The sequence below is a fragment of the Coregonus clupeaformis genome, chromosome 3, assembly GCF_020615455.1.
Source record: "Coregonus clupeaformis isolate EN_2021a chromosome 3, ASM2061545v1, whole genome shotgun sequence".
NCBI lineage: Eukaryota > Metazoa > Chordata > Actinopteri > Salmoniformes > Salmonidae > Coregonus > Coregonus clupeaformis.
Window position 1 is genome coordinate 23,415,054 of NC_059194.1, and position 72,089 is coordinate 23,487,142.

General features: G+C 44.9%; 2 protein-coding genes across 2 annotated transcripts in view; both read left to right on the forward strand.

The window, feature by feature from the left end:
- The first annotated feature begins 13,852 nt into the window (after nucleotides 1-13,852).
- Nucleotides 13,853-37,799, forward strand: LOC121542427 (neuronal acetylcholine receptor subunit beta-2-like). The gene is made up of 5 exons (XM_041851825.1): nucleotides 13,853-14,368; nucleotides 30,769-30,914; nucleotides 31,007-31,161; nucleotides 35,911-36,910; nucleotides 37,052-37,799. The coding sequence occupies exons 1-5, from the start codon at nucleotides 14,317-14,319 to the stop codon at nucleotides 37,205-37,207; spliced, it is 1,509 nt and encodes a 502-aa protein (XP_041707759.1). The 5' UTR covers nucleotides 13,853-14,316; the 3' UTR covers nucleotides 37,208-37,799.
- A 22,399-nt stretch (nucleotides 37,800-60,198) lies between these two features.
- LOC121542437 (neuronal acetylcholine receptor subunit alpha-3-like) overlaps nucleotides 60,199-72,089 on the forward strand; it is a 19,330-nt gene continuing 7,439 nt past the window's right edge. The window contains exon 1 of the mRNA XM_045209272.1: nucleotides 60,199-60,512. Coding sequence (XP_045065207.1) covers nucleotides 60,455-60,512 — 58 coding nt within the window. The 5' untranslated portion in view covers nucleotides 60,199-60,454. The remainder of the gene's footprint in view (nucleotides 60,513-72,089) is intronic.

Below are 72,089 nucleotides of genomic sequence, written 5' to 3' on the forward strand. Positions count from 1 at the left end.
CATTTGTTTTTCAACAGGACAATGACCCAACACACCTACAGGCTGTGTAAGGGCTATTTTACCAAGAAGGAGAGTGATGGAGTGCTGCATCAGATGACCTGGCCTCCACAATCCCCCGACCTCCACCCAATTGAGATGGTTTGGGATGAGTCGGACTGCAGAGTGAAGGACAAGCAGCCAACAAGTGCTCAGCATATGTGGGAACTCCTTCAAGTTGGTTGGAAAAGCATTCCATGTGAAGCTGGTTGAGAGAATGCTAAGAGTGTGCAAAGCTGTCATCAAGGCAAAGGGTGGCTATTTGAAGAATCTCAAATATAAAATATATTTAGATTTATTTAACACTTTTTGGGTTACTACATGATTCCATATGTGTTATTTCATAGTTTTGATGTCTTCACTATTATTCTACAATGTAGGAAATAGTACAAATAAAGAAAAACCCTTGAATGAGTAGGTGTGTCCAAACTTTTGACTGGTACTGTATGTACGAGCAAAACATTCTTGTAGCCTCGCGTCTGCTTCATCGGACCACTTCTGTTTTGAGCGCGTCACTGGTTGTCACGGTTTCGGCCGAGACTGCTCCTCCTCCTGGTTCGGGCAGGCTTCGGCGTTCGCCGTCCCCGGAGTACTAGCTGCCACCGTTGTATGTTTCGTGGTGTGATTGCTTTAGTCTGTCTTGTACACCTGTGTCTGTTTGTGTTCTGATTACGTGTCTTATAAGTTCCCTGTTTTGTATTAGTTAGATTGTGTGTTGTTGTTTGCCTGTCGTGCGGAGCTGCGTGTTTGCGCTCTGTTAGTTTTGTTTATTGTTTTACGCATGTTGCGTAATTCCCTCGCCTCCGTTTGTTTTCGAGGTCGTGTATTGTTTTGTTGCACTTTGGACTAGTAAAGTCTTTTGGGACGAATCCTCTGTGTCCTGCGCCTGACTCTTCCACCACATCCACATCGGTTCTTTTGACAGAACAACACACCAACTATGGAGTCAGCAGGAGCAGCGGCGGCACCCAAGTCGCTGGAAGAGCGGATCAGCTATCAAGACACCATGATCCGGCAACTTGGGGCCGCCATGGACGAGGTGTCCAACACTCTGCGCCGGTTGGTGACTGGAGAGGTGCCTACGCCTTCTTACTCCATCCCATCACCAACGGCCAGTCCTCCTCTCTCAGCACCGGAACCCAGTGGCATTCGGCTCTCGCTCCCGAGGGCATATGACGGTTCTGCAGCCGGGTGTCAGGGGTTCCTCCTGCAGGTGGAACTCTACCTGGCTACCATACACCCAGCGCCCTCGGGATACGAGAGCGTCTCCGCCCTCATCTCCTGTCTATCCGGCAAGGCGTTGGAGTGGGCCAACGCCGAATGGAGGGGAATAGACGCCGCTACCATCACCTACGCGGAGTTCTCCCGCCGCTTCAGGGCTGTCTTCGATCACCCACCTGAAGGGAAGGCGGCGGGGGAGCGTCTGTTCCACCTCCGACAGGGGAAGAGGAGCGCACAGGAGTTCGCACTGGAGTTCCGGACACTAGCGGCGGATGCGGGGTGGAATGAGAGGGCCCTCATTGACCATTACCGGTGCAGCCTACGAGAGGACGTTCGTCATGAGCTGGCCTGCAGGGACACCAACCTATCATTCGACCAGTTGGTGGACATCTCCATACGTCTCGACACCCTGCTGGCTACCCGCGGACGTCCCGAGTGGGGGCCGACCATTCCACCCTCCAGCACCTCCGAGCCGATTCCCATGGAGCTCGGGGGTGCTGGCGCTAGAGAGAGGAGGAGAGAGAACCCGAGGGGGGCCACCCCCTGCACCAACTGTGGCCGTGGAGGACACACCGCGGCCAGGTGCTGGGGAGGGTCTCCTGGGAGAGGGGACAACAGGTCACGCACTGGGGAGTCATTTCAGGTGAGTAGGCGCCCCACTTACCCAGAGCTTTCTGTTGGTCACATGAGTATTCCTGTGAGATTTCCACAGGTGGCACCTCATTCCCAGCATAAGGCGCTAGTAGATTCAGGCGCAGCTGGGAATTTTATTGATCGGGCATTTTGTTATAGGTTTGGAATTCCCCTTCGGCCGGTAGAAGCCCCCTTTCCTGTCCACGCCTTAGACACCGTTGGGGTCGGGGCTGATCAGAGAAGTCACAGCACCACTTACTATGACGACGCAGGGGGGTCATGAGGAGATCATTCAGTTTTATCTGATTGACTCTCCTGCGTACCCCGTGGTGTTGGGGCTTCCCTGGTTAAGCACCCATGATCCTACCATTGCGTGGCAACAGAGGGCTCTTATGGAGTGGTCTGCCCAGTGTGTAGGGAGATGTCTAGGTGTTTCCTTAGGGGCGACCTCGGTTGAGAGTCCAAACCAAGTGCCCGCAATGCGCATTCCCCCTGAGTATGAGGACTTAGCACTCGTGTTCAGCAAGACGAGGGCAACACGGCTACCACCTCATAGACAGGGGGACTGTGCGATAAATCTCCAAACAGGAGCGGCTCTTCCGCGGAGCCATGTGTATCCCCTGTCTCAAGAGGAGACAGCGGCTATGGAGACTTACATAGCCGAGTCCTTGGCACAGGGATACATACGGTCCTCCACTTCCCCGGTTTCCTCAAGTTTCTTCTTTGTGAAGAAGAAGGACGGGGGTTTGCGCCCGTGTATAGATTACCGTAGTCTCAATCAGATCACGGTTAAGTACAGTTACCCTCTTCCACTGATTGCGACTATGACGGAGTCATTACGCGGAGCGCAGTTCTTCACAAAGTTGGATCTCAGGAGCGCGTACAATCTGGTGCGCATTAGGGAGGGGGGATGAATGGAAAACGGCATTTAGCACCACCTCGGGTCATTACGAGTATCTCGTCATGCCATACGGGCTAATGAATGCTCCTTCAGTCTTCCAATCCTTTGTTGACGAGATTTTCCGGGACATGCATGGGCAGGGTGTGGTAGTGTACATCGACGACATCCTAGTGTACTCTTCTACACGAGCCGAGCATGTAGCCCTAGTGCGCCGAGTGTTGAGAAGACTGTTGGAGCATGACTTGTATGTCAAGGCAGAGAAATGCCTGTTCTTCCAGGAGTCCGTCTCCTTTTTGGGTTATCGGTTGTCCGCGTCTGGTGTGGAGATAGAGGTAGACCGTGTAGTCGGCCGTGCGTAATTGGCAAACTCCAACCACTGTAAAAGAGGTGCAGCAGTTCTTGGGTTTTGCTAATTACTACCGGAGGTTTATTCGGGGCTTTGGACAGGTTGCAGCGCCCATTACGTCCCTGTTAAAGGGGGGTCCGGTTCGTCTGCAGTGGTCAGCTGAGGCGGACAGGGCATTTGTCAAACTGAAGAACCTGTTCACCTCGGCCCCGGTGCTGGCGCATCCGGATCCCTCTTTACCATTCCAAGTAGAGGTAGACGCGTCCGAGACCGGTATTGGGGCAGTCCTGTCACAACGGTCCGGCACGCCACCTAAGCTCCGCCCCTGTGCGTTCTACTCTAAGAAACTCAGCTCGGCGGAGCGCAATTATGACGTTGGGGACAGGGAGCTGTTAGCTGTAGTCCAGGCCCTAAAGGTGTGGAGGCATTGGCTTGAGGGGGCTCAACACCCTTTCCTCATTCTGACCGATCACCGTAACCTGGAGTACATCCGGGCAGCTAGGAGATTGAACCCTCGTCAGGCTAGGTGGAACATGTTCCTGACCCGGTTTGTTTTTAAGATCACATACATCCCAGGGTCCCAGAACGGTAAGGCAGACACCCTGTCCCGGCGTTATGACACAGAGGAGAGGTCCACTGCGTGCCGACCCTACTCCCCCCGAGTGTCCTGTGGGGCGGAAGTACGTTCCGCTCGAGGTTCGTGATCGTCTTATTTATTGGGCTCATACATCACCCTCCTCTGGACATCCAGGTATTGGCCGGACAGTGCACTGCCTTAGCGTAAAATACTGGTGGCCAACGTTAGCTAAGGATGTGAGGGTTTATGTCTCCTCCTGCTCGGTGTGCGCCCAGTGTAAGGCGCCTAGACATTTGCCCAGGGGTAAGTTACATCCCCTGCCCGTTCCACAACGACCATGGTCCCACCTCTCGGTGGATTTTGTGACCAATCTACCCCCTTCCCAGGGGAATACCACCATTTTGGTCGTTGTGGATCGGTTTTCCAAGGCCTGTCGTCTCCTCCCAATGCCGGGTCTCCCTACTGCCCTACAGACCGCCGAGGCCCTATTTACCCACGTGTTCCGGCACTATGGGGTCCCCGAGGATATTGTGTCTGACCGAGGTCCCCAGTTTACCTCCAGAGTCTGGGGGGCGTTCATGGAACGCTTGGGGGTCTCGGTGAGCCTTACCTCGGGGTACCACCCAGAGAGCAATGGGCAGGTTGAACGAGTCAACCAGGATGTGGGTAGGTTTTTGAGGTCCTATTGCCGGGACCGGCCGGAGGGGTGGTCCAGGTATATCCCCCTGGGCCGAGATGGCCCAGAACTCTCTCCGCCACTCCTCCACCGGTTTAACACCTTTCCAGTGTGTTTTAGGGTATCAGCCGGTCCTGGCACCGTGGCACGAGAGCCAGATCGAGGCCCCTGCGGTGGACGAGTGGATTCGGCGCTTCGGAGGAGACGTGGGACGCTGCCCATGTCCATCTGCAGCGGGCCATCCGTCAACAAAAGGCGAGCGCCGATCGCCACCGCAGTGAGGGACCGGTGTACGCACCGGGAGATCGAGTCTGGCTCTCGACTCGAAACCTGCCCCTCCGCCTGCCCTGCCGGAAGCTGGGTCGGCGGTTTGTGGGGCCCTTCAAAGTCCTGAGAAGATTGAACGAGGTGTGTTACAGGTTACAACTGCCTATTGAATACAAAAATATTAACCCCTCGTTCCATGTGTCTCTTCTCAGGCCGGTGGTAGCTGGCCCACTCCAAGAAGATGAGATAGGAGAGACCCTCCGCCCCTTTGGACATCGAGGGGGCCCCCGGCGTACAGGGTCCGGACCATCTTGGACTCGAGGCGCCGGATGAGTGGTCTCCAGTATCTCGTGGAGTGGGAGGGGTACGGTCCGGAGGAACGGTGCTGGGTGCCTAGGAGGGACATCCTCGATCCATCCCTCCTGACTGAGTTCCACCGTGGGCATCCCACGCGCCCGGGTCCGCGTCCTCCTGGCCGTCCCCGAGGCCGGGGTCGGCGCACGGCTGGAGCCACGCGTCAAGGGGGGGGTACTGTCACGGTTTCGGCCGAGACTGCTCCTCCTCCTGGTTCGGGCAGGCTTCGGCGTTCGCCGTCCCCGGAGTACTAGCTGCCACCGTTGTATGTTTCGTGGTGTGATTGCTTTAGTCTGTCTTGTACACCTGTGTCTGTTTGTGTTCTGATTACGTGTCTTATAAGTTCCCTGTTTTGTATTAGTTAGATTGTGTGTTGTTGTTTGCCTGTCGTGCGGAGCTGCGTGTTTGCGCTCTGTTAGTTTTGTTTATTGTTTTACGCATGTTGCGTAATTCCCTCGCCTCCGTTTGTTTTCGAGGTCGTGTATTGTTTTGTTGCACTTTGGACTAGTAAAGTCTTTTGGACGAATCCTCTGTGTCCTGCGCCTGACTCTTCCACCACATCCACATCGGTTCTTTTGACACTGGTTCTCCTTGTTTGAGATTTTGTTTGTAAACAGGAAGCAGGAGGATAGAGTCATGGTCAGATTTGCCAAATGGAGAGTGAGGGAGGGCCTTGTATGCGTTTCTGTGGGTAGAATAAAAGTGGTCTCGAATTGTAGCGCCCCTTGTGGCGCAGGAGACGTGTTGGTAAAGTGAGGTAGAACGGTTTTAATTCTCCCTGCGTTAAAGTCTCCGCCCACAAGAAACGCTGCCTCTGGGTGTGCGGTTTCTTGTTTGTTTATGGCTCCATACAGTTCGATGAGTGCCAAAGTGGTGTTGGCTTGTGGTGGGATGTAGACAGCTGTGATAATTCCAAATGAGAACTCTCTTGGTAGAACAAAGGGTCTGCAGCATACCATGAGGTATTCTATATCAGGTGAGCTAAAGCTAGAGATTTCATTCACACTGGAAGCAGCGCACCAGTTGATATTTATGAAGAGGCTCACCCCTCCCGCTTTGGACTTGTCTGAGGCAAATCTCAGGTGAGGACATATTGAATAATAATTACTGTATAAATACACATGCGCAATGTAATCATGTGTGTCAAAATGTGTCAAATATATAACTTGAAAACACTGTATGTTGAAAGCACTGTTTGTGTGTGTGGGTGTCCTTAACCTTGCCAACAGACTCATTGAATTGATGAGTGGCTCACCAATCAGGACCTTGATGGACTCTGCAATAGTAATAAGGGGTGATGTGCAATGAAACACATTACATCAGGCAACGTCCTAAAAACGTCTTTAGGGACATCCCCGGAAAAAGCCAGGAACTAAACAAAAACCTCCTGGGGACCATGGCAGAATGTCCTATGTCTTAAACGTCCTTAGACACAGGAATATTCTTACAACATTCCAATGAAATGTGTCCAGAACATTAAAATCGTATATTCTGAGAACATGGCAACCATGTTCTGTGTATGTTGATGGAATATTCTCCTAACCCTCAGAAAACAGGACACACTAATGTTCTTGCAACGTTCCATGAAACATGTCTAGAACATTAATATAGGATATTCTGAGAACATGGTAACCACGTTCTGGATAAGTTATGTTTGACTTTAAGGCAATGTTCTCCTAACACTAACCCTAAAACATGCTAAATAGATTCTCAGAAGGTTTTTGCTAACATAGATAGAATCTTCTCCTAACTAACGGAAAACTGGACACTCGAATATCAGGGGAACATTACGGGTAACATTACAAAAACGTTCTCTCTCCCTAGAACTGTTAGCTGGATATGCCTTTATGGTCATGTTCACTAATTTGAGTGAAAAACAAATTGGCTTTATCTTTATATCCAACCTCACCCCTCTCTCCCTCTTTCTGGGCATTTGGGATGTCCTGCCAGTGACCCCCGTGAGGAGCAGAAGGGTATACCTGAGACAGGGGATGAAGCACAGAGATTTGAGACTGGGACAGCGGTTCACCTTCCAGCAGGACAATGACCCTAAGCATACTGCTAAAGCAACACTTGAGTGGTTTAAGGGGAAACATCTAAATGTCTTGGAATGGCCTAGTCAAAGCCCAGACCTCAATCCAATTGAGAATCTGTGGTATGACTTAAAGATTGCTGTACACCTGTGGAACCCATCCAACTTGAAGGAGCTGGAGCAGTTTTGCCTTGAAGAATGGGCAAAAATCCCAGTGGCTAGATGTGCCAAGCTTATAGAGACATACCCCAAGAGACTTGCAGCTGTAATTGCTGCAAAAGGTGGCTCTACAAAGTATTGACTTTGGGTGGGTGAATAGTTATGCACGCTCAAGATTTCAGTTTTGTTGTCTTATTTTTTGCTTGTTTCACAAAAAAAATTATTTTGCATCTTCAAAGTGGTAGGCATGTTGTGTAAATCAAATGATACAACCCCCCCAAAAATCAATTTTAATTCCAGGTTGTAAGGCAACAAAATATGAAAAATGCCAAGGGGGGTGAATACTTTCGCAATGTTGGCTTCCCTCTTGTTTTTCCAGACCAACCATATATAGAGCTCATCAATGGTGGAACAAGCTCCCTCACGACGCCAGGACAGTCACTGACCACCTTCCGGAGACACTTGAAACCCTACCTCTTTAAGGAATACCTGGAATAGTATAAAAGTAATCCTTCTACCCCCCCTCCCCCACCCCCCCATGAAAAAAAAGGGGGGAAAAGTGCTTGTCCCACTGGCTATCATAAGTTGAATGCACCAATTTGTAAGTCGCTCTGGATAAGAGCGTCTGCTAAATGATGTAAATTTAAATGTAAAATCAACTGGAATGGAGGCGGATTCTGAAATATTACGGTCTAGAATCCCGAATTTCATACATACTGTAAGTTAAATGAAGGATCAACTCAAAGTCTATGCAATAGCCAGTAAGATGGCTAAGTCAGTTTATAGAATATTTAATGGAGGTAATTCTTGAGAAACAGAATGAATAAATTATATTGGGAGAGAGCAGGACTGCATCACTAGCAGTGAGGATACAGCATGTAATGGTTCTCTCTCTCTCTCTCTCTCTCTCTCTCTCTCTCTCTCTCTCTCTCTCTCTCTCTCTCTCTCTCTCTCTCTCTCTCTCTCTCTTTCTCTCTACTGCTAAACCTTTATCTGTATAACTTTCCCACCCCCTCTACTCTCTCCTCCTGAGAATCCCTCCTGTTTTTACCAATCTCACCCCCTCCTCTTTCATCCTTTTATCCCCTTTCCTTTTTCTCCTCTTGTTTCTCTGTCTCACTGCTAATGTTCTCTGAGGAGGCTTCATTTCAAGTGTTAATGTTTTTATTTTTTGTGCCCTGCCTGCACTCCTATTTCTATGATCTATGGTTGTTTTCAACATATTGATCAGCATCCGTTTCCTTGTTCTTAATGGGCCTGTGCTGGGAAAGGGGCATAGATACACTACCATTCAAAAGTTTGGGGTCACTTAGCAATGTCCTTGTTTTTGAAAGAAAAGCTATTTTTTTCTCCATTAAAATAATATCAAATTGATCAGAAACACAGTATTGACATTGTTAATGTTGTAAATGGCTATTTTAGCTGGAAACGGCTTATTTTTAAAGGACTATCTATATAGGCGTACAGAGGCCCATTATCAGCAAACATCAGTCCTGTGTTCCAATGGCACGTTGTGTTTGCTAATCCAAGTTTATACTTTTAAAAGGCTAATTGTTCATTAGAAAACCCCTTTGCAATTCTGTAAGCACAGCTGAAAACTCTTGTGCTGATTAATGAAGCAATAAAACTGGCCTTCTTGAGACTAGCTGAGTATCTGGAGCATCAGCAATTGTGGGTTCGATTACAGGCTCAAAATGTCACAGAACAGCGCAAACTGGCTCTAACCAGAATAGAAAGGAGTGGGAGGCCCTGGTGCACAACTGAGTAAGAGGACAAATACATTAGAGTGTCTAGTTTGAGAAACAGACGCCTCACAAGTCCTCAACTGGCAGCTTCATTAAATAGTACCCGCAAAACACCAGTCTCAACGTCAACAGTGAAGAGGCGACTCCGGGATGCTGACCTTCTAGGCAGAGTTGCAAAGAAAAAGCCATATCTCAGATTGGCCAATAAAAAGAAAAGACTTGGATTAGCAAACACAACGTACCATTGGAACACAGGACTGATGGTTGCTGATAATGGGCCTCTGTACGCCTATGTAGATATTCCATAAAAAATCAGCCGTTTCCAGCTACAATAGCCATTTACAACATTAACAACGTCTACACTTTTGAACGGTAGTGTATATAGACATAGTATTATCAGACTGGTCCAGTGGGACCAATAATAGTCAAGGTTTAAAAAACTTAAAACCTTGAGCTTTAATTCTCAACTCAAGCCCTGCAGGGCGATCTCAGACTCTGAGCCAGATAGCCATAATTTTTTCTTCAATGTCAAATACTTGTCTGAACTTATCAACGTTCTTTCGCGTTTAAATGAAACTGCTTTAGCCTCCCTCCCGAGTACTCCAATGTTGAAAGGACCAACTGTTTAGTTAGTAATTTCAAATGGTCTTAATTTAAAAAATAATCTTACAGGGTCTCCCAGTAGAGGGATAGTGGAAAGGACACCATGAAATAACAAGATAGAGTTAATCGGAACTAAAGCCTGGTGGCACACAGACAAAATACAGACAATTTAGGACTATAGAGGGTCCTCTATGTTCATCTTAATACCCTAAACCTACAGTATGTGTGTGTGTGTGTCTGTGTCTGTGTCTGTCCATGTGCATGTGTGTGTGCAGATAAGAGGAGGCGGTTGTTGAGAGTAGAGAGGGAGATGTTCTTGGTAGATGCAGTAGGGTGTATGAAGAGTGACTGTAAAGGTAGGAGCAGAGTCACAGGATGCAGCCTTGTTTGTCTTTTTGTCCCATCGGCATTGATTCGGTCTAATTGGTCAGTTTGATCCCGGCTACAGTAAACAGGCATCTGTGGATGCCAGTGGCCTGTACTGTTCATAGTCTGTTAGAGAGATACACAGAAACAACAGCAAGGATGATGGAAAAATTTAAAAGATGAAAGAGAAAGCAGAAGTCTCAGAGGAGACCTCAAAAATCATGACCATCTGTGTACTCATTTGAGAGAGTCTGTAAGGATGGGTCACAGTGTGTGTGCGTGTGTGTGTGTGTGTGTGTGTGTGTGTGTGTGTGTGTGTGTGTGTCTGTCTATCTGCAAATCTGTGTTTGTTGGCTCATTAGAAAGTGTGTTCGAGACAGTGTGTGTGTTTATGTTTGTTTGAGAGGGTGTTTAGGGACAAGGTTTGTGTGTGTGTGCATGCATATGTGTGTTTGTTTGTGTGTGTGTGTGTGTGTGTGTGTGTGTGTGTGTGTGTGTGTGTGTGTGTGTGTGTGTGTGTGTGTGACAATGTGTTGGCACTGGGCCATTGTGCAGTCTGAGTCAGGTGTGTACTGTCTGGCTGGGGACACGAATCATGATGACATAACCCTGCTCAGTACACACAGTCCTCCCTATAGGAGTCATCAACAGACACATAGTCCTCCCTATAGGAGTCATCAACAGACACACAGTCTTCCTTATAGGAGTCATCACCAGACACACATTCCTCCCTATAGGAGTGAAACAACAGACCAACAGTCCTCCCTATAGGAGTCATCAACAGACACACAGTTCTCCTTATAGGAGTCAACAACAGACACACAGTCCTCCTTATAGGAGTCATAACCAGACACACAGTCCTCCCTATATGAGTGAAACAACAGACCAACAGTCCTCCCTATAGGAGTGAACAACAGACACACACTCCTCCCTATCAGAGTCAACAACAGACACACAGTCCTCCTTATAGGAGTCATCAACAGACACACCATTCTCCTTATAGGAGTCATCAACAGACACACAGTTATCCTTATAGGAGTCATCAACAGACACACAGTCCTCCCTATAGGAGTCATCAACAGACACACAGTCCTCCTTATAGGAGTCATCAACAGACACACCGTTCTCCTTATAGGAGTCATCAACAGACACACAGTCCTCCCTATAGGAGTCATCAACAGACACACAGTTCTCCTTATAGGAGTCAACAACAGACACACAGTTCTCCTTATAGGAGTCAACAACAGACACACTGACTGTATCTGTCAGGGGAGGGGGACTGAATGTATCTGTCAGGGGAGGGGGACTGACTGTATCTGTCAGGGGAGGGGGACTGACTGTATCTGTCAGGGGAGGGGGACTGACTGTATCTGTCAGGGGAGGGGGACTGACTGTATGAGGTCCCGTCCAGAGACTGAGCCGTCAGGGTGAGTTGTAGTCATCAGAGTAGGACAGTGTCTGGTTGTGACAGACCACCAGTCTGGAATTAGGGAACTCCCTGTCCCTGCCTATCATATGGGAACACAAATGTCCCACAGTCATATGAACTGATTATATTACACTTTCACCAACTGAATTTCAATGGGAAATGCCTCCTACACAACAGCATGGTCGATGAGCACTTGAAGGTAATGTAAAAGGACTCAAAACTAAAAGCAAGCCACCAGTGTGACAAAGGAATGAGTAGAGAAGCGTGGGATAGAAGGGGAATGGAGTCTGGGGAGAAAAGAGGGATCTGATGAGAGGAGAGGGGTTTGAGTTAGGGGGTTAGGAGTGTGGCAAGAGATATGAAGGTAGATATTGCCAGGGTAGGTTGGTGGGGAATGTGTTGACGTGGCTGAGGAGAGAGTTGGCGCTGGTATTGAAATACTACTTTAGGCAGTGTGTGGATAAGTGGTCATTAAACTGTTATTGCCACACGTCGTGGCTGCTTGATAGGGATAAGGAAGGTCATTGTTTCCATCCCGTGTCCTTAATGTCGGTGTTTGGAGAGAGGAGGACAAAGTGCTGTGGATAGTCTGTTTTTTTTGTTGCTTGCTGTTGGAGGCTGCTTGTCTGAGGGGCCTGGTCTCAGTCTCTCTTGGCACAGCCATCAGTGAGCTCTAATTATCTCTCTGTTTCCACTCTCCCTCCACCCTCCATCCTGGGCCCTCCACCTCCCTCCACCCTCCATCCTGGGCCCTCCACCTCCCTCCACCCTCCACACCACAGCTTTTAGAAGCAGGCCTACTGGTCACTATGAGGGGTGGGGTGAGCGGGGGCGAGGGCGAGGGCGAGGGCGAGGGGGGCGGGTATGGGGTGATGGATGTTAATTTCATTAGGTCATCAGCAGAGATGTGGCTCTGTTATGGCATACCCACTTTAACGTGCAATGTGGGATTGGGATATCCTGCTTTTAAGGTAACTGGATATCTATACTGTTGTTCTGGAGAGGAGAGGAGAGGAGAGGAGAGGAGAGGAGAGGAGAGGAGAGGAGAGGAGAGGAGAGGAGAGGAGAGGAGAGGGAGAGGAGAGGAGAGGGGAGGAGAGGGGAGGAGAGGAGAGGAGAGGAGAGGAGAGTGGCTAGCTGTGTCTCTTCTCTCTCATCCTTCTCCTCCTCTCTCTATTCTTCCTCACCTTTCTCCATCCCTCCTCCTCCCTCCCTCCTCTTCCCTCCACTTTACAGAAGTATCCCTGGGTAGTTAGCATGGGTCTCAGAGTGTAGCTCATTCATGCGGGGGGAGGGGGGGTTTGAACCGTTCAAAGCTGTGCTTTGAACTGTTCAAAGCTGTGCTTAATTAAGTTCACACAGAGTTAATTGCATAATCTCCCTCTGTAATTATTACGGAGCCCATGGTTACCAGCTGAGGTCGCCAAGCGAGGCTGAAGTAGTTGTGTTTATTCTCAGGTAATAAAATGAAACGCTTTGCACGGTTTCAGTGTTGACCTATTTCACTATCCAACATACAGCATACTGCATGCTCACACAGTCAGAGTCATGCATGGGCCTGAGCTTCCTGTTATAGAGGCGTTCTCTACACTCATAATTGGCTTGAGTCAAGTGGGCCTGCATTTTCTGTGTAAAATGATACGTTGTATATGTATGTGTCACTGTAGGCCTATGTCCAGTGGTAAGGGTCACATTCACTTTTGGGATATACTACAATGCAGACCTTGCCCAGAGTGGGGGTTGACCTTTCAACCAGACTGGGACCAGACCAGAGTGAGTCAACTTTTCAACCAGAACTCTAAATTGCCCCGTTTTGGGCCCTTGAATATCCACCTCAATGAAGCGCCCATAAATGTTTCACCTCTGGTGTAAATACTGTATATTAACCTGCTAATGTTTCTTAGATAACCATTCATTTATCTGACATCTCTGTGATGGGTTGAATATTCTTCCACACCCAAAGCCCTGCCCCATGATGCACTCCCGCCCAGCCAGCACCTCTCTTCGGGCTAGTTGGAAGGGACTGCTCCATGCCGTGCACGTCAACCCACCCGGGTTTAATGTGTTTAATGCCGATAACTATGATATCAGGCATCATGGCGCCCCATGGGCGCTTAGATCTTTAGGGGCGCTAAGTTGTTTTCTGTGCAAGCCTGAAAAGTACAAGTTGTATTATTTAATTTTTCAGATTAAAAGCGTTTTATTTGTTTTATTGGAGTTGCGCCCCATGGGGGTTTACTTTAAACCGAAATGTGTTTTTCCAAGGATTAATCCCCATTTATTAAAATAAGTAAATGCAGTCTATTAGAATAGCCGATCGCCTCGGGGATCTCTACTGTAATTGCCTCCTATTTGTTGTCACAAATGTCAACTGTGTAGGCTAGATCAAAACTGAGCAATAGAGACTGGAACTCCCCGCCGCCCGACGTAGAGCGCACCAGGCGGCCAAGGGCAAAGTGAGGACAACCGCTTTAATATTTTATCTACAGTAGGCAATGGATGGACAGTCTACCATCAACGGGATTACCTTATCTCCCGTAACTCGACATCCATCTTCATAGCCGCCAAATTTCGGGGAAAATAACATTTTAACACTCAAGTGGAATTAGGGACTCCGTTTCTGCGCCCCCGGTTTGCCGTGCACTGGCAGTTCCATGACTGGCGGGGGTCGGACGCGTAGCCCCACTCAGACGCGCTGTGACAGAAACAAGCCTCCTCATCTGGGAAGACTGAACAACCCCCTCCTCGCCTCGTAACGAGATTTGAAGCCTCACCCTTTATCAAACTAACGGGATCGTCGGATACCAACGACTTGAAATGACACCTTAAGTCACCCTCTTATTACGCGCTGGTGTGTGCTGTCTCTGGTATTATTTTTCATTTTCACACTGGGAGCGAAAGAGGGGGAAACAGGAAACTCGTCCATCTCCAAGTTTTCGGATTTCGGGCGCAGTGGAAGGAGTGAGTGGCGATGGCAGCCCCGGTGACAGCAGCGCTCGCTCTCCTGGTTCTCACAGTGGCAAGTGGGTAATCCTATACTTAGACAGGACCATGTAGCAACAGCCTACCCTGGCTCTCGATATTGTAATTTGGCCGCGACTTACCCTGCTTATCCATAATGCTTACAGTTGGAGAGTGGTGGAAGCCTATTTTTAAAGATTCTAAATGAATAATACTTTCTTGTGAAGTTCAAGACCTAGAGGATACATAATGACAAATATTCTCATTCCTGTCTGGATATAGGCTATGTGGAACGGGGCTTATGTGTATAATTGTGTCTGTGATACTGTTGTAAATTATTGTGATGTTTTAATTGTTGCCCTGGTTTGATAACATGATATCATTATAGTCCAGTGGGGAAAGTAGGCTATTGCATGTTTTCCGTGCGTCAGATTGTGTTAAGCACGTGATTTTTGACATGCCTAGATTAACAAACGTGCAATATTTTTACACAACAAATACACGCTGGCTGTTATGCACTACGCAGAAATGTGTCACATACACATACAGGCTTAGAGAGAAGTCTCCGAATTTCACACAGTAGGCCTACAGTAGACCTAGCCTTCTTTATTAGGCTAATGTTTGAAGCTTTTGGACGAATTTTTTAAAAGATAAAACTGTCTCACATCACACGTCTTTGAAATCATATGTCAGTCACGAGCTCTGCTGGTTGGCTACTGCAATTTGACTGACGCTATCCATGGTGTTGAATTTGGGCCCCCTTGACCGACACTATCCATGGTGCTGAATTAGGGCCCCTTGACTGTCACCGCCCATGGTGCTGAATTAGGGCCCCTTGACCGACGCTGTCCATGGTGCTGAATTAGGGCCCCTTGACCGACACCGTCCATGGTGCTGAATTAGGGCCCCTAACTACGCTGTCGATGGTGCTGAATTAGGGCCCTTTGACTACGCTGTCCATGGTACTGAATTAGGGCCTCTTGACCGACGCTGTCCACATGGCTGAATTAGGGCCCCTTGACCAACACTGTCCATGGTGCTAAATTAGGATACGTTTCAGTATAGTCACGCTCTTCTGCTCAGTCTACTCTATGCTATTGGTGAACACTGGGGCTTTTAAAATATACTTTTTCACTTCAAAAGCATGTGTCTCCCAAGACTAGATACTTGGATTCTCAGGTAGGCCTCATGAGTGGTCGTCATGTTAGGTCAGGTGAGATTACATTGAAAAGTGATGGTTTGTAACTCTGAAAAAAAAAAATGAAAAATGACATCAAATGGCTACACATGGTGTCATTTTAAGGTGGGCTGGTAACACATTGTTGATATGAAGATGTAAAATGTCTAGCTTCCAGTACAGTAGGCTGCTCAATGTAATTTTCCCAACTTTGCTTATCTTCCTCCTGAGGATGTGTAGTGAGCACATGTAGACTAGACGCTCTGCCTGTCCTCTGAGAGCTGTCTAGGAAGACAACATAGTGAGACTGTGTCACGGTCACCTCTTGTCTCACTCTGTCTGGAAACAACTAAATCTGGCAACCTCCTCACTGGAGTTTAGCTTAATGTTCTCACTGTCTTGCAATCTCTCTCACTATTTTATTTTCTTCTGTCTAGATCTCTTGCTTATTCCCTGGCTGCTCAATGCTGGGCTGCTCAATGCTGGGCTGCTCAATGCCCAGGAGTGCAGGAGGGGTAATCACATGCTAGCAGTCAAAACAATGCAGTGAAATGCTTGCCTATGAGCACTTCCCAACGATGCAGAGTTTTAAAATAAAAATGAAAATAAAATAAAATACACAAGAATGGAGTTACAATATATACAGGAAGTACCAGTACCAGATCAATGTGCGAGGTACGAGGTTTTTGAAGTAGTTATGTATATGAAGGCAGGGTAAAGTTACTAGGCATCAGAATAGATAATAATATGAGTAAAATTAAGAAAAGAGTAGCATCAGCAAATTATGAGTGTAAAAGTGTATGTGCGTGTGTGAATGTGCGTATGTGTGTGTTTGTGTTGTGTCGGTATGCATGTGTGTGTGATGTGTCTGTGTGCGTATGTAGTGTATGTGAATGTGTGTGGGTTTTGTGTGGGAGTGTCAATGTAGTGTGTGCGAGTGTGTATATGTTGTGTATACAGTGCCTTCCAAAAGTATTCATCCCCCTTGGCGTTTTTCCTATTTTGTTGCATTACAACCTGTAATTTAAATTGATTTTTATTTGGATTTCATGTAATGGACATACACAAAATAGTCCAAATTGGTGAAGTGAAATGAAAATAATAACATTAAAAACAATTCTAAAAAATAAATAACGGAAAAGTACAGATCAGGGTTGGGTTATAAAAAAATATCTGAAACTTTGAACATCCCACGGAGCACCATTAAATCCATTATTAAAAAATTGAAAGAATATGGCACCACAACAAACCTGCCAAGAGAGGGCCGCCCACCAAAACTAACAGACCATGCAAGGAGGGCATGAATCAGAGAGGCAACAAAGAGACCAAAGATAACCCTGATGGAGCTGCAAAGCTCCACAGCGGAGATTGGAGTATCTGTCCATAGGACCACTTTAAGCTGTACACTCCACAGAGCTGGGCTTTACGGAAGAGTGGCCAGAAAAAAGCCATTGCTTAAAGAAAAAAATAAGCAAACACATTTGGTGTTCGCCAAAAGGCATGTGGGAGACTCCCCAAACATATGGAAGAAGGCACTCTGGTCAGATGAGACTAAAATTTAGCTTTTTTGCTATCAAGGAAAACACTAAGTCTGGCGCAAACCCAACACCTCTCATCACCCCCAAGAACATAATCGGCAGGGACTGGGAAACTGGTCAGAATTGAAGGAATGATGGATAGCGCTAAATACAGGGAAATTCTTGAGGGAAACCTGTTTCAGTCTTCCAGAGATTTGAGACTGGGACGGAGGTTCACCTTCCAGCAGGACAATGACCCTAAGCATACTGCTAAAGCAACACTTGAGTGGTTTAAGGGGAAACATTTAAATGTCTTGGAATGGCCTAGTCAAAGCCCAGACCTCAATCCAATTGAGAATCTGTGGTATGACTTAAAGATTGCTGTACACCAGCGGAACCAATTCAACTTGAAGGAGCTGTAGCAGTTTTGCCTTAAAGAATGGTCAGAAATCCCAGTGGCTAGATGTGCCAAGCTTATAGAGACATACCCGAAGAGACTTGTAGCTGTAATTGCTGCAAATGTTAGCTCTACAAAGTATTGACCTTGAGGGGTGAATAGTTATGTACGCTCAAGTTTTCTTTTTTTGGTCTTATTTCTTGTTTGTTTCACAATAAAACATATTTTGCATCTTCAAAGTGGTAGGCATGTTGTGTAAATCAAATGATACAAACCCCCCAAAAATCAATGTTATTTCCAGGTTGTAAGGCAACAAAATAGGAAAAATGCCAAGGGGGGTGAATACTTTCACAAGGCACTATAGTCTATCGAGTGTTGTTTAGGTTCAGTGAAAGTTGGAGAGTGCAGATAGTTCAAGTACCATTAATTGACTATTATCAGTCTGGCTATTTAGCAGTAGGCACCCCCACAACCCCCCACCCTGCCCCACATCCCACCGGCTATGGAAATCAGTTCTCTCTCTCGTGTTAAAAACATAGTTTGTGGGCCTTTAGTGCTGTGCTGGGTTTTACATTTTGTTGTGTGTTTGTACTATTGTGTGTGGCTATTATCAGGTTGATGTTTTTCACTTCACAAAGTTTATAGTGTAGAAATGTGTACTCACTGACAGGCAATGCTAGCGATTCAATGAACATTGTATGAGTCATAGCACTTGTTTAAATGTTTTATGTTTTGAATGACAATTGTTTGCGCATCACTGTGGTCTTGATCCTGTCCATTACTGAGGTGATATTTTAAATATTTCAGAAACACTGTTTTGGAAATATTGGCAGAATACCTCGAGGAATAATTTGGAGACCATATTCAGAGAGCAGAAGAAAATGTGATAGAGAGAGCGAGAGAGAGAAAGGGGAGAAAGAGAGAGAGAGAGATAGAAAGTGAGAGATGAATACCATTTTCAGACAGAATATGTGGTATATTACCTGTAAAACATATAATGCAATGTTTATATGACCCCTTTCAAACAGCCCCTTATGTAGCACTTTCGAGCATATCCGTGGGTAACTGGAAAATCGGGAGGGGTGGGGGGTGTTGTTAAACCATGGGGGCTGTATGCATTTAAAATTAGGGAGGTGTTAAACAATGGCAGTATTAATGAATTTACTTGCAAAAAAGCAGAGAACCAGTCACACAGACCCGATACCTGTATTTTGGTTACAGGGTCTGTGAAAATGCAGGAATCATGACTAGGTCTTTAGGTGGCTTTTAATTGACCATGTTTTTTTTTTTTTTTACCACCACCCCTTTCGGATACACCAAAATGCTGGTATAAAAAAGCAGGCATGGTAAATTATTGGGATTTTGGTCTGTGTGTGAAAGGGATAGACAGAAAGATAGAGAGCGAGAAAGAGAGAAAAAGAAAGACAGAGAGAAGTAGAGTGGTCTCTGATGTGGATGACGTTCTGTGAGAGCCAGCAGCAGGAGTTGAATCAGTTGGTTTTAGAAACCATGCTCCGCTCCCTTTCCTGCTCCTGGCCACAGTAGTTGATGTGAGAATGACACACAGGGAGAAGAGAACAGGAGAAAACCACTCTCCCTCTCCTGCCTTTGCTCCGCTCGACCTGCACTTGTAACCTGTTACTGTCGCTGGAGAGGAGAGAGCAGATGTATGAAAAAAAAATAAAAAAATGTATGCACTCAGTAACTGTAAGTCGCTCTGGATAAGAGCGTCTGCTAAATGACTAAAATGTAAATGTAAAATGAGAGAGGAGAGCGAAGCAGAGGAGGGTAAGGGAAGAGAGGAGATGGGGAGGAGAGTAAGGTAAGAGAGGAGATGGGGAGGAGAGTAAGGGAAGAGAGGAGATGGGGAGGAGAGTAAGGGAAGAGAGGAGAGGGGGAGGAGAGGAGAGCAGAGCAGAGCAGAGGAAGGCAATGGAAGAGTGGAAAGGGGAGAGGAGAGCAAGGGACTAAAGGAGATGAGGGATGAGAGAGCAAGGGAAGAGAGGAGAGGGGAGGAGAGCAAGGGAAGAGAGAAGAGGAGGGGAGGTGAAGGGAGGAGAGGAGATGAGGAGGCTGGAGGAGGGCTGATGTGAAGATAGGTGGCAAGGTGTTTCGTGAGAGTGTAGTTATTCAGCGTGGGTGTGTCCCTGTCACAGCTGAGACTGGGAGCAGAGCATGCACACAAACACACACATAAACACACACACAAACAAACACACACACACACACCACCAACAACAACAGTTCTAACACAACCTACCACAGCCTAGGACAGCCAGCGCAGGAAATATACAAACTGCATAGTTATGGAAATGATCACAGTCAGCACAATTATCACCTTCACAGGAATTATGGTCAGAGCAGCCAAATCACACCCACAACACAAGGTTAACAGTCAGAGCAGTCAAAACACACCCGAAACACAAGGTTAACAGTCAAAGCAGCCAAAACACACCCACAACACAATGTTAAAAGTCAGAGCAGCCAAAACACAAGGTTAACAGTCAGAGCTGCCAAAACACACCCACAACATTTAGCAGACGCTCTTATCCAGAGCGACTTACAGTTAGTGAGTGCATACATTTTTCATACTGGCCCCCCGTGGGAATCAAACCCACAACCCTGTCGTTGCAAGCGCCATGCTCTACCAACTGAGCTACAGGAGGGCCACAACACAAGGTAAACAGTCAGAGCAGCTCTAACGACCGCCACAGGAAAGGAAGACCCAGAGTTTCCTCTGCTGCAGAGGATAAGTTCATTAGAGTTACCAGCCTCAGAAATCGGAAATTAACTGCACCTCAGATTGCAGCCCAAATAAATGCTTCACAGAGTTCAAATAACAGACATCTCAACATCAACTGTTCAGAGGAGACCGCGTGACTCAGGCCTTCATGGTCGATTTTTCTGCAAAGAAACCAATACTAAAGGAAACCAATAATAGGAAGAGACTTGCTTGGGCCAAGAAACACGAGCAATGGACATTAGACCGTTGGAAATCTGTCCTTTGGTCTGTAGTCCAAATGTGAGATTTTTGGTTCCAACCGCTGTGTCTTTGTGAGACGCAGAGTAGGTGAACGGATGATCTCCACATGTGTGGTTGCCACCGTGAAGCATGGAGGAGGAGGTGTGATGGTGTAGGGGTGCTTTGCTGGTGACACTGTCTGTGATTTATTTAGAATTCAAGGCACACAACCAGCATGGCTACCACAGCATTCTGCAGCAATATGCCATCCCATCTGGTTTGCGCTTAGTGGGACTATCATTTGTTTTTCAACAGCACAATGACCCAAAACACACCTCCAGGCTGTGTAAGGGCTATTTGACTAAGAAGGAGAGTGATGGAGTGCTGCATCAGATGTTCTGGCCTCCACAATCACCCAACCTCAACCCAATTGAGATGGTTTGGGATGAGTTGGACCGCAGAGGGAAGGAAAAGTGCCAACAATTGCTCTATATATGTGGGAACTCCTTCAAGACTGTTGGAAAAGCATTCCAGGTGAAGCTGGTTGAGAGAATGCCAAGTGTGTGCAAAGCTGTCATCAAGGCATGGGTTTGCTACTTTGAAGAATCTAAAATCTAAAATATATTTTGATTTGTTTAACACTTTTCTGGTTACTACATGATTCCATATGTGTTAGTTCATAGTTTTGATGTCTTCACTATTATTCTACAATGTAGAAAATAGTAAAAATAAAGAAAAACCCTTGAATGAACAGGTGTGTCCAAACTTTTGACTGGTACTGTATATACAGTGGGGAAAAAAAGTATTTAGTCAGCCACCAATTGTGCAAGTTCTCCCACTTAAAAAGATGAGAGAGGCCTGTAATTTTCATCATAGATACACGTCAACTATGACAGACAAATTGAGGAAAAAAATTCCAGAAAATCACATAGTAGGATTTTTAATGAATTTATTTGCAAATTATGGTGGAAAATAAGTATTTGGTCACCTACAAACAAGCAAGATTTCTGGCTCTCACAGACCTGTAACTTCTTCTTTAAGAGGCTCCTCTGTCCTCCACTCGTTACCTGTATTAATGGTACCTGTTTGAACTTGTTATCAGTATAAAAGACACCTGTCCACAACCTCAAACAGTCACACTCCAAACTCCACTATGGCCAAGACCAAAGAGCTGTCAAAGGACACCAGAAACAAAATTGTAGACCTGCACCAGGCTGGGAAGACTGAATCTGCAATGGGTAAGCAGCTTGGTTTGAAGAAATCAACTGTGGGAGCAATTATTAGGAAATGGAAGACATACAAGACCACTGATAATCTCCCTCGATCTGGGGCTCCACGCAAGATCTCACCCCGTGGGGTCAAAATGATCACAAGAACGGTGAGCAAAAATCCCAGAACCACACGGGGGGACCTAGTGAATGACCTGCAGAGAGCTGGGACCCAAGTAACAAAGCCGACCATCAGTAACACACTACGCCGCCAGGGACTCAAATCCTGCAGTGCAAGACGTGTCCCCCTGCTTAAGCCAGTACATGTCCAGGCCCGTCTGAAGTTTGCTAGAGTGCATTTGGATGATCCAGAAGAGGATTGGGAGAATGTCATATGGTCAGATGAAACCAAAATATAACTTTTTGGTAAAAACTCAACTCGTCGTGTTTGGAGGACAAAGAATGCTGAGTTGCATCCAAAGAACACCATACCTACTGTGAAGCATGGGGGTGGAAACATCATGCTTTGGGGCTGTTTTTCTGCAAAGGGACCAGGACGACTGATCCGTGTAAAGGAAAGAATGAATGGGGCCATGTATCGTGAGATTTTGAGTGAAAACCTCCTTCCATCAGCAAGGGCATTGAAGATGAAACGTGGCTGGGTCTTTCAGCATGACAATGATCCCAAACACACCGCCTGGGCAACGAAGGAGTGGCTTCGTAAGAAGCATTTCAAGGTCCTGGAGTGACCTAGCCAGTCTCCAGATCTCAACCCCATAGAAAATATTTGGAGGGGAGTTGAAAGTCCGTGTTGCCCAGCGACAGCCCCAAAACATCACTGCTATAGAGGAGATCTGCATGGAGGAATGGGCCAAAATACCATCAACAGTGTGTTGAAAACCTTGTGAAGACTTACAGAAAACGTTTGACCTGTGTCATTGCCAACAAAGGGTATATAACAAAGTATTGAGAAACTTTTGTTATTGACCAAATACTTATTTTCCACCATAATTTGCAAATTAATTCATTAAAAATCCTACAATGTGATTTTCTGGATTTTTTTTCTCTCATTTTGTCTGTCATAGTTGACGTGTACCTATGATGAAAATTACAGGCCTCTCTCATCTTTTTAAGTGAGAGAACTTGCACAATTGGTGGCTGACTAAATACTTTTTTTCCCCACTGTATATACACTGAACAAAAATATAAACGCAACATGCAACAATTTCAAAGATTTTACTGAGTTACAGTTCATATAAGGACATCAGTCAATTAAAATAAATTAATTAGGTCCTAATCTATGGATTTCACATGACTGGGAATACAGATATGCATCTGTTGGTCACATATACCTTTAAAAAATAAGGTAGGGGCATAGATCAGAAAACCAGTCAGTATCTGGTGTGACCACCATTTGCCTCATGCAGCGCGACACATCTCCTTCGCATAGAGTTGATCAGGCTGTTGATTGTGCCAACCCACAGTTTTATCAGCTGTCCGGGTGGCTGGTCTCAGACGATCCCGCAGGTGAATGGACATTTTCGGGGATCTTTTATTTCAGCTCATGTAACATGGGACGCTAAACCAGTTGAATGCTGGGAGATATAGGGGCAGAGGCAGACGCAACGGAAGTAGTTGGCCATGACAAGGCAAGGCCACCATATTGTAGATGGTGGGTCATTGAATAATTTACTGACTGGATACTTCTGCCCATGAAGAAGTAGAATATGTGTTAGATGGTGTCTTTTCCCATAAGAAACCAAAATATGTTGCTTTGAGCATTTGTCTGAAGTATAATCAAGTGTGTTTGTGTTTGTATGTTTGTGCATTGCGGAAGAGACTGTTGTTGTTTTTCCCGGCTGGAATGAAAGCATCAGAGTATAACCTTTGATTGTGTTTCAGGCTTTCTGCATGTGAGATGATGCTGTTTTTATTTTAGTACAGATGAATTATTGAAGCAGTTAGAGTGCAGCGGGGGGGGGAGGAGGGGGAGGAGTGTGATATGATGCATTGGTCTGAAATGAAGTCCTCATGCTCTTTGTCTGTCTCTGTTTCTGCCTTGCCTCACCTCTGCCTCTCAAAATGAAGACTTACAGTGTAAACCTACATATACCCACTTCTGTCAATCATTTTGTAAGCCAGTAGATCTTTGATGTAGTGTCAAGAGCGCCCATAGGATTATAAGAATGATCACAGTTAAAGAGCAGTGTGTCCTGTTCTGGGTTAGAGAGCTGTGTACCCTGTTCTGGGTTAGAGAGCTGTGTGTCCTGTTTAGAGGTAGAGTACAGACCTATGTGTGTGTAAGAGTCGTAAGTATTTGATGCGTGTTCTGGATGAGAGGTGGGCTGCATCTCAAATGGCACCTGATATATCCTTATGGGCCCTGGTCAAAAGTAGTGCACTATGTAGGGAATAGGGTGCCACTTTGGAATGTAATCGTGGTGCGGGTCTCAGTGAGTGGGGTTTCATCAGTGGGGCATCTGAGGTCCCTGACCTTCAGGTGACATTCTTCCTGAGAATAGCTAACCATCCAGACAACCTACTTCACTCCTTTAAGGTCTATAGTATGATTGTTGCTGCCCACCACTCAATTCTCTGAATGGAGAAAAGGTTAATAGGTTTTTATCCTGAATGATGTTCCTGGAAAGAGGCTTTGTAAACAAAGACCTGATAATGCAACTTATACCATGGAATTGTTGTTTCTGATTAGCTTGAAGGGCATTCTAGAGTGTGCATTATTTCCCAATAATGCACGGTATATTTGCACGGTAGAATTCAATGGCTATAGTTCATTCTTACATGTTCTATTTTTGATCTGCTTTTGAACTGAAAACATTATTGGCAATGTTGAATTTGATTTTCATAATGGCAAGCTAGGACTGACGGTTTGGTTAGCTAAACTAGCAAGTCTGTTTGTTTGGTTACCATGGCAACTACTTTAGCTATCTAGTAAACTTGCTAGCTACTTCAGTGGACGTTGAACACATTTTTACTGGCAAATGAACACATTTCTAAAATTATAATAGATACAGTGCATTCGGAAAGTTTTCAGACTCCTTGACTTTTTCCACATTTTGTTACGTTACAGCCTTATTCTGAAACGGATTAAATTGTGTCTTTTTTTACCTCATCAATCTACACACAATACTGCATAATGACAAAGGAAAAACAGGTTTTTATAAATCTTTGCAAATGTATTAAAAATAAAAAACTTAAATATCACATTTACATAAGTATTCACAACCTTTACTTAGTACTTTGTTGAAGCGCCTTTGGCAGCGATTACAGCCTCGAGTCTTTTTGGGTATGACGCTACAAGCTTGGCACACCTGTATTTGGGGAGTTTCTCCCATTCTTCTCTGCAGATCCTCTCAAGCCCTGTCAGGTTGGATGGGGAGTGTCGCTGCAAATATATTTTCAGGTCTCTCCAGAGATGTTCGATCGGGTTCAAGTCCGGGCTCTGGCTGGACCACTCAAGGACATTCAGAGACTTGTCCTGAAGCCACTCCTGCATTGTCTTGGCTGTGTGCTTAGGGTCGTTGTCCTGTTGGAAGGTAAACCTTCACCCCAGTCTGAGGACCTGAGTGCTCTGGAGCAGGTTCTCATCAAGGATCTCTCTGTACATTGCTCCATTCATCTTTCCCTCGATCGTCTCCCAGTCCCTGCCGCTGAAAAACATTCCCACAGCATGATGCTGCCACCACCATGCTTCACCGTAGGGATGGTGCCAGGTTTCCTCCAGATGTGACTCTTGGCATTCAGGCCAAAGAGTTCAATCTTGGTTTCATCAGACCAGAGAATCTTGTTTCGTTGTTGAGCTTCTGGAAGGTTCTTCCATCTTTACAGAGGAACCATCAGGTTCTTGGTCACCTCCCTGACCAAGGCCCTTCTCCCCAATTGCTCAGTTTGGCCGGGTGGCCAGCTCTAGGAAGAGTCTTGGTGGTTCCAAACTTCTTCCATTTAAGAATGATGGAGGCCGCTGTGTTCTTGGGGACCTTCAATGCGGCAGACATTTTTCAGTGCCCTTCCCTACATAAGGGACCGCAACATCTGTGCCTCGATACAATCCTGTCTAGGAACTCTACAAACAATTCCTTCGACCTCATGGCTTGGTTTTTGCTCTGACATGCACTGCCAACTGTGGGACCTTATATAGACAGGTGTGTGCCTTTCCAAATCATGTCCAATCAATTGAATTTACAACAGGTGGACTCCAATCAAGTTGTAGAAACATCTCAAGAATGATCAATGGAAACAGGATACATCTGAGCTCAATTTTGAGTCTCATAGCAAAGGGTCTGAATACTTATGTAAATAAGGTATTTCTGTTTTTAATTTTTTATACATTTGCAAACATTTCTAAAAACCTGTTTCGCTTTGTCATTATGGGGTATTGTGTGTAGATTGATGAGGATTTTTAAAATATATAATACATTTTAGAATAAGGCTGTAACGTAACAAAATGTGGAAAAAGTCAAGGGGTCTGAATACTTTCCGAATGCACTATATAGGCTACTAACACCCTTGCCTTTCTTGCACTAACACTCAGACTTGTCTTTTCTTAGTAGCACTGACTTTGCTGATAGCTGCTTTATTTAGGAAAAATAAGCTTACTATGACTATGATATGTGGTTGTCTGTAAGTCATTCTGGATAAGAGTGTCTGCTACAGTGGAGGCTCTGAAAGCCATTAAGTTAACCCCTGGTGCCATCGTTTGGAGTGCATTACATGGGTGAGAACATCCTAATGGAGGGGAATGTGTGAGTGGTACAATGAGTTGATCTGAACCATGTGACTAATCCAGTTAACTGGAGATAACCATCACATCAGCTCCCTGTCATACAGCAGCCACTGGACGGTGGGGCTTTAGACTGTGTGTGTGTGTGTGTATGTGTGTGTGTGAGTGAATTAATGTGTACATACAGTATGTACATTCAGTACGTTTAAATGATAATGCCCTTGAAGCCGGCGTTCGGAGGATATATTGGCAGAGTTGTTGTTTGTCCCGGGTCGGCAAACCGTGCCAATATATCCTCCAAACACCGGCTTCAAGGGCATTATCACTTTTATACAACGGGTTACCAACATATTCAAGTAATGATTGACATATTTTCATTGAAAACGTTATTTTGATGAATTTTTTCATACTATTTCATCCTTCCATGAGATATAGTCCCGACACAAATCTAGGTTTGCTACCCAAGCCGGCTGGTTGTTCGTTCTATCGGTTCGGTTGCCAGAGACGCGGCCCAGTCGTTAAGTCTTTTTGTTCTAAATCTATGGACGCCACCCAGTCGTTCGTTCTAAATGTTTCGTTGCCATGATGGCTGCAACGTTCTTATCCTTTGCTTGCTAGCTAGCCAACTTCGGCTAACACAGTCATGTCAAACAATGCAGCCAGAATAACAGCAAGGTAGCTGCATTTGCATTTGTTTAATCTGTAACAATAACAATGAGCTAATGATGCACGATTTCCAGGACACTGTTCAGAGGAGCTAGCCAACTACACAGCTATCACAATAACTTCAAACTGAAGCTGGAATGACAGCAAATGACATGCTGATTCATGATTCATGATTTCGACTGGCTATGAAAAGCTGCCAGCCTGTCTCGTCCTGACTCCCGACACGTTCATTAATATGGGACATCTGGAGATCGAATTTCAATATTGAAACAATGTTGCAAATGTCGGAAAGACAGACAGCAAGGTTAATACAAATATCCGCTGTTGAAAACCAAATGCTAGTCTAAACAAAATGGGAGATAATATCTAGATGCTTTTACAGTAGAGATCAAGTTTATAAATAAATTGCCTGACTGGGCTGATGAGACAGTGGATTGCACAGTCAGATGGAATAGTGAATAGGCATTTCAACATCATAGCCTTAGCTGGTGGTAACTTGTGGAATAGACACCGGCTGGAACATGATTTTAACCAATCAGCCTCCAGGATTAGACCCACCCGTTGTATAAGTAAGGGATAATCATCGAGGGGCTGTACGTTCTATGGAAAATAGTGTATGACATGGAAGGTGTATTCTGCAACGCATTAGCAGAGTGGAACAAACCTTCCACAGAGTTGCTTTATTTTCCAGAGAACGCACAGAGCCCTGAGTTGATTATCCCTTTTATACCATAGCTTCAAATTAACATATTTGCCGCTAGAAATGTATTCATTTGCCAGTAGAAATGTGAAAACATCCACTGAAGTAGCTACTAGCTAGTTAGTTAGCTACAGTAGTTGCCTTGGTAACCAAACAAACAGACTTACTATTTTAGCTAACCAAACCATCATCCTAGCTTGCTATTATGAAAATCTAATTCAACAATGCCAATAATGTTTTCAATTTGACTTTTGCTTTCAAAAGCAGCTCAAAAATAGAACATGTAAGAATGAACTTCATAGCCATTGAATTATACCATGCAATATAGGGAAATAATGCACGCACTAGAATGCCCTTCAAGCCAATCGAAAATGTGTACCGGTATTCAACAATGCCATGGTATAAGTATGTACAGTGGGGAGAACATGTATTTGATACACTGCCGATTTTGCAGGTTTTCCTACTTACAAAGCATGTAGAGGTCTGTACTTTTTATCATAGGTACACTTCAACTGTGAGAGATGGAATCTAAAACAAAAATCCAGAAAATCACATTGTATGATTTGTAAGTAATTAATTTGCATTTTATTGCATGATATAAGTATTTGATAACCTACCAACCAGTAAGAATTCCGGCTCTCACAGACCTGTTAATTTTTCTTTAAGAAGCCCTCCTGTTCTCCACTCATTACCTGTATTAACTGCACCTGTTTGAACTCGTTACCTGTATAAAAGACACCTGTCCACACACTCAATCAAACAGACTCCAACCTCTCCACAATGGCCAAGACCAGAGAGCTGTGTAAGGACATTAGGGATAAAATTGTAGACCTGCACAAGGCTGGGATGGGCTACAGGACAATAGGCAAGCAGCTTGGTGAGAAGGCAACAACTGTTGGCGCAATTATTAGAAAATGGAAGAAGTTCAAGATGACGGTCAATCACCCTCGGTCTGGGGCTCCATGCAAGATCTCACCTCGTGGGGCATCAATGATCATGAGGAAGGTGAGGGATCAGCCCAGAACTACACGGCAGGACCTGGTCAATGACCTGAAGAGAGCTGGGACCACAGTCTCAAAGAAAACCATTAGTAACACACTACGCCGTCATGGATTAAAATCCTGCAGCGCACGCAAGGTCCCCCTACTCAAGCCAGCGCATGTCCAGGCCTGTCTGAAGTTTGCCAATGACCATCTGGATGATCCAGAGGAGGAATGGGAGAAGGTCATGTGGTCTGATGAGACAAAAATAGAGCTTTTGGTCTAAACTCCACTCGCCGTGTTTGGAGGAAGAAGAAGGATGAGTACAACCCCAAGAACACCATCCCAACCGTGAAGCATGGAGGTGGAAACATCATTCTTTGGGGATGCTTTTCTGCAAAGGAGACAGGACGACTGCACCGTATTGAGGGGAGGATGGATGGGGCCATGTATCGCAAGATCTTGGCCAACAACCTCCTTCCCTCAGTAAGAGCATTGAAGATGGGTCGTGGCTGGGTCTTCCAGCATGACAACGACTCGAAACACACAGTCAGGGCAACTAAGGAGTGGCTCCGTAAGAAGCATCTCAAGGTCCTTGAGTGGCCTATCCAGTCTCCAGACCTGAACCCAATAGAACATCTTTGGAGGGAGCTGAAAGTCCGTATTGCCCAGCGGCAGCCCCGAAAACTGAAGGATCTGGAGAAAGTCTGTATGGAGGAGTGGGCCAAAATCCCTGCTGCAGTGTGTGCAAACCTGGTAAAGACCTACAGGAAACGTATGATCTCTGTAATTGCAAACAAAGGTTTCTGTACCAAATATTAAGTTCTACTTTTCTGATGTATCAAATACTTTTGTCATGCAATAAAATGCAAATTATTACTTAAAAATCATACAATGTGATTTTCTGGATTTTTGTTTTAGATTCCGTCTCTCGCAGTTGAAGTGTACCTATGATAAAAATTACAGACCTCTACATGCTTTGTAAACCTGCAAAATTGGCAGTGTATCAAATACTTGTTCTCCCCACTGTATATACTGTATGTGTGTGTGGATATGTGTATTGGACTGTCAGTAAAGACACGATCACATCACAACTGTTTGTCAGATCAGAGACTATGTAACGTACGTACACACCCACACATGCACACACATTCTATCTGGAGAGATGTTGCATATTGCATTCTCATTGCAGTGTCAACAGGCAATGAGAACATCCCACGACACTGCAGTCCAAATTAGAAGGACCTTACCTCAGCACGAGATTTAAACCTCGCTCACTAAACACTGCCCTCTGTGTGTGTGTGTGTGTATAAATACAAGTGTGTGTGTGTCAACTAATCAAGCTTTCAATTATGCTAATCAAGAAGCAGTTAGTTCATAATGATCCCCATTAAAACCAATGCGCTGAGTCAGCTGTGGTCTGAAAGGTCTAATGTTGGTCTGATGTGGCTCACTGGCTCTGCTACATGACAGTCCTTTATAATGGAAGGCTTACACATACTCCGTTATGCTGTTATGTAAATATATGCACAGTGAGGATGATACCAGGGCATGATGAATATGGACTGGGTGATATGAAATAGAAGGGTAGTTGTAGACTGCAGTATGTACTAGATAAGGATGTTTAAAGTTCAATATAAATATAAACTTTGAGTATGAATATGAACTAGAAGGGTTCATTTTAGGGCAATATGAATATATATTGAAACGGTAATGAGACTTTAGTATGAAAAGAGGGGTGATTAGTTCAACATGAATATGTACTAGAATGGTCATAGAGTAATATACACACACATCCACTCTACTGCGATGATGACATTAGGCTAGTATGAATATGTACTGTCAGGTTGTTTTTGCTTGCCCCTGTCTACATAATTGGCTTGGAGTCCACTTGGAAAGTTCACACGGTGGTCACAGACTGGTACACTTGAATCGCTGAGCATCAAACGCGGCTGTGGGGGCAATTACATGGCATGTTGTCTTGAAACTCCTTTTGTGGATGTTTTTGTGTATGTATGCCTTTTCTGCCAGTTACACAATTTTATCCCTCTCCCTCTGTGTGTATGTGTTTGTTTGTGTGCATATGTGTGTGTGTATGTGTGTGTGTGTGTGTGTAGCTGCCTTGGGCGCGGAGATAGAGGAGCGATTGGTGACCTACCTGCTGTCTCCCGAGCGCTACAACAAACTGATCAGACCTGCTGTCAACAAGAGCCAACAGGTCACCATCCATATACAGGTGTCCCTGGCCCAGCTCATTAGTGTGGTGAGTACACACACCACGCACGTGCGCGCACGCACGCACGCACACACACACATTCTCTCTCATGCTTCTCTCTCCCTGTCTGTCTGTTGCAGAATGAGAGAGAACAGATCATGACCACCAACTGCTGGCTGACTCAGGTATGGAATGACTACAGGTTGATGTGGGACCCAGAGGAGTATGAGGGCATTAAGAAGGTCCGCCTCCCATCTCAACACATCTGGCTGCCTGACATCGTCCTCTACAACAAGTGAGTGAGCTGTGTGTGTTTGTGTGTGTGTGTGTGTGTGTGTTATGTGTAAATATAATCCATATCTATATATCAGACACTATCTAAAGTTGAAGTCGGAAGTTTACATACACCTTAGCCAAATACATTTAAACTCAGTTTTTCACAATTCCTGCCATTTAATCCTAGTAAAAATGCACTGTCTTAGTTCAGTTAGGATCACCACTTTATTTTAAGAATGTGAAATGTCAGAATAATTGTAAAGAGAATTTATTTCAGGTTTTATTTCTTTCATCACATTCCCAGTGGGTCAGAAGTTTACATACACTCAATTAGTATTTGGTAGCATTGCCTTTAAATTGTTTAACTTGGGTCAAATGTTTCGGGTAGCCTTCCACAAGCTTCCCACAATAAGTTGGGTGAATTTTGGCCCATTCCTCCTGACAGAGCTGGTGTAACTGAGCCAGGTTTGTAGGCCTCCTTGCTCGCACACGCATTTTCAGTTCTGCCCACACATTTTCAGGGCTTTGTGATGGCCACTCCAATACCTTGAATTTGTTGTCCTTAAGCCATTTTTGGATGTATGCTTGGGGTCATTGTCCATTTGGAAGACCCATTTGCGACCAGGCTTTAACTTCCTGACTGATGTCTTGAGATGTTGCTTCAATATATCCACATAATTTTCCTTCCTCATGATGCCATCTATTTTGTGAAGTGCACCAGTCCCTCTTGCAGCAAAGCACCCCCACAGCATGATGCTGCCACCCCCGTGCTTCACGGTTGGGATGGTGTTCTTTGGCTTGCAAGCCATCCTCCAAACATAACGATAGTCATTATGGCCAAACAGTTATATTTTTGTTTCATCAGACCAGAGGACATTTCTCCAAAAAGTACAATCTTTGTCCCCATGTGCAGTTGCAAACCGTAGTCTGGCTTTTTTATGGCGGTTTTGGAGCAGTACGCTTCTTCCTTGCTGAGCGGCCTTTCAGGTTATGTCGATATAGGACTCGTTTTACTGTGGATATAGATACTTTTGTATCTGTTTCCTCCAGCATCTTCACAAGGTCCTTTGCTGTTGTTCTGGGATTGATTTGCACTTTTCGCACCAAAGTACGTTCATCTCTAGGAGACAGAACGCCTCTCCTTCCTGAGCGGTATGATGGCTGCGTGGTCCCATGGTGTTTATACTTGCGTACTATTGTTTGTGCAGATGAACGTGGTACCTTCAGGCGTTTGGAAATTGTTCCGAAGGATGAACCAGACTTGTGGAGGTCTACAATTAATTTTCTGTCTTGGCTGATTTCTTTTGATTTCCCCTTGATGTCAAGCAAAGAGGCACTGAGTTTGAAGGTAGGCCTTGAAATACATCCACAGGTACACCTCCAATTGACTCAAATGATGTCAATTAGCCTATCAGAAGCTTCTAAAGCCATTACATAATTTTCTGGAATTTTCCAAGCTGTTTAAAGGCACAGTCAACTTAGTGTATGTAAATGTCTGACCCACTCGAATTGTGATACAGTGAATTATAAATTAAATAATCTGTCTGTAAACAAATTGTTGGAAAAATGACTTGTGTCATGCACAAAGTAGATGTCCTAACCGACTTGCCAAAACTATAGTTTGTTAACAAGAAATTTGTAGAGTGGTTGAAAAATGAGTTTTAATGACTCCAACCTAAGTGTATGTAAACTTCTGACTTCAACTGTATGTGTTATAAATAAGGTTAGAGCCATCTCAAACTATAGCATCGCTCAATTAAAATACCAATCATTCAAGTAATATCTAATGTAACAAATACTCTACTTCTACTTGTCAGTTGCTATCAGGATAATGAGTAAAAGGAAAAGCATTGGTAACACCTTGATTGAAGTGTGGGCTTAAAGTCCCATCATGACAAAGGTGTAGGTGGTAATAGCAGCAGCAGTTCGGTTGGTCAGGGCCTACTGAAGAGTCTCCTCCTAATACAATTAACTGGACTACGTACACCTCTGCACAACACTGTATGTATATACGTAACGGCAGCATCCCTCCCTCTGCATACATAGATATATCCCCACTGTAAATTGTATTTCCTCACTGTAAATCAGCCCATACTGTGATGAGTGTGATAGAAGGAGTCAGGCGCAGGAGGGTAATCACCGAATGCAGAATTTATTCCGTCGTACACAACTAGTGCTGGATAGCGACAAATGAAACAGGCACAGGGGAAAATCTCCCCTGGCAATACAAGGTAACGGTATCTCCAACAATGAAATATCTACCTCGGCAATAACAATGTACGAGTAGCTCCACCGAGCTACACTACTCTCACAATAAACAATCACCCACAAGGTCAAGGGGACAGAGGGTTACACTTATACACGGACTAATGAGGGGATAAGAAACAGGTGTGTGTAATTAACAAGACAAGACAAATGGAATGATGATATATGGAGCGGCAGTGGCTAGAAGGCCGGTGACGACGAACGCCGAAGCCTGCCCGAACAAGGAGGGGAGGCAGCCTAGGCGGAAGTCGTGACACATACCCTAGACTAGTATTTTATGTTTCAAGTTTACTGTATTTATATTGTATGTTGACTGTGTGTAAATTCCTCTGACTGTATTCTGTCTGTACATTTGTCTATTGCTGGCAGCACTAATTTGCAGGTTGGCATTTATTGTCATGAATCTTGCCCTGGATGCAGCTCTGCAGAGTGGTCACTAGCTGGCACAGCCACAAAGTCATAAAGTCATCAACCTAACCCTAAGCTTAACCCTAACCTTAACCACACTGCTAACCATAATGCCTAACCCTAACCTTAAATGAACACCAAAAAGCTTGTATTTGTTTTCATGAATTCTTACAATATAGCCAATTTTGACTTTGCAGCTGGCCCTTCTAGCGGAAATCAGTAAGTCAAATGCTGGGTATGTGTAAATGTACTTGGCGACTAATAGTAATTCTGGTTCTAATCTGAGCCTCAGCTAACCCAAGGTCTGCAGGAGGGAGGGCTAAAGTCAAGATGTGATTACTGTAATCATTTGGAGGGAGGGAACAGGAGACAGAGATGAGGGCTTAGAGAGAGGGGATAGATGAGCACTGTTAAATCTGCAGAGAGGAGATTTGGATTATGAAACTCATATGTGATGTGTGTGATCAGAGGCCAGGTCAGGTGGCTGTGTGTGTGTGTGTGTGACAGAAAGGCTCTCGCCCTCACCTGTTTCACACTCCAGATACTCAACACCACCACCATGGGAGTTCTGTCCTGATCTAGTCTTTCTGGACTTTAGCCTCTATAGTGAAAATGTGCAAATTATTTTAGTTGTGTGAAGCATCATGTGAAATATGGAAGTGCCATAGATTTTATATTTGATTATATTGTGTTGGCTTGTTAAAGTGAAAATACATGATTTCATTCATGCCTGAATATTTTAAGATGACAAATGTTTGATTGACTATAAAGTTATTAGGATATTGAGTAATATATGTTTTCAGGCATAGTTGTGCTGGTATCAAGGTATAGCTGTACTGTAATTGTTTGGGTCAAAGTCACAGCCATATCTTTATATCTCAATGTGTTGGAAACCTGGTCTGATCTGCAGGTTGATAGTTACAGTTGTTTGGGTATAAAGCTATCAGTGTTTATAGCTGTTTGGGTATAGAGCTGTAGTTGTTTGGGTATAGAGCTAGTTGTTTGGGTATAGAGCTATAGTTGTTTGGGTATAGAGCTAGTTGTTTGGGTATAGAGCTATAGTTGTTTGGGTATAGAGCTAGTTGTTTGGGTATAGAGCTGTAGTTGTTTGGGTATAGAGCTAGTTGTTTGGGTATAGAGCTATAGTTTTTTGGGTATAGAACTAGTTGTTTGGGTATAGAGCTATAGTTGTTTGGGTATAGAGCTAGTTGTTTGGGTATAGAGCTATAGTTGTTTGGGTATATAGCTATAGTTGTTTGGGTATATAACTAGTTGTTTGGGTGTAGAGCTATAGTTGTTTGGGTAAAGATACTTTTAACCAGCTGCATATTTAGGACAGGAGGAGATTTATTGTGTAGAGCAGCGTGTCAGTGTGTGTGTCTGTGTGTGTGTTTTTGTGGTTAGGAGCAGAGCAGTGTGATGGCTGGACTCCTCCTGACCTGCTTTATAATTTATAACACTTTGATGTATAATGCAACACCTGCAACCTGGTGAGAATCTAAATTCGAAATCTCAGCAGATTCAGGCCTGTCCTGTGACAGGGGTGTCTGACGCAGTTTCCCCCGTCCCTGTCCCTTGTCTCCAAGCACAACAACCCAAATGCCCAGTCAACAACACCAGCTACCATATCTCCCTCTGTGTGTGTCTTACCTAATGCTAACATCCACCAATGTCTTACCTATTGCTAACATCTATCTTATTCTTCTATGCATTTCTCTTCTTCTTCTATGTATTTATCTTCTTCTTCTTCTTCTTCTATGCATTTATCTTCTTCTATGTTTTTATCTTCTTCTTCTATGCATTTCTCTTCTTCTTCTATGTATTTCTCTTCTTCTATGTATGTATCTTCTTCTTCTATGTATTTATCTTCTTCTATGTATTTAACTTCTTCTATGTATTTATCTTCTTCTTCTTCTATGTATTTATCTTTGTCTTCTATGTATTTATCTGTGTGGTATCTCTGACACCTCCCTCTCTCTCTCCCGTGGTGTCCTGTCTCTCAATGCTGATAGGAACTATGTGGTCTCCTTCTAATATGTATCTATGTGTGTATGTGTGCTGGTTCTGATTCCTTTCTGTCTTCACTTCACCTCAGTGCTGATGGGAACTACGAGGTGTCATTCTACTCCAACACGGTGGTCTCCAACAATGGAGAGGTGTACTGGCTGCCCCCCGCCATCTACAAGTCGGCCTGCAAGATTGAGGTACGCGACTTCCCCTTCGACCAGCAGAACTGCACACTCAAGTTCCGGTCCTGGACCTACGACCACACAGAGATCGACCTGATCCTGCTCAGCGATTTCGCCAGCCGTGACGACTTCAAGCCCAGTGGTGAGTGGGACATTGTGTCTCTGCCGGGACGCAAGAACGAAGACCCCTCTGACATCACCTACCTGGACATCACCTATGACTTCATCATCAAGCGCAAGCCACTGTTCTACACCATCAACCTGATCATCCCCTGTGTTCTCATTACCTCTCTGGCTATCTTAGTGTTCTACCTGCCGTCTGACTGTGGAGAGAAGATGACTCTCTGTATTTCAGTCCTCCTGGCCCTCACTGTGTTCCTGCTGCTGATCTCCAAGATCGTCCCGCCTACGTCTCTAGCTGTCCCTCTCATAGGGAAGTATCTGATGTTTGCCATGGTGCTGGTCACCTTCTCCATCGTCACCAGTGTGTGTGTGCTCAACGTGCACCACCGCACGCCCTCCACACACACCATGCCCCCCTGGGTCAAACGTCTCTTCCTGCACCGTCTCCCCTCCTTCCTGTTCATGCGTCGGCCGGGCAGCTCCAACATCCGAGAGAGGTTCCGCCAGAAGCACCAGCGGCGCTCCTACTCCGACGGGGCGGTGGCAGTGGCCCCGGCCACGGGGGGAATGGGGGTGGTAGAGGGGTCTGGGATAGGCGGGGCCGACTCCTTCTATGTGAACGAGGAGTCGGCCAAGCGGTACGGCTGGAAGATCAGCGACCTGTCGGAGAACACAGAGTTCAGGAAGAGGATGACGGTGAAGTGTCACGCAGACATTGAGGAGGCTGTGGACGGGGTGCGCTACGTCGCCGAGAAGATGAAGAGTGAGGACAACGATGAGGGGGTGAGTGTGTGTGTGTTTGTGTGTGTGGAGGAAGGATAGCCTTGAGATGATATGAGCAGAATAGTTTGGAGCCGAGAGTATTGTGCTTCTATTGTCAAAACATTATTCATTGTGTATCGCTCTTTTTGTATCCTGCCACAGGTCATTGAGGACTGGAAGTATGTTGCCATGGTGATTGACCGGCTGTTCCTGTGGATATTTGTGTTTGTGTGCATTACTGGGACTTTGGGGCTGTTCATGCAGCCCCTCTTCCAGAGCTACAACACGCCCACGGCAGACGACCTGGAGCAGAACTGACCTACGATCTTTGACCCAAAACCTGACCCTGACGCCCCCCAACAACCTCATCGGGAACAACCATTGCGAGTGAAACGGCTACTTACCAACACCTTGAAACAGAACTGTGTTATTTTGACACACTCACATACTGTACGCACACAGCACCCCGGCCACCACCACACCAACCAACGCCCCTCAACCTCCCCTCTTAACATCGTATATGGAACAGAGTGACCCCTCCCCTCATACCTTCATCCCCAAGTTCATCCATCGCTCCATCCTCTCCTCCTCTCCTCCTCCCCTCAGTCAATCACAGAAGGTCACTTGACCAGGACATGAACATCTCAGGACTGGACTCTGGTTCTCCTCTACTATGCTTTGGTTCAAATCCCTCCATTTCTACTAGTTGAACTCTCTTCTAGTTCAGTCTGAGTTGAGTTAATTCACAACTCATTGGTTATTGTAACAAGACGGTGTCTGGCCTCGCATGCAGAAAATAGGGGTCTGTTATTTTTCATTTTATTTCTGCATTTAGTTTGAAAAGGGGAACCAATCTTTTCTGCACAATTCCGGAATAATTTGCTGAGCCCAAAGATCCACACACACACACACACACACACACACACACACACACACACACACACACACACACACACACACACACACACACACACACACACACACACACACACACACACACACACACACACACACACACACACACACACACACACACACATACACACACACACACACATACACACACACACACACACACACAGACAGACACACACACACAGACAAAGCCGCCAGTCTCTGCTACAGAGAAGGAAAGCTCCTCCGTGTGTCCTTGTCCAGTGAAGCACAGACAGACACACATACATAACTCTTGCCTTCAGACGTAGAGGGAGAGACGCATTTCTTTAGACAGGAATGCCAGCAGGCTTGTTATTTTGCTGTGAAACAGGAAGCCTTGACTGTCTCTCCTCACGCTACAGTGTGTTGAGTGAGTACTACTGTACAGTATTTGGGACTGCTTCTGGCCCCAGGTGGTCAGTCACCTGATGGACTTTCAATGCGTTAACGTTTGCTTTTTAGCCTGCCAAGTTATGTGTGTAATTTTACGTTACGTTTCAAATGGTTGTTCTATTGTGTGGAAAGAGGGAGGGACCAATGGCAAGCTAGCTGTTACAGTTTTTTCCAACTGCTTACACACAAAATATTTTCATGTCACACAATTTTTGAAACCTCTCACTCAAAGTGCAAAACTACACACCAAATCTCCAAAACCATAAGCTATTTCTCAGCTTTTGACTCAGTTGTCAATTGCATAAAACACTTTTTTCAAAACACTACACACAATTCTCTACCTAAAACACAAAAATCTAACAGGAAGTGACTTGCTTTCCTTTTCCAAACACAACCAATCAAAATGCTACACTTATTCACCAGGTCAAACACACTCCTCCTCACATGTTCAAACACTAATTGCTTAACTGATCACTAACCAATCACTGCTTTACTGTACTATAGGACTGTTTTGAACAATGGATGATAACAATGGACAGAGAGCAAGAGGAGTAGGAGGGAGAGGCAGGGGAAGAGGAAGAGGAAGAAGAGGACGAGGGCAAAGAAGAGAAGGAAGGAGAGCCATCTCTGATGAGATTAGGGCAACACTTGTTGATCATGTGATCAACCACGGTTTGACCATGAGAGAGGCTGGACTGAGAGTCCAGCCCAATTTGAGTCGATTTACAGTGGCGTCCATAATTCGAACCTTCAGAAATGAGAACAGGTATGCAACTATCTAATGACTATTTTAGCATTACAGTAATGTACTGTAAAATACGTATGACTGCATAGTATTGCATAAACATTTGTAACTCATCAATGCTGTAAGCCTGTCGACCATACAACCCATCCTCCAATGGCACCAAGTGACGATGAAACAACTTTACAAGGTGCCATTTGAGAGAAACTCTGACAGAGTCAAGAATCTGCAACATGACTTTGTAGAGGTATGTATGCAACACTACTTCCAGTACTTCAGACATACCATATTTACTCATCTGTATATCATTTTGTCTGTTACAGAGAGTATTGGAGATGGATGCCCATGTACATTTATTTATGTGGATGAGGTTGGCTTCAACCTCACCAAAACCAGGCGCCATGGAAGAAATGTAATAGGACAGAGGGCAATTACCAATGTCCCTGGACAGCGTGGGGGTAATATAACTATGTGTGCTGCCATCACTCAAAACGGGGTCCTCCATCACAATGCCACACTGGGTCCGTACAACACCGGACATATCCTCACTTTTCTGGATGCAATTTACACAATGCTAGTCCCTGATCCAGATCAGGAGCCTGCTAGATTTGTGGTTATATGGGACAATGTTAGTTTTCACCGGGCTGTTCTGGTCCAAAACTGGTTTTCCACCCATCCACAATTTGTAGTTTTGTACCTACTCCCATATTCACCTTTTCTAAATCCCATAGAGGAATTCTTCTCAGCCTGGCGCTGGAAAGTGTATGATCGCCAACCCTATGCCAGCATGCCGCTTCTCCAGGCAATGGAGGACACATGTGGGGACATAGAGGAAAGCCTCTGTCCAAGGTTGGATACGCCATGCTAGGAGATACTTCCCTCGATGTTTGGCAAGAGAAAACGTATCTTGTGATGTGGACGAAGTATTGTGGCCAGACCCAGCCCGGAGAAGAGATGAAGCGTAGCTTAGCACTGGTGACTGCCCCCCTACCATTTCCTGGACTGCCCCCGGGACCCCCACACACAATTGTGCTCTTTACTGTATTCTAAAGAATATACTTTTGGTTTACATATGTTTATGGTTTTGTTGTATGCTGCTGTATACAACAGTAATGTTTGGCCTAATAAATATTTTCTGTTTCTACATCGCATTGGTGTTTACAGTGTACTTGTTACCCCTCTCAGCAGATTACTTTCACTGTAGAACATTGTATTGAAATGTATATATAAGCCTATGAAAGACCAAAGAGCTTTAGATTTAGAACAACAGTGTTTACATGGTATATCCAAACATGTACTATTATGAAAGAAGTGTTTGCCATTTGATGCAAATGCTTCATTCTGACATGTGTTTATGGCATTTTGAATGAAGTGTTACATTTTGAAGGAGATGTGAGGCATTTTGCATTTTGTGTGTGCAGTTTTGGGAATTGTGTGTAGAGTTTTGAAAAAAGGAGACATAGTTTTGAAAACGTGTGTAAGCAGTTGGAAAAAACTGTAAGTAAACACAAAATTACCATGAAACTGTTGTCACTCGCCTTTGCTTCTCTTAAAGGTACAGTACGCTGGTTTTGTCAAAGCAGTGTTCATTCGCACAACGTTTTCCAGGTAACCAGCAGTTGTACAGTATTTTATACACACAAACCCCATAAGCAAACCGGTCAAACTGAACAGCGTTTGGCTCTGCACTAGCAATCTTCCAGGCGGTATAAACATTGCTTAGTATTTTTTTTAGAACTCTTTAACCCAAGTCTGTGTTCATTATTTATTGAAGATACTTCATTTATTGTCACTGTCATATATGCACTCTGTCACTGCTATTAATGCTAGCCAAGGGAAGGCATACTGTACACATTTCAAGTTAAGAGTTTCGCTCTAATCTCATGTATTTATTTATCTCAGTGAAAAGAAGGGGACATGTATTTTTCTTTCCACTGGCCAGTTATTTGACCTGTTTTGGTTTGTCTTCCTGGACTGATGTATTCTGGGTAACGCTCAGAATTACAGGAAGTAACAATGCTAATGTCATGTCAAAGAAATCAATAAAAGGAAATAACAATGGGATAAGGTTCTGGGATGTGGTCCTGTGTGGCTCAGTTGGTAGAGCATGGCAAGCATGGCGCTTGCAAAATCAGTATTGTGGGTTTGATTCCCGCCGGGGCCACCAATGCAAAAACGTATGCATTTGTGAGTTTGGTTAAAAGTGTCTGCTAAATGGCTGATATTATTCTGTTTCACATAATACATACTCCTGTTGATACTTTTCTCAGCAGTGTTTTTACAAAACATTATGAACAAAGATATAGGGCTAGTGTGTTAACCTGCATTGGACCCTCATTATTAGAGCTGACTGACCATATGACAAACCATATCCTCGAGCTCTTTCTTTTTCCGAAATGAACCTCAACGATTGTTCAGTACGGTTTGTTTCCGTTAATGATGACTCAAAGAATGAAGCAGATTCTCCTAGCAGTTGGAGTGTTTGTTACCGTCGGACGGAAGGCAGGACGTTTCTGGAATGCGTAGCTGCGGTTTGTGTCTCATCTGAATTGTCTGGCGCTCAGGCTAAATGTTAGTCAGCTGATTAAGAATTCATTAGAAAGCGCTCTGAAGTCACTGCCCTTCATGTTTGGGTAAGATGGCAGAGATGAGACGCTCTGCCTAACTCATGCTGACACACACACACACATACACACACGTGCGCACACACAAAACCAAACTGCACACACACTTGTCTGGAAGCAGAAAAATGAGGAGAGCCAGCTGGTATAACATCAGCCTTTATCAACTTGGATCTGTCTATGTTTATCTGTTCTGGAGCAGAAGTCTTAAATCATAACCTAACTTATTCAGTGTTTAACATTATAGATTACATTTGTATGTGGGCATGTACAGTGAGGGAAAAAAGTATTTGATCCCCTGCTGATTTTGTACGTTTGCCCACTGACAAAGACATGATCAGTCTATAATTTTAATGGTAGGTTTATTTGAACAGTGAGAGACAGAACAACAACAACAAAATCCAGAAAAACGCATGTCAAAAATGTTATAAATTGATTTGCATTTTAATGAGGGAAATAAGTATTTGACCCCTCTGCAAAACATGACTTAGTACTAGGTGGCAAAACCCTTGTTGGCAATCACAGAGGTCAGACGTTTCTTGTAGTTGGCCACCAGGTTTGCACACATCTCATGAGGGATTTTGTCCCAGTCCTCTTTGCAGATCTTCTCCAAGTCATTAAGGTTTCGAGGCTGACGTTTGGCAACTCGAACCTTCAGCTCCCTCCACATATTTTCTATGGGATTAAGGTCTGGAGACTGGCTAGGACACTCCAGGACCTTAATGTGCTTCTTCTTGAGCCACTCCTTTGTTGCCTTGGCCGTGTGTTTTGGGTCATTGTCATGCTGGAATACCCATCCACGACCCATTTTCAATGCCCTGGCTGAGGGAAAGAGGTTCTCACCCAAGATTTGACGGTACATGGCCCCGTCCATCGTCCCTTTGATGCGGTGAAGTTGTCCTGTCCCCTTAGCAGAAAAACACCCCCAAAGCATAATGTTTCCACCTCCATGTTTGACGGTGGGGATGGTGTTCTTGGGGTCATAGGCAGCATTCCTCCTCCTCCAAACACGGCGAGTTGAGTTGATGCCAAAGAGCTCGATTATGGTCTCATCTGACCACAACACTTTCACCCAGTTCTCCTCTGAATCATTCAGATATTCATTGGCAAACTTCAGACGGGCCTGTATATGTGCTTTCTTGAGCAGGGGGACCTTGCAGGCGCTGCAGGATTTCAGTCCTTCACGGCGTAGTGTGTTACCAATTGTTTTCTTGGTGACTATGGTCCCAGCTGCCTTGAGATCATTGACAAGATCCTCCCGTGTAGTTCTGGGCTGATTCCTCACCGTTCTCATGATCATTGCAACTCCACGAGGTGAGATCTTGCATGGATCCCCAGGCCGAGGGAGATTGAGAGTTATTTTGTGTTTCTTCCATTTGCGAATAATCGCACCAACTGTTGTCACCTTCTCACCAAGCTGCTTGGCGATGGTCTTGTAGCCCATTCCAGCCTTGTGTAGGTCTACAATCTGGTCCCTGACATCCTTGGAGACCTCTTTGGTCTTGGCCATGGTGGAGAGTTTGGAATCTGATTGATTGCTTCTGTGGACAGGTGTCTTTTATACAGGTAACAAGCTGAGATTAGGAGCACTCCCTTTAAGAGTGTGCTCCTAATCTCAGTTTGTTACCTGTATAAAAGACACCTGGGAGCCAGAAATCTTTCTGATTGAGAGGGGTCAAATACTTATTTCCCTCATTAAAATACAAATCAATTTATAACATTTTTGACATGCGTTTTTCTGGATCTTTTTGTTGTTATTCTGTCTCTCACTGTTCAAATAAACCTACCATTAAAGTCATTGACTGATCATTTCTTTGTCAGTGGGTAAACGACGAACAAAATCAGCAGGGGATCAAATACTTTTTTTCCCTCACTGTATATGTCTCTGTATAACGTTCGCCTGGTACCATAAAGATAGAGAGATAGTGACATAAACATAGACTTAATGGTTGGGTTATGTGGATAAACAGACTGTTTGAGATCCCCCCCCCCCCTCCCCATATGCGGGTGAGCAATGGCTTCGAGAGGCAGCCTATTGATTACATCATTCTTTTTTATACATTTTTACATATCCAATACGGCTTCTCCAAATATATTTATAAGTAATTTTGTGCATTAGCTTACAGTAAGCCTGCCATTTTAAAACCTGACCCTATTCAAAAATATACACTGCTCAAAAAATAAAGGGAACACTAAAATAACACATCCTAGATCTGAATGAATGAAATAATCTTATTAAACACTTTTTTCTTTACATAGTTGAATGTGCTGACAACAAAATCACACAAAAATTATCAATGGAAATCAAATTTATCAACCCATGGAGGTCTGGATTTGGAGTCACCCTCAAAATTAAAGTGGAAAACCACACTACAGGCTGAACCAACTTTGATGTAATGTCCTTAAAACAAGTCAAAATGAGGCTCAGTAGTGTATGTGGCCTCCACATGCCTGTATTTACATCATTTAGCAGACGCTCTTATCCAGAGCGACTTACAGTTAGTGAGTGCATACATTATTTTAATTGTTTCATACTGGCCCCCCGTGGGAATTGAACCCACAACCCTGGCATTGCGAACACCATGCTCTACATCCCTGCTGGCCATTCCCTCCCCTACTCTGGGCCAATTGTGCGCCACCCCATGGGTCTCCTGGTCGCAGCCGGCTACAACAGAGCCTGGATTCGAACCAGGATCTCTAGTGGCACAGCTAGCACTGCAATGCAGTGCCTTAGACCACTGCGCCACTTGGGCTGTATGACCGCCCTACAACGCCTGGGCATGCTCCTGATGAGGTGGCGGATGGTCTCCTGAGGGATCTCCTTCCAGACCTGGACTAAAGCATCCGCCAACTCCTGGACAGTCTGTGGTGCAACGTGGCGTTGGTGGATGGAGCGAGACATGATGTCCCAGATGTGCTCAATTGGATTCAGGTCTGGGGAACGGGCGGGCCAGTCCATAGCATCAATGCCTTCCTCTTGCAGGAACTGCTGACACACTCCAGCTACATGAGGTCTAGCATTGTCTTGCATTAGGAGGAACCCAGGGCCAACCGCACCAGCATATGGTCTCACAAGGGGTCTGAGGATCTCATCTCGGTACCTAATGGCAGTCAGGCTACCTCTGGCGAGCACATGGAGGGCTGTGCGGCCCCCCAAAGAAATGCCACCCCACACCATGACTGACCCACCGCCAAACCGGTCATGCTGGAGGATGTTGCAGGCAGCAGAACGTTCTCCACGGCGTCTCCGGACTCTGTCACGTCTGTCACGTGCTCAGTGTGAACCTGCTTTCATCTGTGAAGAGCACAGGGCGCCAGTGGCGAATTTGCCAATCTTGGTGTTCTCTGGCAAATGCCAAACGTCCTGCACGGTGTTGGGCTGTAAGCACAACCCCCACCTGTGGACGTCGGGCCCTCATACCACCCTCATGGAGTCTATTTCTGACCGTTTGAGCAGACACATGCACATTTGTGGCCTGCTGGAGGTCATTTTGCAGGGCTCTGGCAGTGCTCCTCCTGCTCCTCCTTGCACAAAGGCGGAGGTAGCAGTCCTGCTGCTGGGTTGTTGCCCTCCCTACGGCCTCCTCCACGTCTCCTGATGTACTGGCCTGTCTCCTGGTAGCGCCTCCATGCTCTGGACACTACGCTGACAGACACAGCAAACCTTCTTGCCACAGCTCGCATTGATGTGCCATCCTGGATGAGCTGCACTACCTGAGCCACTTGTGTGGGTTGTAGACTCTGTCTCATGCTACCACTAGAGTGAAAGCACCGCCAGCATTCAAAAGTGACCAAAACATCAGCCAGGAAGCATAGGAACTGAGAAGTGGTCTGTGGTCACCACCTGCAAAACCAGTCCTTTATTGGGGGTGTCTTGCTAATTGCCTATAATTTCCACCTGTTGTCTATTCCATTTGCACAACAGCATGTGAAATGTATTGTCAATCAGTGTTGCTTCCTAAGTGGACAGTTTGATTTCACAGAAGTGTGATTGACTTGGAGTTACATTGTGTTGTTTAAGTGTACCCTTTATTTTTTTGAGCAGTGTATATAAAATATAACAGAATTTGATTAATTTTTTCAGTTCCTCGTTTCTAGTTATTTAGTGCTAGCAAAAGGAAGGGATACACACAATATAATATAATATTTAGCAGACGCTTTTATCCAAAGCGACTTACAGTCATGCTTGCATACATTTTTTTTTTTTTTTTTTTTGTATGGGTGGTCCCGGGGATCGAACCCACTACCTTGGCATTACAAGCGCCGTGCTCTACCAGCTGAGCTACAGAGGACCACATACACACACACACACACACACACACACATACACTTTATGGCCTTGAGCCTAGAGATGAGCAGTAAGCGTGATGGCTGACATGAGAGTAGTCATATAGAGTCAGATGTGAATGATGAATCTCAGTCATAAAGACTAGAGGCCCTTAGCCCACTGCATCTCCAACCAACCTGACTCACTGAACTTCACAGGCCATTTCACTCTGCTCAGAGATCAATACCCCACATCTCTAGTTTCACAAACACACATGCACACACTCATTCAGGCACACTCTTATTCTATCATACAGTATTTTATTTGGTTCCATCCATTCTATTTGTGCAGACAGAGTTCTCTTATTTTGTTACCAAAGTGCCCTGTCTTGAACCCTGTAAAGAGTAAGTCAGAGCCACCATGATGAGCCCCAACAACCCCAGTTGCACTCCTCTTCCTCTGCTAGACATTGTTGGAGGATTTATATCCGCCATTCCGGCTCTCCAGTCGATATTTATGAAGTACATTACTGCATTACTGCGTGTGTAACTGCTGAGCAGCTGGGACCATAGCGCATCAATCAATCTCTGCCTTCCTGCCACCTCCCATCACCGTGAGACCTGGGGAGAGAGGGAGAGAGTGATAGACCCATGGCCTCAGACACAAATACATTTTTATTGCTGTTAAGGCTCATTCCATAAAATCCTACAGCACTCATTAAATATATATAGGGTGCTCTTTGATTTGGTGACAGATTGAACATCTACTACTGCCAACTAGTGGTCACATCAGTCATGGTCCCGGAGGTGATTTGAAATACAAATAGTCTGGGTAACCATGATTAGCTGGTCAGGAGTCTTATGGCTTGGGGGTAGAAGCTGTTAAGAAGCCTTTTGGACCTAGACTTGGCGCTCCGGTACCGCTTGCCGTGCGGTAGCAGAGAGAACAGTCTATGACTAGAGTGGCTGGAGTCTTTGACAATTTTGAGGGCCTTCCTCTGACACCGCCTGGTATAGAGGTCCTGGATGGCAGGAAGCTTGGCCCCAGTGAGGTGATGCAACCAGTCAGGATGCTCTCGATGGTGCAGCTGTATAACTTTCTGAGGATCTGAGTACCCATGCCAAATATTTTCAGTCTCCTGAGGGGGAATATGCTTTATCGTGCCCTCTTCACGACTGTCTTGATGTGTTTGGACCATGATAGTTTGTTGGTGATGTGGACACCAAGGAACTTGAAGCTCTCAACCTGTTCCACTACAGCCCCATCGATGAGAATGGGGGCGTGCTCAGTCCTCTTTTTTTCCCTGTAGTCCACAATCATCTCCTTTGTCTTGATCACGTTGAGAGAGAGGTTGCTATCCTGCCACTACACGGCCAGGTCTCTGACCTCCTCCCTATTGGCTGTCTCATCGTTGTCGGTGATCAGGCCTACCACTGTTGTGTTGTTGGCAAACTTAATGATGGTGTTGGAGTCGTGCCTGGCCATGCAGTCATGGGTGAACAGGGAGTACAGGAGGGAACTGAGCACGCACCCCTGAGGGGCCCCCGTGTTGAGGATCAGCGTGGCAGATGTGTTGTTACCTACCCTTACCACCTGGGGCAGCACGCCAGGAAGTCCAGGATCCAGTTGCAGAGGGAGGTGTTTAGTCCCAGGGTCCTTAGCTTAGTGATGAGCTTTGAGCATGGTGTTGAGCGCTGAGCTGTAGTCAATGAATAGCATTCTCACGTAGGTGTTCCTCTTGTCCAGGTGAGAAAGGGCAGTGTGGAGTGCAATAGAGATTGCATAATCTGTGGATCTGTTGGGGCGGTATGCAAATTGGAGTGGGTCTAGGTTTCTGGGATAATGGTGTTGATGTGAGCCATGACCAGCCTTTCAAAGCACTTCATTGCTACAGACGTGAGTGCTACGGGTCGGTAGTCATTTAGGCAGGTTATCTCAGTGTTCTTGGGCACAGGGACTATGGTGGTCTGCTTGAAACATGTTGGTATTACAGACTCAGTCAGGGATATGTTGAAAATGTCAGTGAAGACACTTGCCAGTTGGTCAGCGCATGCTTGGAGTACACGTCCTGGTAATCCATCTGGCCCTGCGGCCTTGTGAATGTTGACCTGCTTAAAAGTCTTACTCACATCGGCTACGGAGAGCGTGATCACATAGTCATCCGGAACAGCTGATGCTCTCATGCATGCTTCAGTGTTGCTTGCCTCGAAGCGAGCATAGAAGTGATTTAGCTCATCTGGTAGGCTTGTGTCACTGGGCAGCTCGCGGCTGTGCTTCCCTTTGTAGTCTCTAATAGTTTTCAAGCCCTGCCACATCCGACGAGCATCAGAGCCGGTGTAGTATGATCCAATCTTAGTCCTGTATTGACTCTTTGCCTGTTTGATGGTTCGTCTGAGGGCATAGCAGGATTTCTTATAAGCGTCCGGGTTAGAGTCCCGCTCCTTGAAAGCGGCAGTCTGTGCTAGCAAAACAGTCCTGTAGCTTAGCATCTGCGTCATCTGACCACTTCCTTATTAACCGAGTCACTGGTGCTTCCTGCTTTAGTTTTTGCTTATAAGGAGGAATCAGGAGGATAGAGTTATGGTCAGATTTGCCAAATGGAGGGTGAGGGAGAGCTTGTACTCAGTGTGTGGAGTAAAGGTGGTCTACAGTTTTATTCCCTCTGGTTACACATTTAACATGTTGGTAGAAATGAGTTGGAACGAGAACAGATTTCAGTTTCCCTGCATTAAAGTCCCCGGCAACTAGGAGTGCTGCCTCTGGATGAGTGTTTTCCTGTTCACTTATGGCCTTATACAGCTCATTGAGTGCAATCTTAGTGCAAACATCTTTTGTGGTTTGTGGTATAAAATAAACAGCTACGAAAAATATAGATGAAAACACTCTTGGTAAATAGTGTGGTCTACAGCTTATCATGAGATACTCTACCTCAGGCGAGCAAAACCTCAAACCTTCCTTAGTATTAGATTTTATGCACCAGCTGTTGTCTACAAATATACACAGACCGCCACCCCTTGTCTTACCTGAGTCAGCCACTCTATCCTGCCGATGTAGCGTATATCCCGCCAGCTGTATGTTATCCATGTTGCCATTCAGCCACGACTCAATGTCCCGTTGGTAGGATAACTTTAATCTTAGGTCGTCCAATTTATTTTCAAATGATTGAACATTGGCTAATAGGATTGATGGAAGAGGCAGTTTACTCGCTCACCGTCGGATCCTTACAAGGCACCCCGACCTATGTCCACGATATCTCTGTCTCTTTCTCATGCGAATGATGGGGATTTGGGCCTTGTCGGGTGTCTGTAGAATATCTTTCGCGTCCGACTCGTTGAAGAAAAATCTTCGTCCAATACGAGGTGAGTAATCACTGTCCTGATATCCAGAAGCTCTTTTTGGTGATAAGAGACGGTGGCAGAAACATTATATACAGAATAAATTACAAATAATGTGAAAAAACACACATAATAATACAATTGGTTAGAGGGCTGTAAAACAGCAGCCATCTTCTCCGGTGCCATTTTTGGGCCGGAGAAGGAGAAAGGAGAGAGGGAAGTGCAGGAAGGTTGTGTGTGAGAAAGGAGAGAAACACGCAGTTCAATTAGCAGTGATGGCTTTAATCAGATAATTCTGGTTTGAGCAGCCAGGGACTTTAATTGGTTGCTGGCGGCAACAGGCAGGCCTTATGACTAAGCTTCATAAGAATTATAACTAGGGAATAAACATTGGTCTGTGGTCTGAATGTGAGTGACAGGCTGGCTGGGCTGTGGGGTGGCAGGGGAGGCCAGGGGGGAGGGAAGGAGAGGAGGAGGAGGAGGAGGAGGAGGAGGAGGAGGAGGAGAAGATGGAGGAGGGGGAGAGGGGTTAGGGGAGGTTGGGAAGGTTCAGGAGAAAAGCTGTGTGTGATTGAACCAATGTCCATACTAATAAACAAATCTAAAGAGGAAAATTGCACCATTCGAGAGTTAGAAGTGTGTTATGTGAGGGTTGATACTGTGCAGCCTCTCTGTAGCTCAGCTGGTAGAGCACAGCGCTTGTAACGCCAAGGTAGTGGGTTCGATCCCAGGGACCACCCATACACAAAAAAATGTATGCACGCATGACTGTAAGTCGCTTTGGATAAAAGCGTCTGCTAAATGGCATATTATTATTATTATTTTAGTCTATTCAGAGACTTAGCAATATGTTGTGTGAGGGTTGTTGACTGCAACAAACTGTGCCCACAAACTGTCTCACTGCCCACAAACATGGGAATGCGATGTCCTTTCAGCACCACGGAGTGACTACCACCATGTCCCTGTCAGGCTAACGGTGTCCATTCAATGGTGCTAAAGGTTCCTTATGAACGCACGCGCCATTGTTTGGTCAGTTTGCTTTGTTTGAGATGTGTCCTTGTTGAATGTAATACAATAATGATTTATGCCTTCTATTTCAATGCATTCTGTTTATTTATCTGTCATCGTTTGCATTTACCGGTCAGCTGTTTAGTGTACCGATTGCTTTCATTTTGAAGTCGGCCTTGTTGTAACAGGATAGCCTTTTTACTTTAGTGGCATTAATATGTATATGTACATGTATGTAGTGTCTTTGGAGTGTGATTAGGGCAGACTCTCGCTGGATCCCAGCAGCACTAGTTTGTAGATATGAGCAATGTCCTAGCAGCACTAGGCTGCAGATAGTGCAGCACTAGGCTGTAGATAGTTATAACGCTCCAGAGCTGGAGGGGTATTTTTGGAGAGAAGTGTCCTGAAAACGTATCTCTGGGCAACTAGCTTTCCCCACGGTTACCGCCTCATTTAAGGATGAGTCTAAATTTAGCCTGGGCTTGGATGTGAGGCGGGACCAGAATGAAAGTGTGTATGTATTTGTATGTGCAACTGGAAATAGAAAATAATACCCATACAAGATTATAGGAAGAGTTTGAACATTTCAGCTGCAGTGGAAGACTACTCCCCGCTTTTCTTACCATGGTCTTCCGCTAACCACGCCCCCATCTTCTCATTTGTATTCTCTGCCCTCCTTCTTTCTATTCTTGTTTGCTCCACTCATCCATCTCTTTGTTGTCCTCTCATTGTGTATAATAAATTAATGAGTTTTGAGGATCCCTGTTGTCTACTTCTGTTGTCTACTTCTAGGAGTCGCGACCCCCTGTGGGGTCGCGGGGGAACTGCAGTGGGGTTGCCAAAATGTAATTTGATATATAAATTATATATACAGTGAGGGAAAAATGCATTTGATCCCCTGCTGATTTTGTACGTTTGTGCACTGACAAAGAAATTATAAGTCTATAATTTGAATGGTAGGTTTATTTGAACAGTGAGAGACAGAAAAACAACAACAAAATCCAGAAAAACGCATGTCAAAAATGTTATAAATTGATTTGCATTTTAATGAGGGAAATAAGTATTTGACCCCCTCTCAATCAGAAAGATTTCTGGCTCCCAGGTGTCTTTTATACAGGTAACGAGCTGAGATTAGGAGCACACACTTAAAGGGAGTGCTCCTAATCTCAGTTTGTTACCTGTATAAAAGACACCTGTCCACAGAAGCAATCAATCAATCAGATTCCAAACTCTCCACCATGGCCAAGACCAAAGAGCTCTCCAAGGATGTCAGGGACAAGATTGTAGACCTACACAAGGCTGGAATGGGCTACAAGACCATCGCCAAGCAGCTTGGTGAGAAGGTGACAACAGTTGGTGCGATCATTCGCCAATGGAAGAAACACAAAAGACCTGTCAATCTCCCTCGGCCTGGGGCTCCATGCAAGATCTCACCTCATGGAGTTGCAATGATCATGAGAACGGTGTGGAATCAGCCCAGAACTACACGGGAGGATCTTGTCAATGATCTCAAGGCAGCATCTTGTCAATGATCTCAAGGCAGCTGGGACCATAGTCACCAAGAAAACAATTGGTAACACACTACGCTGTGAAGGACTGAAATCCTGCAGCGCCCGCAAGGTCCCCCTGCTCAAGAAAGCAGGGGGAGTTTGCCAAAGTTTGCCAATGAACATCTGAAGAGGAGAACTGGGTGAAAGTGTTGTGGTCAGATGAGACCAAAATGGAGCTCTTTGGCATCAACTCAACTCGCCGTGTTTGGAGGAGGAGGAATGCTGCCTATGACCCCAAGAACACCATCCCCACCGTCAAACATGGAGGTGGAAACATTATGCTTTGGGGGTGTTTTTCTGCTAAGGGGACAGGACAACTTCACCGCATCAAAAGGACAATGGACGGGGCCATGTACCGTCAAATCTTGGGTGAGAACCTCAGCCAGGGCATTGAAAATGGGTCGTGGATGGGTATTCCAGCATGACAATGACCCAAAAAACACGGCCAAGGCAACAAAGGAGTGGCTCAAGAAGAAGCACATTAAGGTCCTGGAGTGGCCTAGCCAGTCTCCAGACCTTAATCCCATAGAAAATCTGTGGAGGGAGCTGAAGGTTCGAGTTGCCAAACGTCAGGCTCGAAAAAAAAAAAAGTTTGAATACCACTGTTCTAGAGGATAAACATGAAGACTATTTTCCTGTGTAGGACAGGGACGTCCCAAAACCCCAGACAGAGAGAGAAAGAGGGATACGAAAAAGTATTAAAATGTATGCACTCACTGCTGTGGATAAGAGCGTCTCCTAAATGACTAAAATGTAAATGTAAATAATAGAGAGAGAGTGAGAGAGAGAGAGAACGAAAGAAAGGAGACACAATAGAGAAAGAATAGAGAAAGCAACAGAGATCGAGAGAAGCAAAGAGAGAAAGTAGGAGAGGTAGAGAGAGCGAGACAAAGCTTGAGAGTGTGGTGCTGATGTGTTTTAGTAAGGACAGTCCTGTCTGAGTCTCCTTGCTCTAAATGCCTTTGCCCTTTTCCCTCTCTCTCCGTCTCTCCCTCCATCTCTGCCTCCTCTCGCCCTCGGGGTCCATCTGCTGTGTCTGAGCTGTCTAAGTGGATGCATGCTGTTTTTAAATAGCAGTGGAGTCTGGGCCCGGCTGTGTGTGCAAAGGGAGATATAGAGAGTGTGTTTTTCCCAGAGAGTGTGTTTTTTCCGGCTACACTGTATGAAAATAGCAGCATGGGGATGTCACCTCGCATTGCACAGTGTCCTGGCACCAGCTGACCGACATGGAAACTACATTGTAAAAACATACATTCTCTATGGAAGGTCTCACTCCTGCTCTGATAACCTAACTAACCCCTGTCCCTTCATGTGTAGTTTTCCATCTCACTAAACTCTCTTTCCTGATCTCTGTGTGTGTCTGTCTCTTTCGCCTGGTTGGAGCGCTGAGTTGTACTTTAGCTGAAGGGTTAACACAGGCTGTCCCTTATCTTAGAAAGACAGAGCAATCTGATGTGGGCATGCGAACACATACACACACACACACACACACACACACACATTTATTCTGTTCATCGCCAATGACCGTAAGTTCACAAGGCATTTAGTGGTCAGTGATGCGAGAGGCCATTTCTATGGTTGATCAACACACAACGGAAATTAAACGGTTAAAATTCACTAGGCAGAACATGAGAGAACAGATTCAGGTCTCAGCCTCACCAGACTGGAATACAGGCCCTAAAACCTTAATGTTAGGTTCTAATTGAAACCTTCTGAGAGAAATTAGACCCTTCCAGTATATTCTGCCTGGTGCCTGTGTTCATCATGGAGATGAAACAGAAATGGGACACCTGTGTGGGATCCCTTAATAACAAGAGTATATTGATGAACCCGTGCATCTATCTAAATAACATAATAAATAAATCCCCATCAAAATCCGTCGGTTTAAGTTAGAGATATCTTTTTTGCATGGGCTGCGTCTCAATCTAGCGCATCCAAAAAACTAAAATATTTCCTGAGCTTTCTTATATCGCTCAGATATAGGACAGACACTTCAAAACCTTATTCCTTATTATGTATTTTTTTGACTGTCTGTTTTGCCATTTATGAATGTGTTATTCAATGTGTTTATATGGGCTATAGTACCAAAGGCCAAATTCAATATTTTATCAAATAATTTTGTACAAAAATTCTAAATCAAATAGCTAAATTATTCATGGTATGACCATCTTAAAACAATTCCATATATAGTAGAACCCCCCGTGTGACCAAATAGTGAGCGGTAAAGAAGGAGAAAGTGACAGAGAGAGAGGGTGCGAAATGGAGAGTGGGTGTGTGATAGAGAAAGCATGAGGGAGAGGAAGAGAGGTACGGAAAGAGAGATGACAGTGTTTATCCTCAGCTAGAGTGCCGATGGTAGAGAGACGCCTCAGTGTTACCCTGAGTCTGCCTGAATACAAGGAAATTCTCCACAAACCAGACGCTCTTTTACATTGAAGAAAATCATTGAGACGTTTTTATTCTTTTGGTTATTTTTCTTCTCTTGTTCTGGAGCTGCAGTCTATTCTGAACTTTTTTAACATTGATGGTGGAGTGGGTGGTGATGTAAGTAATGTCTCTCTCTCCCTCTCTCGCTGTCCCTCTCGCACTTTCACTCTTCCCCTTTCTTTCTCACTCACTCTTTCTCTCTTTCTCGCTCTCTGACCCCCTCTTTCTCTTTGTTTCTTTCTTTCTTTGTTTCTTTCTTTCTTTGTTTCTTTGTTTCTTTCTTTGTTTCTTTGTTTCTCTCTCTCTCTCTCTCTCTCTCTCTCTCTCTCTCTCTCTCTCTCTCTCTCTCTCTCTCTCTCTCTCTCTCTCTCTCTCTCTCTCTCTCTCCGTCTGTCAACAGCACTTTATCCCTTACCCCTTTAGGACTCCAATCATGAAGGCCAGAGTTGACACAATGCCCAAGAATGAACCTAATTGTGCTCAAAAGATTGAGCACTTACTCCGTCTTTAACCCTAGGAGCATGAACTATATATTACTTCTACTTTCTACATTTCTACCCACAGCACCAGTGAGTAAATAAGTATATGTGTCTGATCATTACCCGTCAAAGCATCATTCATCCTTCATGTTATTTATGTGACGTCAAATACGTTTACTCTGAAGTGTATGGTAAACGACAACAGACGGCCAGCCAGAGGCAAGCTGACAGAGGCTGACAGAGGCTGACAGAGAATGACAGAGGATACTTGCTAAATGACACACAGGACCCCAGGCCCTCTTCAGACCATGGAGAGATGGAGAGAATGAGGAGGAGGTGGAGAGGGGGATGATAGAGGAGGGGTGCGCCCCTAATGACACCTTATTCCCTATGTAGTGCACTACTTCTATAGGAAATAGGTTGTCATTTGGGCCGAAAACATGAGCTAAGGAGGCAGTTGTAAGCTATTACATCTAACCTCGCCGTAAGTGATAAGGAGGGAAGTCTGTATACTTACCAGGAGTCAGCTGTACTGTACATTGAATTCAAAACAGGGTGTGTTGACTTGAAGTGCACACTGACTGGCTGTATTCCAGCAGCGTCTCAACCCCTCTCTCTGGAGCCCCTGCCTGACTGGAGAACAGTTGTTCAGAAGGAAGCCCTTCCAAGGACTGTTATCCTTGATTGTTATTCTCATCAATAATTATATCCTTGATGTTTATAAGCAAATACCTACAGTACATGTAGCTATATACAGTGCATTCGGAAAGTATTCAGACCCCTTCCCTTTTTCCACATTTTGTTACGTTACAGCCTTATTCTAAAATCGATTATTTTCTCATCAGTCTACACACAATACCCCACACACCTGTCTATATAAATTCCCACAGTTGATAGTGCATGTCAGAGCAAAAACTAAGCCATGAGGTCGAAGGAATTGTCCGTTGAGCTCCGAGACAGGATTGTGTCGAGTCACAGATCTGGGGAAGGGAACCAAAAAATGTCTGCAGCATTGAAGGTCCCCAAGAACACAGTGGTCTCCATCATTCTTAATGGAAGAAGTTTGGAACCACCAAAACCCTCCCTAGAGCTGGCCGCCCAGCCAAACTGAGCAGTTGGGGGAGAAGGGCCTTGGTCAGGGAGGTGACCAAGAACGCAATGGTCACTCTGACAGAGCTCCAGAGTTCCTCTGTGGAGATGGGAGAAACTTCCAGAAGGACAACCATCTCTGCAGCACTCCACCAATCAGGCCTTTATGGTAGAGTGGCAAGACGGAAGCCACTCCTCAGTAAAAGGCACATGACAGCCCGCTTGGAGTTTGCCAAAAGGCACCTAGAGAAACAAGATTCTCTGGTCTGATGAAACCAAGATTGAACTATTTGGCCTGAATGCCAAGCGTCACGTCTGGAGGAAACCTGGCACCATCCCTACGGTGAAGCATGGTGGTGGTAGCATCTTGCTATTGGGATGTTTTTCAGTGGCAGGGACTGGGAGACTAGTCAGGATCGAGGGAAAAATTAACGGAGCAAAGTACAGAGAGATACTTGATGAAAACCTGCTCCAGAGCGCTCAGGACCTCAGACTGGGGCGAAGGTTCACCTTCCAACAGGACAACGAACCTAAGCACACAGCCAAGGCAACGCAGGAGTGGCTTCGGGACAAGTCTCTGAATGTTCTTGAGTGGCCCAGCCAGAGCCCGGACTTGAACCCAATCGAACATCTCTGGAGAGACCTGAAAATAGCTGTGCAGCGACGCTTCCCATCCAACCTGACAGAGCTTGAGAGGATCTGCAGAGAAGAATGGGAGAAACTCCCCAAATACAGGTGTGTCAAGGTTCTAACGTCATACTCAAGAAGACTCAAGGCTGTAATCGCTGCCAAAGGTGCTTCAACAAAGTACTGAGTAAAAGGTCTGAATACTTATGTAAATGTGTTATTTCAGGTTTTTATTTTTAATACATTTGCAAAAAATCTAAAAATCTGTTTTTGCTTTGTCATTATGGGGTATTGTGTGTATATTGATGAGGAAAAAAAACTATTTTATCAATTTTAGAATAAGGCTGTGACGTAACAAAATGTGGAAAAAGTAAAGGGGTGAATACTTTCCGAATGCACTGCATATCTTATAAGCCTATGAACATATTTTTGTAAGTATGAACAGTAGAAATGCTGTGTGTGTGTGTACATGTGTGTGTGTGTGTGTGTGTGTGTGTGTGTGTGTGTGTGTGTGTGTGTGTGTGTGTGTGTGTGTACTGTGTTCATTTATGAACTCAGAGTTAATAGCTGGGGTACATACCCATATATGCAAGGTAAGCCTATTAGAGAGGAGAGCATGGTGGTGGAGACAGACTCACACAAACTCTCTCTGCTCTCCCAGCTGCAGCACATAGATACTGCCTCCAACAATATAGCTCATACAGCACAGCTACACATGGCCCACTACTCAACCACCTGCAATACTACACTATAGCCAAAATGTCTGGTGAAAAGTCTGGATAAATACACCACAATGAGAGGATTATGTATCAAATATTAGGTGTTAGGTATCAAGTACTGTATAAAGTGGAGCTCATATTCAGCATATAGCCTAGCTTCCCTGTCTAAGTAGTGCGATAGAGCCGTGCAGCGCTGCATTAGCCTCCAGGACTCTGTTAGTCGAAATTTCTAAAGTAATATATTTAGCTGGCTGATCATTGTTATGCGTGCAAAATCAATTAAGTGTCTAAATAGGTCATTTACAGCCCAGCAGTAAATTGTGTGTGTGTGTGTGTGTGTGTGTGTGTGTGTGTGTGTGTGTGTGTGTGTGTGTGTGTGTGTGTGTGTGCGTGTGTGTGTGTGTGTGTGTGTGTGTGTGTGTGTGTGTGTGTGTGTGTGTGTGTGTGTGTGTGTAAAGCCAGTGTGCATATATAAGTGCAGCACGTGGTACGTGGTGGTCGGGATGGAAGGTTACCTAACATGACCTACCTGGGCTGTGACCTTCTATGGATCAGCGGCTCTGATTAGGAGAAACAGCCTGGTACAGCAGTGAGCACCCCACTGGGCAATATGTGGGTATTATTTCATTGAGATGTTGATCAATGAGATTTCAACATTTATTCACCCTCAAAAAGACAGCCAGACGTTTGTTGAATTTCCAGTGTGTTATCACTATGCTTCAACCAACTAAAAGCACAACCACATTCCAATGGAAAGACAATGTCTGATTTTTGGTTTAATTGTCATCTAAATGTGTGTATCACTGCACGTTCAACCATTTAAAAGCACAACAAAGTTCATATGGAAATACAATGTCAGATTAGGTATTTATACAACAGATTAATGTGTTATCACTGTGCTTAATCTAATAGCAGAACCAAATGACCTGGATTGCAGTTGAGATTACATTAAAAGAACATGGTGCAAGTGATCAATGCTGTTTGAGGTTCTGCACAGATTATTATAGCAATATCGTGAAGATCTCCACAGACCTGCAACTGCTATCTTGAACATGCACTCTTTCTATGATTACATAAGAAGACATTTATAGATACAGTAACCTCAAATGTTACTCATTTTAAGGTTGAACAAACTGTTACATTAGTTTGTAAGATGACCTTAACTTTAGGCTATTTACTGTATTACAAAAGTAATATTGAATTGTGTTTCGTTGACAACACAACCAAATATCAACATTTAAAGGATAGCTAATGCTTGGATAGTTTCATCTGAGCCACTGGCTTCATACTATCCTTTAACTTTAATTTTGGTTTAGTTGGTGAATGCAACATATAATTTGTTAACTTGTCGACAAGTTAATAGGCTATTGACTGTATTGCAAAAGTGATATCGAATTGTGTTTGGTTGTCAATGCAACCAAAAACTGTATTTACGTACAACTGCAGGTAGCTTAGTGGTTAAGAGCGTTGTGCCAGTAACCGAAAGGTCGCTGGTTCTATTCCCCGAGCTGACTAGGTGAAAAATGTGTCGATGTGCCCTTGAGCAAGGCACTTAACCCTAATTGCTCCTGTAAGTCACTCTAGATAAGAGCGTCTGCTAAGTGACGCAAAGTTAAAGAATAGGATTTGGTCATATTCTTTAACTTAGATTTTTGGTTGAGATGGAGAACTGATTCCAACATAAACATTATTAATTTGTAGACAAACTGGAATTAAAGCCAAACTAAGTCAGTGGCACAGATGGAACTATCCAAACAGAATATACAGGTAACTGCCAAAATAAAGGAAACCCTTGAGTAAATGAGGGATACAAAGTATATTGAAAGCAGACGCTTCCACACAGGTGTGGTTCCTGAGTTAATTAAGAAATTAAGCATGATGGGATGTTTTAGGGTCATGTACAAAATTGCCCAGTTGCCCATTATTTGGGCTACCATGGCTAGAAGAAGAGATCTCAGTGTCTTTGAAAGAGAGGTCTCTCAAAAGAGCATAGGGGGTTTAAAGTGTGTGTGTGTGTTTGTGTGTGTCAGTCACCAGATCTCAACCTAATTGAACACTTATGGAAGATTCTGGAGAGTGGCTTGAGACAGCTTTTCCAACAGATGTGGGTGGGGCTATGTCTACATAAGGGTGCTAATTAAAAAAACTCACAAAAGCTCTGATGAAGGCCTTGAGGCCGATACGTAAAGCTTATTAAAGAGCAGTGATACTATCAAGAGCAGTGTGCGGGTTTCTTCTTTTTTTTTCCCACCACCATCAACAAAAACCCAAATTATGGAATTTCTCATTGAAGAATGGTGTAGCATCCCTGTAGCAGTTCCACACACTTGTAGAATATATGCCAAGGTGCATTGAAGCTGTTTTGGTGGCTCGTGGTGGCCCTATTAAGACACTTTATGTAGGTGTTTCTTCTATTTTGGCAGTTACCTGTACATCTCCTCCAAATGTTGATATTTGATTGTCCAGTTTGTCTACATGATATAATGTCTTGGATTCACCTCTCCATCTCAACCAAAGTTAACGAATAGGACTAAATATAATCTAATCAAACTTTAAATTCACATTAAATAACGTTTGATTTGATTAAGTCCTATTCATTGACTTTGTTATTAACATGAATCCAACATATTCATTATTAACTTGAATATTAAATTTGAAATCAACAAAAAGCTGGAAACCCTAATGTTTTGTAAATTTTTTGTTGAATTCTGAGTTGAATTTAAACAATAGCTGTTGATGACTTTGCAAATGCTATATAGGTCTAAATAGTATAATTGATAATATATTACCTATACAGTATGGTTACATTTAATGTACTCTTTTGAACCTACCCTTTGGAATGACTTCGATAGTAACTGTGAATCTATTTAGTTATTAAGAGATCTCTCAATAATCATTCTCACGATAGCACATTGGAAGTAGTCAGTGACAAATATCAAAGCTAAGCAGGGCTGGGCATGGTTAAAACCCTGGGCTTGGTTACAAATTCGGGAGTGGCGATGCGCGCAACCATCCTGTCTGAACCCACGTCTCGACACCAATACCGTAGCCTATGGGTTGATGTGTTGTAACTTTTCTTAGGGCTATTCTAGGCATAGATATACATTATATATTGGTTATATTGGTCATGTTTGTATAACATGTTTATATATCTAAAATTACTACCTTGTGAAAAGAAAACACGGGCGCTTCAGGTTGTGCCCGAGGGGGGCGGGACAAGCCCCAGTTCTCAATGTCAGAGAGCGCGCGCAGACATCAACCTCCCCATGCGCAGCACCCAGAGAAATGTCTCACTATATTGTACCAATCGACTCCTGCTGTGTGTTTACCAAATTCTTATCTAAAAGGCATCCCCAGAGCGCGGAGGTGTAGATGAGTTCCTCCAGGAAAGTCACCGTGCTGCTTCTGTTGGTGGTCCTGACAGCGCAAGGTAAGAGACGCGTTTTGAAGACATGGGGATGTTGGAGAGTTTGGGGAACGCATAACCAACTCACAATATGAGAGAGCTGAGCGCTACTGCAGACTTCACATAGTATAATATAGGCTAGGCTATTCATTTCACAGATACATTAATTATGTATTTTCTGTCTTATTGTAAGCAGTTTGCGTTGTTGGCGGGGTGCTTCTTCTGATTGTGCGACGCACTAGAAACCCCGTTTTTCAATCCGCAACATGTCTCGTCAGAAACTTAGCCAACATCTCCCGACAGAAATTCACAAATTCATTGTAATGATTGCTATGTTTGCCTTGAAGCTTTTCAACAAAGTAGGCTAATTGTCTTTGAGTTGGTTCTGTGGTAACTAAACCACATAAATATACGCTAATCAATGTTATTAAAGGCTACAAATGCTGGTTAAAATCACAGATTCTGTGAAAATGTAATAGAACGCAGAATGTTCTCGATAAGCCTAAATTATGTAATTAATTATTAAAACAATTGATATCATAGGGCCTTGCAGCGCTAGCTATTCAGATGAATAATATAACGGTATGGCAGTGGTGGATGGTGGCACTTTAAATGGGGAGGACGGCTCATAGTAATGGCTGGAACATAATGAAAGGAATGGTATAAAACACATCAACCACCTTGTTTTCCATGTGTCTGATACCATTCCATTTACTCCATTTCCATCCGTTAATATGATCCGTCCTCCCCTCACAGCCGGTATGGGTAGTACGGTAGGCTACGGTTCGTTATCCCAGGGGATGATCTGTGGTTGTGACATGTCACATCATTAATCAATTCTAATTCCTAATTCTAGCATAGCCAACCGATCCGCACTGTGTGCATTCACGCACATGGAACCTATGTTTTCCATTTTTACTGCGTGTATGTCCATTGATTCGTACTCTATGCATGCTGAGTGCGTTACTGACGTATCATTTCAGCTGTGCCTCTTCAAAACAGATGTAACATGCTAAAATAAATGTAAACCATAAGCTTTTTACCTCCAAGTCAAACTAAAGTGCACCTGACCTAACTTTTTGTGCCATGCATCATGTACCATGACCTTGCACATTGTGCATCACACACATCTGGTTTATGTATACCTGAGTTAAATATAACTGTCCATTCCAGAGCTGTGAGTTGACTCACATGTGCATGTGATCTGGACAGTCTGGGGTGAGGAGCATAGAGTACATCTCATCCTGTCTCTGCATTCTACTCTATAAGTCTGTTCTGTTGTTCTGTTTAGTCATTCTGCAGTTCCACTCTGGTCTTTTCTGTTCTGTGTCACAGCTTTCTGTTCTTTGTTCTCATCTCGTTGCCCAGGGATGGTTCTGGTTCTATCTATCTCTCGTGTGTGTGTGTGAGACCATTCCTGTAAGACCCTCATCCTTGTGGGTTGGTAAAGGCTTTCTGACAATGTGTGTGTGTGTGTCTGTTCCAAACCTGCTACCTGCAGACTGTGCCTTTCAGTCCCACTGTAGCAGCCAGTGAGAGACTGGGACTCACAGCTCCCTCTAATAGTGTTAGTGGGAGTCAGAAGGAAGTGTGTTTATGAGAAGGACGTCTCTGTATATAAACCACCAGGGTTCACTTCACCCATTGCCCTTTACCTGTTCTGGATGGGTGCAAGATGGCTATGGTGTTATTATAAAACTTTGCCAGGTGTTTTTACTGTACCTCCTCTCTCTCTTCCTCCCCTCTCCCCTCCTATCTCTTCCTCCCATCTCCCCTCCTCTCTCTCTTCCTCCCCTCTCCCCTCCTCTCTCTTCCTCCCCTCTCCCCCTCTCTCTCTTCCTCCCCTCTCCCCTCCTCTCTCTCTTCCTCCCCTCTCCCCTCCTCTCTCTCTTCCTCCCCTCTCCCCTCCTCTATATCTTCCTCCCCTCTCCCCTCCTCTCTCTTCCTCGCCTCTCCCCTCCTCTCTCTTCCCTCCCCTCTCCCCTCCCCTCTCTCTTCCTCTCATCTCCCCTCCTCTCTCTTCCTCCCCTCTCCCCTCCTCTCTCCCAACCCCTCTCTCTCTGCCTACCTCTCCTCTCCTCTCCCCTCCTCTCTCTCCCTCCCTTCACTCTCTGCCTAACTCTCCCCCCCTCTCTCTCCCCCCTATGCCTCCCCCTCCTCCCCTCCACCGAGGTGCCATGGTGAATGTGTGGGCTTTGTCTCAGTCAGGGCTGTATCCTGGTCAGTGTGTAGATTAGAGTACACAAACAGTCCACTCTTAAAAGTGGTCCATTCAGCCTCCCATACTGAGGCATTAGAACAGGTATTGTCTCCATCCTTTGGATTGGTTGTTTGTCTCTATAACAGAGGAATTGCTGATCCTGCAATCCTAGGATTTGGGGTATTTATAGTGAGGGACAGAGACTGGATGAGGGAATTCGGAGGTAAGGAAGGACAGATAGGTAAACTAGAAAGAGGCTGTCAGAGTAATGTGTATTCATAATATTCAAAGAGTGCTTAAAAGAGTCCACTCCCAAAGTCCTAATTCTACTTCTGGCCTCATTAAACATAAACCTAAGCCTAGACTGAAACCTAAGCCTAGTAAAGCCTATAGCTTCATCTCCACCAATCCTTTCCAAACCCTTACATCCAGCCCCAGTCTAATGACTGAACCTTTCCCAAACCCAAATGGTCGCAAAGCAGTGCTGCGTTTCTCAATGGTGCCTCTCCCACAACCCCTATAGTTAAACTACAGCCCAATTTGCCTTTTCATGGTGAGTGTTTATTTGTGTTTATGTGCGTGTTTATGTGTGTATTTGTGTGGGTGTGTATTAGTGTCTCAGAGGTTCACATATCCTCTTAACATGATTGCCGTGCGATTATTGCTCGTCACTTCGGTCTTAGACACACACACACACACACACACACACACACACACACACACACACACACACACACACACACACACACACACACACACACACACACACACACACACACACACACACACAGTGGGAGTCTCATTTCACCCCGAAACCCCCAACAGCTTGGCTAACCCCCCCTGACCTCCACCCTGACCTCCCCCCTGACCTCCCCCTGCCTCCCTCCTCCTTCCCATGGTTCCGTTGAGACATCCCAGTCTTCTGAACTGCGGACAGACTGAGTCACGTCTGAGGATAGAAAGAGGATGGAATGGAGGGATGGAGCCTTGACAGAGGAGAGAAAGAACACTCCAGAGCAGGAAGAGAAGGGTGTCTCCCTCCATCTTAATGTCTCCCTCTCGTCCTCCCTCTCTCTCTGACTGTTTTCCTCCCTCTCTACTTCCCTTGGTTCTTCCCCCATCTCCCTATCCACTGCTGGCTCTAGTTGTACTGTGACTGTAGAATGGCCAACATTACCAACCATGCATTTAGCTAAGTGGCCATTACTGGCCTTGCTACATATAGAGACAGCATGCCTTTATGAATATTATTCCTTTTCACTCCCTTGCTCCATATTCAGAATGTTTAGAATGTTCTGAATATTCCAATGTTCTGAATGTTCAGTCAACAGGGAGACACTCAACCTCGACATCCACTACTCTCTGCATGACTGCTGCCTGACTGCATACGTAGATTCATGAATCATGATGCAAACGCCACTGTGTATTCAACTCAACAATACTCGCTGCCTGCGTTCATGTCACACAAATCTGTGAAGTCTGTAGATTCTGTTGTGCGCTGCAGTTCAGGGCCACTACGTCTCCTGTGGAATTCCATCCAAGTAAACCGCCGTGCATGTGTCTCTGAGTGTGTGTCTGTGTCATCTGCGTCTGTGTGTGTGTGTGTGTGTCCCTGATGTGGGGCAGTTGGAGTGTGAGAGGTTCAGGCCGAGGTTGTTTTGAGTAACAGGGAATGGTGTTTATGTTGTTGTTGGAGATACACCATCAACTCCTGATGAACTCAGGTAGCAGGGTTGCTACACAGTTGGCTAGCAGACATTAGCATGAGCTCCTCACTGTGGACATTCTGCATGCAAGAGGGCAGCAGATGGGAGCAACATGGGGAGTATGGTAATCATGGGTGGATGGATAGAGAGGCAACACACACTATGCTTCATGGTCAAACATTCAATAATCACACTAATTTCTCTAGTGAATCATAAAGTGGGCTCCCGAGTGGCGCAGCGGTCTAAGGCACTGCATCTCAGTGCTTGAGGTGTCACTACAGACCCCCTGGTTCGATTCCAGGCTGTATCACAACTAGCCGTGATTAGGAGTCCCATAGGGCAGCGCATAATTGGTCCAGCGTCGTCCGGGTTTGGCCGGTGTAGGCCGACATTGTAAATAAGAATTTGTTCTTAACTGACTTGCCTAGTTAAATAAAGGATAAATAAAAATAAAGCATGTCACGAACAGCCTCTAACTCAATCAGAGCCTTCAGCTTATTTTTGGTCGTAATTAGTTCCTTGGGAGCGGGCGACCCACAGCCTCACGCCTCGTGGTCGATCACGTCAAGCACACGCCTGATCAAAGGGCTCTCAGCCAATGAGGTTTCAGCTCTCTAGAGCTCTCTGCTCCATTTACACAGAGAGGGACACTCTGCTTGGCTTCTTAACTCCTAATCAATGTGGCCGTTGAAAGGGCTTCCATGTGTCTGCTTAGTGCTTTCTAAGAGCTGTCTCTAAGAGTTAGGCCTAGATTCAATCAGATCAACCGTTAACCGGCGATAGCCAACACCCGCATAGCTGATGTTTTGGCGGTGTCGGAGGTGGAACTGCGTTGGAGCTGTCAAATCGGTGAGCAGCTGTTCTTGTGATCATTGTCACGAAGCCACACCCATCCCAATCATGTTAGTTCAGAACGAGAAAGTGTAGGCTATATAGAAATAATGACGCTCACATTGAAAATCTAAATAATGATGATTTCTATCAGTTTAAATGAGGTGTAGATTACATCTCACATTCCAGTGTTCAAACTTGTAAACAAGGCTGCATGGGATTTCTCTTAATGCAACTCCGTGCAGCCAATGGCAATGTCCACTTTCGGTATAACCCAGAAACCGCTTGTGGATTTGAAAGATCTAACACAGTTCCACCTCCGACATTGCCTAAACAATCGCTATGCAGATGTCGGTTAAAGCGGATCTGATTGAATAGAGCCCCTAAATCAAATCAAATCAAATTTTATTGGTCACATACATGTGTTTAGCAGATGTTATTGCGGGTGTAGCGAAATGCTTGTGTTTCTAGCTCCGACAGTGCAGTAATATCTAACAAGTAATATCTAACAATTTCACAACATATACCCAATATACACAAATCTAAGTAAAGCAATGGAATTAAGAATATATAAAGAAGTATATGGACGAGCAATATCAGAGTGGCATAGACTAAGATACAGTAGAATAGTATAGAATACAGTATATACATATGAGATGAGTAATGCAAGATATGTAAACATTATTAAAGTGACTAATGTTCCATTTATTAAAGTGGCCAGTGATTTCTAATCTATGTTTATAGGCAGCAGCCTCTAATGTGCTAGTGAAGGCTATTTAACAGTCTGATGGCCTTGAGATAGAAGCTGTTTTTCAGTCTCTCGGTCCCAGCTTTGATGCACCTGTACTGACCTCGCCTTCTGGATGATAGCAGGGTGAACAGGCAGTGGCTCGGGTGGTTGGCCTTCCTGTGACATCAGGTGCTGTAGGTATCCTGGAGGGCTGATAGTTTGCCCCCGGTGATGCATTGGGCAGACCGCACCACCCTCTGGAGATCACTGCGGTTGCGGGCGGTGCAGTTGCCATTACAGGCGGTGATACAGCCCGACAGGATGCTCTCAATTGTGCATCTGTAAAAGTTTGTGAGGGTTTTAGGTGCCAAGCCAAATTTCTTCAGCCTCCTGAGGTTGAAGAGGCGCTGTTATGCCTTCTTCACCACACTGTCTGTGTGGGTGGACCATTTCAGTTTGTCAGTGATGTGTACGCCGAGGAACTTGAAGCTTTCCACCTTCTCCACTGCAGTCCAGTCGATGTGGATAGGGGGGTGCTCCCTGCCTCCCTCTGCTGTTTCCTGAAGTCCACGATCATCTCCTTTGTTTTGATGACGTTGAGTGAGAGGTTATTTTCCTGGCACCACACTCCCAAAGCCCTCACCTCCTCCCTGTAGGCTGTCTCGTCATTGTTGGTAATCAAGCCTACTACTGTTGTGTCATCTGCAAACCTGATGATTGAGTTGGAGGGTGCTTGGCCACGCAGTCATGGGTGAACAGGGAGTACAGGATGGGGCTGAGCACCCAACCTTGTGGGGCCCCAGTGTTGAGGATCAGTTAAGTGGAGGTGTTGTTTCCTACCTTCACCACCTGGAGGCGGCCCGTCAGGAAGTCCAGGACCCAGTTGCACAGGGCGGGGTTCAGACCCAGGGCCTCAAACTTAATGATGAGCTTGGAGGGTACTATGGCGTTGAATGCTGAGCTATAGTCAATGAACAGCATTCTTACATACAGTGGGGAGAACAAGTATTTGATACACTGTCGATTTTGCAGGTTTTCCTACTTACAAAGCATGTAGAGGTCTGTAATTTTTAACATAGGTACACTTCAACTGTGAGAGACGGAATCTAAAACAAAAATCCAGACAATCACATTGTAGACCTGAACCCAATAGAAAATCTTTGGAGGGAGCTGAAAGTCCGTATTGCCCAGCGACAGCCCCGAAACCTGAAGGATCTGGAGAAGGTCTGTATGGAGGAGTGGTCCAAAATCCCTGCTGCAGTGTGTGCAAACCTGGTCAAGACCTACAGGAAACGTATGATCTCTGTAATTGCAAACAAAGGTTTCTGTACCAAATATTAACCCTCCCGTTGTCCTAGGGTCAAAATGACCCGCCACTGTGTTGAAGCAACTTTATTAAATTTTTATATTTTTTGGATCATTTGTGAGAAGGAGGCAGTGATACTTTCTTTAAAGTCTCACTGCCTCCTTCTCACAAATGATCCCAAAAATATAAAAATTTAATAAAGTTGCTTCAACACAGTGGCGGGTCATTTTGACCCTAGGACAACGGGAGGGTTAAGTTCTGCTTTTCTGACGTATCAAATACTTATGTCATGCAATAAAATGCAAATTAATTACTTAAAAATCATACAATGTGATTTTCTGGATTTTAGTTTTAGATTCCGTCTATCACAGTTGAAGTGTACCTATGATAAAAATTACAGACCTCTACATGCTTTGTAAGTAGGAAAACCTGCAAAATTGGCAGTGTATCAAATACTTGTTCTCCCCACTGTAGGTATTCCTCTTTTCCAGATCGGATAGGGCAGTGTGCAGTGTGATGGCGATTACATCGTCTGTGGATCTATTGGGGCGGTAAGCAAATTGAAGTGGGTCTAGGGTGGCAGGTAAGGTAGAGGTGATATGATTCTTGACTAGTCTCTCAAAGCACCTCATGATGACAGAAGTGAGTGCTACGGGGCGATAGTCATTTAGTTCAGTTACCTTTGCTTTCTTGGGTACAGGGACAATGGTGGCCATCTTGAAGCATTACATTTACATTTTAGTCATTTAGCAGACGCTCTTATCCAGAGCGACTTACAGTTAGTGAATACATATTTTTTTTTTATACTGGCCCCCCGTGGGAATCGAACCCACAACCCTGGCGTTGCAAACGCCATGCTCTATCAACTGAGCTACATCCCTGCCGGCCATTCCCTCCCCTACCCTGGACGACGCTGGGCCAATTGTGCGCCGCCCATGAGTCTCCTGGTCGCGGCCGGCGGCGACAGAGCCTGGATTCGAACCAGGATCTCTAGTGGCACAGTTAGCACTGCGATGCAGTGCCTTAGACCACTGCGCCACTCAGGAGTGAGCATGTGGGGACAGCAGACTGGGATAGGGAGAGATTGAATATGTCCGTAAACACACCAGCCAGCTGGTCTGCACATGCTCTGAGGACGCTGCTAGGGTTGCTATCTGGGCTGGCAGCCTTGCGATGGTTAACACGCTTAAATGTCTTACTCACGTCGGCCACAGAGAAGGAGAGCCCACAGTCCTTGGTAGCAGGCCGCGTCGGTGGCACTGTATTATCCTCAAAGTGGGCGAAGAAGGTGTTTAGCTTGTCCGGAAGTAAGACGTCAGTGTCCGCGACACGGGTGGTTTTCCTTTTGTAGTCCGTGATTGTCTGTAGACCCTGCCACATATGTCTTGTGTCTGAGCCGTTTAATTGTGACTCCACTTTGTCCCTATACTGATGTTTTGCCTGTTTGATTGCCTTGCGGAGGGAATAACTACACTGTTTGTATTCTGCCATATTCCCAGTCACCTTGCCATGGTTAAATGCGGTGGTTCGCACTTTCAGTTTTGCGCGAATGCTGCCATCTATCCACGGTTTCTGGTTAGGGTAGGTTTTAATAGTCACAGTGGGTACAACATCTCCTATGCACTTCCTGATAAGCTCAGTCACCGTATAAGTATATACGTCAATATTATTCTCTGAAGCTACCTGCAACATATCCCAGTCCACGTGATCAAAACAATCTTGAAGCGTGGATTCCGATTTGTCAGACCAGCGTTGAATAGTCCTTAGCACGGGTACTTCCTGTTTGAGTTTCTGCCTGTAGGAAGGGTGGAGCAAAATGGAGTCGTGGTCAGATTTGCCGAAAGGAGGGCTTGCGAGGGCCTTGTATGCATCCCGGAAGTTGGAGTAGCAGTGGTCGAGTGTTTTAGCAGCGCGAGTACTACAGTCAATGTGTTGATAGAACTTCGGCAGCCTTTTCCTCAAATTTGCTTTGTTAAAATCCCCAGCTACAATAAATGCAGACTCAGGATATATGGTTTCCAGTCTGCATAAAGTCCAGTGAAGTTCTTTGAAGGCCGCTGTGGTATCGGCTTGAGGGGGGATATACACGGCTGTGACTATAACCAAAGAAAATTATCTTGGGAGATAATACGGTCGGCATTTGATTGTGAGGTATTCTAGGTCGGGTGAACAAAAGGACTTGAGTTCCTGTATGTTATTACAATTACACCATGAGATATTTATTCCTGTCTGTGCGAGGAACTGAGAACCCAACTGGCTGGATCGACTCGGACAGTATATCCTGAGAGAGTCATGTTTCTGTGAAACAGAGTATGTTACAATCCCTGATGTCCCTCTGGAAAGAAATCCTCACCCTGAGCTCATCAACTTTATTATCCAGAGACTGAACACTAGTGAGTAATATACTCGGAAGCAGTGGGTGGTGTGCACGCCTCCTAGAAGACTGCTCCGAGTACCTCTCCTCCGGTGTTGTTTTGGGTCGGCCTCTGGAATCAGTTCAATTGCCCTGGGGGGTGCGAACAAAGGATCTGCTTCGGGAAAGTCGTATTCCTGGTCGTAATGCTGGTAGTGCTGGTGAGTTACCGCCACTCTGATATCCAATAGTTCTTCCCGGCTGTATGTAATAACACAAACCATTTTCTGGGCTAATAACGTAATAAATAATACATAAAAAACTAAATACTGCAAAATATCCTAAGCTCTAGAAGCAAGGCAGCCCTCTCTGTCGGCTCCATTTTCCCATTCTGGTCTTAGTTTATCTGGAATGAGATTTGGGATAAAGAGTTGATGGATCAGGAGGAGGACATATACATACGTCTGGTTTCTGTGTTTCTGGTTCTCTCTACATAGTTGCATACAGCACACAAACACACATTCTTGCATCTTGACTGAGCCATGTTTAATGGGACAGCTGGCTGTTTCTGTCACAATGATGTCACCAGTGGTTGAAAAGTGAGAGGGTATTGTTAAGTCTGTATGATGTAAGAAACCTTCCAATCTACACAGAGAAAAAGAAAGAAAGAAAGGTTGAAGGAGGGGGAAGAAAGGAAGGTACAGAGGAAAAGCATTTATTTAATTTTTCAGTGCGAACAAAAGGTCCAATTAATGAACAGATTATAATTGCCCTCATTTCCCCTACCCAATTAGGGGCTTAAACGAGGTTCTCAGAGCGCAGCCAATCAGGGACCAGTGCTGTGTTTTAATGTCAGCAGGTAGCGAAGACAGAAATTACAGCCATCCACTGGGCTCTCTCTGGAGAGGAGATTTTTCATTAAGCACTAAGACTCGACAGCGCTCGGCGCCACTTCAAGTGACCTCAGAAATATTGTGGAAAGTTTGTCTGTGATCTTACTAACTTCTTCAGAATGTATTACTGTAACATGGAACATTAGGGACTGGCTGGCTGTGGAAAACTGTTAGAAGGTTCTGACATGTAGCCCTGGCCTAGATGTTGTTGTTTAGGAGACTGTTGGGAAATGTTATTCTCTAGAAAAACACTCACATTAATTGTATAGGACTTGAGTGACGTTTGAGACACATTTAGCCACATTTGACATCTACATTTATATTTTGGTCAGTTGGCAGACACTCTTACAGTTAGTGCATTCAACTAAGGTAGATAAAACAACCACATATCACAGTCATTGAAAGTAAGAACTTTCCTCAATATAGCAGCATATTAGCCTGGACCCAAATCAGTTTGTACTTTTGCCTACTCCATTTACATTTTCAAGCCAAACATGTTTTCCATGAGAATTCCATAAGGAGTTGGGAAGAGAGCAGCAACAGACTGGCACCCAGCATTACCATACACACTGAGTGGACAAAACATTGTAACACAAATGCTACATTGGTTAGGTCAGCGCTGTGTTTTGTGTGTGTTTTTAATGTAGAGGGAGACTGAGAGCGCCAGATCCCTCTGAAATACAGTATCTTAACAGAGACATGAAAATATACAGCGAGTGTACAAACCATTATGAACACCTGCTCTTTCCATGACATAAACTGACCAGGTGAAAGCTATGATCCCTTATTGATGTCATTTGGTAAATCCACTTCAATCAGTGTAGATGAAGGGGAGGAGACAGGTTAAAGAAGGATTTTTAAACCTTGAGACAATTGAGGCTTGGATTGTGTATGAGTGCCGTTCAGAGGGTGAATGGGCAAGACAAAATATTTAAGTGCCTTTGAACAGGGTATGGTAGTAGGTGCCAGGCGCACCGGTTTGTGTCAAGAACTGCAACGCTGCTAGGTTTCTCACGCTCAACTGTTTCTCGTGTGTATCAAGAATGGTCCACCACCCAAAGGACATCCAGCCGACTTGACACAACTGTGGGAAGCATGGGAGTGACCATGGGCCAGCATCCCTGTGGAATGCTATCAACACCTTGTAGACTCCTTGCCCCGACGATTTAAGGCTGTTCTGAGGGCAAAAGGGGGGGTGCAACCATAGCCTCTGGAAGTAGGGGTGCTGAGAATTCTGAATATATATATATTTATTTTCTCACAAAAGTAGTGCACTGGGCCTTTACTAGTCCTGTATTAGTGGACCTATATAGCTGTCTGTAGCGCGGGTTAAAAAAAAACATTCAGCACCACTTCCCCGCAGCTATGGGTGCAACTCAATATTAGAAAGTGTTCTTAATGTTTTGTACACACAGTGTGTATAAAAACCTCTAAAAACCTTTGTGCCTTGAAAACACCATAAAGTGTTCCGTTAATGTTACACAAGGACCGTATGCTCTGAAAGGAATAGGTCTTGAGTGAAAAATACACCAGTAAGAAGACTCTTGAAATTCTACTCATGTTACGAAAGACAGTACAGTAT

Bases quoted from the DNA above. Each gene is read 5' to 3' on its own strand.
- LOC121542427 (XM_041851825.1), top strand. From the start codon at position 14,317: ATGGCAGCCCCGGTGACAGCAGCGCTCGCTCTCCTGGTTCTCACAGTG. The intron at 14,369-30,768 runs GTGGGTAATCCT...GTGTGTGTGTAG, and splicing joins CCTGGTTCTCACAGTGGCAA to CTGCCTTGGGCGCGGAGATA. The intron at 36,911-37,051 runs GTGAGTGTGTGT...ATCCTGCCACAG, and splicing joins GTGAGGACAACGATGAGGGG to GTCATTGAGGACTGGAAGTA.